The following is a 72,089-nucleotide window of genomic DNA, read 5'->3' as shown; positions in this document are numbered from 1 at the left end:
CATCATTTTCACAGATTCTAGTTTTTGTATGTTTACATGAAGACGATAACGGCATCGTTTTCAAAAACTTGCACTTTGAAACCTGTTTTCAAAAGTTTTACGTTTTCAGGCCCCAAAACACTGTTGTTGTGTAATTGAACAGCCAAACTCCATAAAAAGTCTTCTGTTTTTAGTTGAAAACGTTGTCGTGTAAATGGCCCCAGTCGACATTGCAGTCTAGTGGATTAACCATCTTCAGAAGCACACAGAGAGCTAAAGCGGTAACTATAATTTGTAGCATAAGAAGGTCAACACAGATAACAAATTGGCATGATTCTTGATAGTTTTTTCTACATTGATAAATTTGATTAAATGCTAAACTGATTTTTAAAGAATATTCACTGTGTGTTCTGACACCTTTTTATTATAGCCAGCATTAACATTTTCAGCAATTTGTGCTACAGTAGTTCTGTGGCATCAGACAAGATGGAAAAGGAGCCCATGACCCTGTCGCCAGTTTACTAGTTGTCTTTCCTTGGACCATATTTGTTAGGTACTAACCACTGCATACCGAAAATACCCCACAAGACCTGGCGTTTTGGAGATGATCTGACCCAGTTGTCTAGCCAGCACAGTTTGGCCCTTGTCATTTTTCCTGCTTCCAACACATTCCAATGCTATGGCTGATCAGTGTATGCAGGAGATTTGATTGATAGTATGCGGTTGTTGGCTAGATGAGAAAATAAGAGAACTTTGAGATTTGTACGAGTATTTTGAAGGTCGAAATAAAAATTAAAGGAGTAAAAAGTACATTTATTTTCTATTGCAAATGTAATTCAGTATGAGTACAGCATTCAATTTCCATAATACCCAAGTAAAGTTTAAATACCCCCAAAATAATACTTAAATATAGTAATGAAGTACAGTTAATCAAGTATTTTCCATTCCTGCAACTAGTACCAGAAAAATTAAGAAATGTTCCTTTTGGTCTAAGATACATTATTATTGCTGTCACTGTGTCTGGCTAGCAGGCAGGACCATACCCCAGACAGGTAAAGCTAAAAGCAAGTGTCATGATGAGTGCTGACCTTTGGTGGGTGCTCCTTTCCTGCTGCTGGCTTGTGTGAGCTCCTCGCAGTAACCCAGTCTACGTAGTGCATCAGCTAGAGCAGCCTTCAATAGCTGGATCTCATCTTCCTGCAGCTGCACCCTCTGCTCCAGGTGAGACAGACGGTCATCCATCTCCATCCCACTCCCTGCAGACAGGATATCATCTAAAAAAGACAGAGAGATATATAATTGTAACATATAATTGGTGTTACTGGGAAGTAGATGATACATTTTCATGTGTGGATATTGTATCCTACAAATGTAGACAACATAGTGATTACTTATTCAAATATTAGACAAGAAGCAGTGGGCAACATGGCGGATGTCTATAACAATGGCAAGTGAGAACTACAACAAAGCTGATTTGTCCTACAAAACAAGGGACCGATTTAAAGGAAAATGCAAACAATAAGCAAATAATATTTAAAAGAAAACAGTTACTGCAAAGTGTAACACTTAGTATGTATTCTAGTCATTTCACAATTATGCCAATTTTCTAAAAACAAAATAAAACAAAACAATAGCCAGCTCTATATTCTTAGAGCGAAAACAAGGCTTGCTTGTTTGCAAGGAAAATTTTATGATCTGAATTTTATGAAATTTTTATGATTTTATGATCATAAAGATCTCTGATCTTTATGATCAGAGATCTTAAATCTCTGTTTGGTGCCTGCACCTGCTAACACACAGAGCACACAGCTGAAATATACTTTTAGCATGTGGTAAGTACATCAAATGCAAGGACACCAGGACAGAGGATACAATGCGATGGAGAGGAGTGGCGGCTCAGAGAAGAGGAAAGAGAAATGCAAGAGTGCAAAATAGAACAAGAGGAAAGTCAAGGCTCAGTGAGCAAGCTTGCTGAAATATTCATTAAAAGGTGACTGGTCCCCTCCTACCTGCCATTCCACTCAGGGCTAAAATGTGTCAGACAGTCAGTCAGTGGTACAGCCGATCGTGCTCTAGCTTGCTTTCTTTATGGATTCTCTGGGGGTCTTTGCCAGCAGCTTCTTCTCCCTCCTTTCCTGTTTCTAGATAGCTGATTCTGTGTCTGGACCTTCCCTGCTCCTCGCCCTAACAACGTCCCCTCCACCCCCTCCTTCAACCACTCTCTGCCCACTGCAAAGCTGCTTGTAACAGGATACTGCTCTTTGCTGCCATTCCCTATGCAGCAGACTATATAACTGCTCCTGTCTGAAGTGGAAAGGCTTGGAAAAGTTCCAGACTTGAATGATGCAGTGACCAGGCACTACCAGGAAGTGCACTGAGCAGCAACTTTCATCCATATATAACATTTTTGATAACAAAAAACAGGCTTATTTATCAATACTTGAGGAGGTTTTTTTATTTGTCTCAATTTCAATGTAAAGAATGTATGATGTAGTATTTATTTATGAAATATAAGTCATGTAGGGGATTTGTTATGTAATATTTCCTTGGCCATTATGCAAATAACTGACTGATATAAAGCCTTGTGTTCTTGCTTGCATTACATTAGTTTCACTTTATAGGCTTACTGTTAATCCGAGCATCCCATCTGTCATTCATTCTAACCATCTGTCACAGTGACAAAATACATAAAAACTGGTCACCATGTTAAGTACATTCAGTGGCCGCTTTATTAGGTATACCTACCTTGGAGCTACACTCATTAATCATTTTAGCAAAGAATTCTACCACAAATATGCACTTTGTACCTAAGTAATCAATGTCTGTAGCCCATCTGCTGCACAATCTGTAAACAATCCAACCCACTGATAGAAACAGACCACTACTGACCAAAGATTATTTGTGTGATGGACCACTCTTAGCACAGCAGTGAAACTGACATAGTAAGGTGTGTACACACTATGATCACTTTATTATGTGCTTACATAGCTTGGTACACCTGTTAGCTGTGCAGATAGAGATTATAGCTCATCTTTTTCTTTGCATAGCTTGTCTTAATCATCCTGACCACAGGATGACTGTTGGATGTTTCATATTTTTTGTTTGGTAGACTATTCTCAAACGAGCAGTGATTAAAACCCCAGCAACACTGCTCCAAGTAATAAACTTATACCATTTCAAATTCACTGCTATGTTAAGAATGGCCCTCCGCAAATCATATCTGGTTAGCGGGCAGTGGTTACCCATTTCTTACACCCCGGTGGAAAAGGTAGTGGGGAGCTGAGAAAATATGCATAGCAGCAGATGGATTATATTGGAGGTCTGTTTGATAAAATGACCAATGAGTATAATTGTAGGTATCAAGAGTAAAAATTAATTACAATATATTTAACATCCATGTGTATGTAGATGATACTTTGGTTTGCACATGTCCAGGACAGGTAGTTTATTCACCTAACAAAAGATATGGATCTACTAGAGCTCAGCAGTATGACAATATAATATAATAATCATGAGTAAATTCTGAGAGAATAAATAGTGTCAATACTCTTATAACACTGACCTATTCCATCCATTTTCTGTACTGCTTATCCTACACAGGGTCACGGGGAGCCTATCTCAGGGGACTCAGGGCATAAAGTGGGGGACACCCTGGATGGGGTGCCAACCCAACACAGAGCATAATCACACACACTCACACACTACAGACAATTGGGAGATGCCAATCAGCCTACAACGCATGTCTCTGGACTGGTGGAGTCAACCAAAATAGCCAGAGGAAATCCCTGAAGCCCAGGGAGAACATGCAAACTCTGTGCACACAGGGTCGAGGCGGGATTCGAACCCCACAACCCTGGAGGTGCGAGGCAAACATACTAACCACTAAGCCACCATCATGCTTTTTGTATTAAATCATTTCTTTTTGTAGATGTTAAGCAATAATATCAGTCAAGCCAATATTTTTATTTTTGAATTTTTGTGGCAGACTGGATTGCAGGCACTTTGTGAGCAAACCTGACTATCAAAGTACATACTGTGTATCATGAAAATGCCTTGAAGTATTATGACACAATATTTTACCATAAGGCCAATTTCTTATATCTCCAGACGGGTTTGGGACACACATTGGATTCAGGAATGTGACTGTACAAGGAAAACAACTGAAATCATGCATTCATTGAACATTGTTGATATTATGAAGGATTTGCTTCAACTGTCTAAATATTCCAGGGCTACATTCTGCATGCATAACATCATACTCAAATACCTCAAGTACACTATATCAAAGCTGAACATAGTAATAAAAGAGCTAACCTTTTTTTTCTTTCATTTTGGAGGCTGTATACTGTATGTGTGCTGTAGGTGATCTGTTGAGGTGGATAGGGGATATTGTATAAAGTGTAAACAAAACAAAACAGTACTAAGCTACCGCATCAAACTGCTCTTGGTGCATGTTTCATAACATATAGGATAACCCCTTGACTTATAGCAATTGCATCATTTTGTCTCATATTAGGCTACTCGTGCCCGTTTTAAAACCTACACAGCTGTCACAAGCCACATAATCACTTTATTTTAAAGCAGTGATCGAAATCTTCATGTTGTAGCAACTGAGCAGGCTAACAATAACCATCTCAACACAAAGCCATAATATGTAAATATATCCTACGGGATGATTCTGTCGTTTGCATTTAGCCTAGGCGAAATAGCAGTCATTTAAACAAATGTTTCTATTAATAAATAATCTCTACTGCTGTATCATGTAGACACAATCCGAATGGCTCCATATGTCCTATAGCCTATATGCTATTTAAACTATATCAGATATGAAATAATGGCTTGCACGCCCTGTGCATTTCGCTTTGCCCAATCAAGTGATTAAACATTAGGGGGAAATGCAAGCTCATGCTGTATTAGGACACTAACTGAAACAGTGTAACAAAGAACAGTCAGTGTGTGCTATCGACCGAGCTAGCTGGGCACCTTCACTATGAATGCGCGCGCGCACACACTCACACACACACTCTCTCTCTCTCTCTCTCGTGCCAAAACTTACCGTTACAATACCGAAGAAGAAGGGAGCTCTTATCGCACAGGTTGCCACACGAGGCTATTCTTTCAGACATTTCTTTCTCTTATTCTCCCCCCAAAAAACAAATACCGACAAATACCTCCCGTACAATAACCAGTCTCTTAGCTCCGAGTGTCTGTCACTTTCCGCGGGAACCTTCAACACCTTCCCTGGCAACGCTCGCGACTACCTGCTCAGCGTTACTATGGCAACAGCCGCACCGCCTGGATGTGCGTGCGGAAGGAGCGCAGGCACGCGCTTCCTGTTACATGTCACCAGTTTATAATCTAAGAATTATTTTATATATATATATATATATATATATATATATATATATATATATATATATATATATATATATATATATTAAATAGACATTCTTAGATTATTACACACACTGTATGGTTCACCTTTAACAGGAGGACACTAACGGTAAACATCTTCTTTAGGACGCAAACTTGTATGGTTCTTGCTATCGCTTTGGCTATATCCTTATGCCTAGCCAACTTAACCTATAGGCAATTATTTTGATTTTATTTTTGTTTATTGATTTCAAATCTAAATTTAATCTATGGCCATTTGCAGATGAGAATATACAAAGAATCTCACAAGATTTAGGAATCAGATTTTAGGATAAGATTTTAGGAATGTCACCGATTTTACTTAAGTTATTATCATGTCTTCAGTTATTATCGCGTGTTATGTCTGTTCCTTTTTCTCTGGTATGAAGACAATTGTAATATAAAATCTGAATTATTTAAGCTTACATTTCTTATTTAAGGTCTATATTTCTGTATTATAGATACATTTCTATACTCTATTTTTGTTAAGATAAATGAAACAGTGGGTAAAACTGGGCTTGTATCTACAGTCATTGTAAAAATAAAGTAAAATAAAATAAATCAATATTTTTATTAGCTTAACATATTGTTATTATTATTATTATTATTAACATATATTATTGTTTAAAAAAAGCTATATAAATTGGTCATCAGTGAATAACATGTGCAACCTGTAATTCTATTAATTATAATTTTAAATAATTCTAATAAAAATTGAGTGTCTCGTTTTCCAGCCAACGTGATGATTTAACTTGTAAATGTGTGAAAATCAGGTATTGTTGTGAATTATCCACTAGGGGGCAGGACAGAGCAAAACGGAAGAATTGTTTAACCGCCAAATAAACACTAAAAGGCAGTGTTGTGCTTGTTAAAGCTCCCAAACCACAAATCCTCTCAAATAAGCCATATACATACACCAATGATACACATTATCACTCTATGATATTAATTTACTAACTCTATAGATAAAAAACAAGTAAACTGATCCATTCACAGCATTCTTAAATAAAGTCACATCAGATACTCCACTGTGTGGTATCTGAATGAATTTTAATTCAATTTTAATTCAGTTTTTTTTATTTGTATAGCACTTTTTACAATAGACATTGTCTCAAAGCAGCTTTACAGAAATATCAACATGGTATACAGATATTAAAGGTGCGAATTTATCCCAACTGAACAAGCCACTGAATGGCGACGATGGCAAGGAAAAACTCCCTAAGATGTTTTAAGAGGAAGAAACCTTGAGAGGAACCAGACTCAGAAGGGAACCCATCCTCATCTGGGTAACAACAGATAGTGTCAAAAAGTTCATTATGGATTTATATGAAGTCTGTTTGGCCTTAGAAGCAGCCGTAGTCCCAGCAATCTGGAATTGGAGTAGATGAGAGCTCCAGGTAGGACATCCGAAACGGATCAGGCAGGTCCAGAGAGCAGAAAGGATCAGGATCTCTAGTATCTCCATAAAATTGTGTGTGGCTCGGCAGAAGGAGAGAGGGAGAGAAAAGATTATTAGGACTGTGCTTAGCATAATAGAAAGTCTAGTCAGGATAGGCTTGAGTAAACAAATACGTTTTAAGTGTAGGCTTAAACACTGATTCTGGGTCTGAGTCCCGAACACTAATTGGAAGACTGTTCCATAACTGTGGGGCTCTATAAGAGAAAGCACTCTCTTTTAGATGAAAGCATGTTCACAACAAGGTGTGTGACTAAACTGGCTTCTAACTAGTGGTTTGGTTAACACAAGATAAAATCCAAAATAAATTTTGCTCGAGCTTCCCGCTTGTGTTTGTTTATCCACTGTTTGTTTCTGCCTTTAGAAGGTCTTACGAGTTTGTTTTTTGTTTTTTTTTTTACTGTTTTTCTTTCATTATATCATTAAACTTTTACCAATAGCAAGAAAACACAAATGGGGATCTTTAGTTGATGACATTTATATATATATATATATATATAATGTTAAATGAGGATGAATGAATGAATGAACAAAAGCAGCTATATCTTTGTGTATAATTTGAGTGCTTGTATTATTGACCTGGCCTACACATTATGTGTTCAGATTTTTATGGTGGGATGGATTCATATGAGTAATAGATTAATGGGATATTTATGGCCCCATTGCAGGCAAATGCATCATTAATCTCATGACACTTTCACAAGCTGACATGTTGCTTAAAAAGGGAGGGTGGAAGAAAGGAAGACAAAAGAAGCAAGAGGAATGTGTTTGTCTTTATGTGCTGATTTTCACTTCCTCTTCAAGTTTTGATGACTTCTGTCAATAGACTAGAGTGTCAAGCTTTAATTTCAAATTGCTAATTTATTTACAATGTGAAGTATTCATTTAAGACTCTATTTTATGCAGAATTTACACAATAAAGGGAAGAACAAGTGTGCATCAAGAAATTAGGCAGTAAAAAATGAGAAATATAATTAAAGTCTGATGACTGGAAAAATAAAAAAATACAAATCTCAATTTTTTTTTTTTCTATTTCTAGGCGCGACAGACATTATGACAGTGTTGTGAGTCATACTTCTAGAGCCAAGCTGGAAATAGATTCTGGTTCATAATGCTACTAGTTCTCTGAGGTAAGATCATTATGTATGTGTTTGGGAAACTTTATAAATCTTACCTTGATGTGTTATCAGTTTATGTGAGTACTAATGTGAATTGTGTGCCAGCACTGTACAGGACTATGAATAGCAAATACCTGATTTCGCTCTGGGGTTGAGAGAAACGTTATGATTACAAATATTAAAATCAACACAAACGTAACTGCAATTAATTACAGTTCCATAACATATAAACCAATTACAGTCCCTTTAGAAAAGGGGCAAGGTCAATTCTGATGTTTTTGCGATAGACTAAAGACATTTGGGTTTGAGCTCAAAAGATGGATATGAGATGATAGATCAGAATTTCAGCATTAATTTCCTGATATTTACATATAGATGTGTTAAACAACTTAGGATGGTTCATTTTGTTTGAACCCACACATTTTTTCAAGTGTTCAGAAATATTGGAACATGTGACAGTCAGGTATTTTGTGTTGCCCAGGTGTGCCCTGTTAGAGTGATTATTTAAACAATTAATATCGCTAAATGTCTATTCTTGTTTTGAGGCCTGGGCTTAACCTGTGAAGACTGCATTTGTTGTTAAAAAGGATAAACCAACATAAAGATCAGAGAGCTGTCTATGGGAGAAAAGCAAGCCATTTTGAAGCCGTAAAAAGAGGGAAAACCAACCAGAGCCACTGCACAAACTTTGGGCATAGTCGATACAACACTTTGGAATGTCCTGAAAAAGAAAGAAACCACTAACAACTAACAACCAGACATTGAACAGGTCAGCCAAGGAAAACAACAGCAGTGGATGAAAAGAACATTTTGAGAGCTGTGAATAAAAAAACCCAAAACAACAGTCAGTGCCATCACTAACAACCTCCACAGGGCAGGGGTGAATGTATCACAATCCACCATTTGACTTTGAGAGCAGAAATATAGAGGCTATGCCACAAGATGCAAACCACTTATCAGCAGTAAGAATAGTCAGAGATAAAGAGATACAGAAATGATCCACAAAAGCTCTGGAACCAAGTGATGGAAAGACCAAAGTATGGAGAAAGACAAGACCTGCTCTTGATCCAAAACATACAAGCTCATGGGTCAAGCATGGTGGAGGTAGTGTCCTGGCTTGGGCTTGCATGGCTTCTTGTGGAATGGACTCACTAATCTTTACTGATGATGTAACTCATGATGGTTAGCTGCAGAACGAATTCAGAAGTCTACAGAAACAAGCTGTATTCCAATTTACAGAGAAATGCATCTAATTTAATTGGGAGGAACTTGATCATGCAGCAAGACAATGACCCAAAACACACTGCCAAAACAATAGAAGACTTCATCAGGGGTGAAAGTGGAAGACTGGCCAAGTCAATTACCAGACCTTAACTGAATTGAGCAGCACTTCATCTCCTGAAGAGGAGACTGAAGGGAGAACACCCACCAAAAAAAAAAGCATCACAAAAGAAGAATGCAATAGTTTGGTGATGTTATTGGGTCGCTGACTTAGTGGGATTTCCAACCAAATATTAAGTGCTGTTTACTTTAATTTACATTAAGACAATCTATTCCAGTAGTTTTGCTCACTTAAAAATTAAATGATCTGCCATCAAAGGTGCCATGTTAGTTGTTTAACACATCTAGAAACAAAAGTTGAAATTCTTATGAAATGTCAGGCTCATCAGACTTTTTTTCAAGAAGTTTTGTGGCTTCATGACAGTATATACTGCAGCTGGCGTCTCACACTGTAGCCTCTAAGCTGTCAGAACATGTTTAACTTTTATATTTAGTTCGGTTGAAAAATAGCATTTTATTTGAAATTCAGTGCTCTACACCATGTAATTTAATTCAGCAAGGTTGCTTTGAAACCCTGACATAATTAGTATCCTATAGTCAGTTTCAGTGGAATGATATGTGTGTGTTGATTTTGTTGATGATTTATGCACCTCTCCACATCTTAGTGTACATCTCTCATGAGAATAAATGACTTATGTCAGAGTGTATACATTTGGAAGATACCATGGCAGTGTTTACTTATGAAGGTTTCCCATGGTGTTTTCATTTACATAAAAATAATGTTGCCTTGTATTTGAAAATCAAATAGCAAAACAATATCACTGTTATGACCCAGTGTAAGTGTGTAGATGCTGGAATGAAATGTAATAACTAGCAAGCTATTCAAGTTTAAAGTAGCCGAATGGCTGTATTTAGACAGTAGACAGAAGTAAAGTGGCTGTCCTATAGGAAATGCCTCACTTGATTATGAATAAACCAAGAAATTCACATTACTGGGTCATTCATGAGTCATTTCTCACGTTATTAATGCTTCACATAATACCAATCATGTAAGAAAATATAGTAACAGATGCCGCATGAATGATGGACAGTGTGTGCATTTCATCTGTGTTAGGGATAATGTGATTCACTTGAAGTCTGTACAAACACCAGTGAACTTAAATATGTTCCTGTGCTTTGAAAAACATTCAAAGAATAACAGTGTAATTTTAGGCCACATTTTGACAGCTATGATATTTTCCATAGCACCCTGGCTGACACATCCCACACCATTTCCTTTTTTTTTACAGACCGGCCCATGGGATGCCTGGATGAACATAGAATTTAAAGTGTTTAATAATTTCTTTATATTCACTATTATATGGGGGTAAGTATAGGCCTTAAACCCTGATCTACTTCACATTAATCCCACAGTAATGAGATAACCAGTGTAAGCCTGGTAAATAAACGTTGTTATGAGGTGACCTCCCCCACACTGTCTTCAGATTGTAAGAAATTGAAGTGTCGTCGATTTTCTCATGTGGGTGGTATAAAGGAGATATTAAGCACTCGGCATGTCAGCCATTCTTTCTCAGCATACAAAATAATAGTCAACCTGGTGCCTTCATTCATGTAATAATCATTTATATGCTTTTATTTGATATATATATATATATATATATATATATATATATATATATATATATATATATATATATATATATGCCAGGCATTCAGACTTTTTACTTCCTGCAGTTCTGGTAATGTTTAAACTAATAGAGGACCATCATTACATGTTAAACAAATATGAGGTTAACTGATAAGCTCCTATTTGAATCCATATTGGCCTGAAGGAGCATACCCTTTTTTACTAGGTATTTTTTGTTCTCTTCAAGGAAATCCTTAAGACAACTGAATGGAGTTACCAAAGTAATTGCAACATAGAATACAAGTGGCCCTTGGTATTCAGATGGATTTGCAAATATTTGTCATCATTAAGCTTATCAAATCCAAAACAATCAACTTTGGTACCAGAGCTGCTCCAGACACAGTCATTTGGACTAAAATTGCTGTTTCATGATGATTATCTGTCTTTAGACATGATGAAGACTGATTGATTTCATATTACAAAATACATTTCAGGTACAATCACCCTAAAAACACAGAGCAGGTGTTGTTTTAAGTAAAAAATAAATAAAAATAAAATAAAAATAATTATACATACATATATATATATAATATGTATATGTATTATATGTATTTAATTCATATAATATGAATTAAAATTTATAATAAAACATTAAAGTAAAATAGTTATGCTGTTCTGAGAAAACAAGAAAGATCATGGAAGTAAGATGACATTGCTTTCACTATACTCTCCTTCAAAATCCCTCTATATTATTCAGTCAAGCAGTTTTATACATTTATAAGTGCATTGTGTGCATCAACATTACTTAAGCTGTGTCTGCAGTGAGGAGATACATAATTGATAATAATTTTATCTTTCTTTGTTTTTATTGTCATATTTAATCCATGTGTTTCAATACAGTGCATTGCTCTTACATAGAAACCAAGCTGCAGACGTTTGCTCGGTTTACATTCCGATGATTAAGGAAAATCATTTGTGTGTCAGATATAAAACATTACACATACTTTAGATTATTGTCTTTGGTATAGCATTTTCTGAATTGGGTTAATGCACTATGTGTGGCAATGTCAATCAAAAATAAAATCAGAAGTAAGCATGAAATGTATAACTATCCATGCACACCTTGTCTTATTTCATATTTGTTAAGACAAGAATGTATTGTTGTCCTGTTCTGCGAAGATCATATGCACTACCCCTGCTGCTACTGACTGTTCAATTTCCAGGAGATTTACTATTAAAAATCTTATCAGATAAAGAATCCAGTTATTTGCAACAGATTTTCTACCTCTTCTGTGCAGTTATGGTCTACCTTAAATAACTTTGGTCTGAATACCTTTGTAGTTAGTTACGCTGGCAGCTTGAGTGGAAACTAACAGTGAGAGAGGAGTCTTGAACAAAACCAAACACCTGTCACTGTCCCCTTCCCTGTCCTCAACATCAGCAACAGCCCTTAAACATCATGGTAAACATCTCTTGACTCACTTATGTACCTAGCCATCATTAATCACAGCCTTAAGATACGATCTATTTTCTTATTAGGAGAAGTAGATCACTGTGTTTACTTTCACAGATCATACAATTTCAACAAACCAGCTATTTCACTGGATTGCCACAGGATATGATGCTTAGAGACAGAAGTATGCAAATAAACTTTTTACATGTTTCCCCAAAGAAATAGATTTTTATGAGCTTTTAAGAATTATTTTTCTAATTGCCATATTATGATTTCTTATTATTTAACCAATTACATAACCATAAGCATGACTCTATGATGCATACAAGTTTCTCTTGATTACTAAGAAAGCTCAGAAATTTAAATTGGAACTTCTAATGTCTCCCCATATTGATGTGTGTGTGTATATATATATATATATATATTTATTTATTTATTTTACATACATACTACAGCTTCAAAAAAGTGTTATTCATTTGCCTGAGCAGATTCTCATTATGACTTTAGCTTACCAAGTGGTCATAAAGCTCATAAAGCTCTGATGTGATGCAATGGCTGCAAATTTACTCTTGGGTGCTTTTGGCTCCCATGCGGCTCCTATTACTCATAAATCTAATTATGAAAGAAAATCCCTATAGCTCTTACTGACAGCAGATTTAGCTGGAGTTCTTAAGTGCATTCTTCTAATGGCTGCTATTTTCCTTGCACTGGTATGCAAAATATTATTGCTTTGTTACAAATGGCCTGTAGAGATGATATGCGGTCTGAATTAAATTTTTGAAAAACAGAGAACAGTACAAACTTTAGGTTGTCAGTCAGCATATATTGTAGCACATAACAAATGTCAAAGAGAGATCAGATTGAATGGCGTCTATATCTGAAATGAATTAAATATTATGCTGTTACATTTACAATAAAGGTATTACACAGCCATTTAAAACAGATCCTTTCTGTTTCATTCATATATGGAGAAATTTGACATCAATCGGGTTATTTTCACCATTTCAGTTACGCTCAGGCTGGAATACTCTTCTTACTGTGGAGTAATCTGTAGTGTTTAATGCATTTCAGTAATGACAGTAATTACAATCCTGTGAACAGCCCATTTGTTACTTAGAGCTCACCATCAATGATGCTTATAAGTTTAGCCTCTAAGAAAAGCCCAGTCTCCTTATACTCAGTTTAAATCTACAGCTTTTACTGCCTTGAAAAATATCCAGATTTGCTACATTTTATCAGTGCTTGACAAAAACAATTTGTAACTGTATTTATTGGTTTGATATAATCAAATAATGCCCTGAAATCAAATAGAGAACCAAATTAACAAACCTGTCACAATAGTCAGAAATGGACAAGAACTACAATCTAATATAGAGAAAAAAAGACCGATAATCAAGCATAATAATAAGCTTATGAGACCCCAGAGAGATGCCAACCACAGTGTTATGATGCTCTGCAATGGCCACCACAGTAGAAGGGGACATGCCACTGTCTTGCAGTTCCTGAAGAAAACAGATCATGAGGTGCTGAGTTTGCTATTAGTAATCAGCAAGTTAGCAAGCAAACGAGAAAACTTCACTAGTTCCACTAGGTCCACTAGTCATGGTGGTCCTCTAATCAGTCATAGAACCACAGTCAACTGTCAAGAATGAAAATTTGTTTGCAGTAAAGTGGTTCTAATAACAGTTATTTGTTAGAATAAAAATCCTGTAAAACTTGTGGAAACTTGTAATTATTGTGTATAATGTTTATTTTAATCAGTTTTATTAATTTTTTACAAAGGGTACCAACAGTTATGGAGGACACGGTAACTTTGGCAACATGCTTAAATTATGCAGCTCTGTTTCTAGCCATTTTCTTACTTTGCCATTTACCTTTATATCATTGTTATATGAGAAGGCTGGGCAGAGCTGCAGTAATATAGATGTTAGGTGTAAAATGCCTATGATTCACAGAAACTGTAGGCATGTCAGTATATTGATACAGGGTGTGAGTAAGATATTCTTGATGTGATATGCCAAAAGTCACAGTTTGATTATGTCCAGGTGTGCTCAGGTCTAGAATGAAACAATGTGATATCAACAAGGGCTGTTGAACAAAGGGGAGTGGCAAAAGAAACATTTATTACACCAACTCAGATCATAATCAGCAGTCAGAAGTTCTGCAAACAGCATTTCCAAAACAAACAAACAAACAAACAAACAAAAGTTTCCATTTTGTTTTGCCATTGCCATTATTATTAAATAAAATGAGATGGTCATGTTATTTTTCTCTGTTAGTTCTATTTCAAGCTCCAGCTCACCTGAGTCAACATGCCAATCAGTGAACAAAGACACCACACCTTTGATTAGGTGTTAGGTGAACAAAAAGAATCAAAGTTTGTTATGTTTTTCACGTAGGAGACGTACATTTAAAAAAGTGAACCTAATTTAATAGCAGAGTCCGGATCTTTCTATGAGAAATTGAGAAATGACCTCTGGCTTCTTTTGTAAACACAAACTAGCCTATACAAAACTATTCAACATTACCTGTTATTTCTTGCCTTAAGCAGTGTTGTATTGTGTACTTCAGTCCATAAAGAGAAAGCATCAATGTAATCATTTTGTAAATGGTTATATAACATCTTAACTTCAAAATGTAGTTGTTTGGGGCATTGCGTTCGTTTAGGAAAAGCAAGCTGCAATCCATCCATCACAGTCATGCTCCGTGTGTGTGTGTGTGTGTGTGTGTGTGTGCGCGCGCGCGCGCGCGTGTGCGTGGGTGGGTGGGTGCGCGCGCCCTCAAAAGTGGCGATTCTAATGAACTGCTCATATAGTTGTACCTTCTCATTGCTGCATGTTATTAAACTCATTCTGAAGGCTGTATTAATTTTTACATCATTCTAGAGCTTCACCCGACCAATCTATAACTTCACGACAATATTAGGCTGTGTAGCGCTTTAAACAGCAGGACCTGCGGAGCTGAGCATTATGCAGTTCAGGTTATACAGAAGACAGATTCGCCCAAGGAACTGTTAAACCGGTAAGTTGTTGCATTCATGCTCTGTGTCAGGAATTATGGTAAATCATGTTTCCATAGTATGCTACTTATTTTAAATGCAGTCGAACCCGAGTATCATTTTCTCAGACTCGTGCAATAATCTAATCTCGCCCCCAATCCTTTTTGTGTGTGATTATCGGGTTTTATTTACAAGAGCAGTTGAATAATCTTAAGAGTCAACTGGAACTATAAGAAAAACTTTCCATACGAGTTTAACACGTTATGAGCAGTTTTGCCGACGACTTAGTTGGATAAGAAATATACAATGGAAAAGTATTATACTGTATCTGTGTGTTAAATCGTATCCGTATCTGTGTTTTATTCCTCACATAATGTTATGTCACGCAAATTCATCTTCGTAAGAGATCACCAAAACAATTAAAAGTAGATGACATAGTCAGAAATGAATGACTTAATTTAACAGTTTTCTATCTGTTGATCAACTCATCAAATGATCAACAAGTCCATCAACTCCATGAAAAGTCAGCAAAGCTATGGTCAAAATCTCAGTTATCTCAAATGAAAGATCTCCAGTGCAAGTGTTGAGTATGCACAGGCAAACTTGAATGTTAAGGCTTAATTTAAGGAAGTGGTCACCAGCCTTCCTGTGCAGTTCGGCTCCAGACCAAATCTAGCACATCTGATTCACTTGATTGATGATCTGGATAATTTGTTGGATAATCAGGCTTGGAAGTAGACTTTTCATGAAGGTACTGTAGATCTCCAGGACCAGGGCTGGTGAACACTGATTTAATGGATGGCAACATTATTTACAGATTATCTTATCGCATATGATCATTCAAAGCGCCATTCTTCTTCTTGTTTGTTTTATATATCTGGAGCTAATAGTGCTTCTCTCATTCCATGTAATGATTTATACACTTTTTGCAAGAGCACATATGTGGACCACCAGATGAACTTAATTCAACTCTTAATCTTTAAATCACTGTCCTCTTACTTAATTTTTAATGGAGCCAACAAACTGGGACCTACAACTATAGATTTTTGTTGTCCTACAAGACCTCTGCAACCTCTTCATGTGACTTACAGTGTGGGTCAGCACTATTTCCTCTTTTTAAGTTGTTAACATATGGATGAGGCATATGTTTTTGTTCTTGTTGGGGTTTTTTTTTTGTTTGTTTTTTGAACCACTGGGTTAGCTGGCAGGTGAGTGGCTTATTTTTGTTACACCTCTCAAGAGACCCCTGTAAGTGATTTAACAATTTGATTACAATCCATCTAATAGCTTAAACTAAGGTCGCTGCCAAAAATGTAATCTGAAATTCAGAGTGCTAAAAAGAGTTATTTATTTGTCCCTGTTATTAGGCTTGAAACTGAGCTAACACACTAACACCCAACTGCTGTTATCTCACCAAAATATCCTAAATAAACCTTGTTTCCAAATTGTTGTGCTGCTGTGTTAACGTCACATACCACAGAATTAAATTATAGAAATTACCACAGTGCGGCGCAACCTAATTCACAGCCAGGTATCATGTCTGCATAGTTTTTGTTTCTTTCTTAATCACCCATACTGGTGCAATTATTTATCAAATGTGTTTGAGCTCAGGTGTTATTATAATATTATTAGCACGTTTGGATTTTTTGGGTGCCTGCTTGCCCACAGACAAGAGAAGTTTTTGGATTAACAAATTTTGGTAGTTTATGCATAGTGGTGATGGATGTGCCAGCCCAAAAGTATGCTTGTTCATTTGACATTTGCCAGACCTACCTGGTAGACATGATATGCTGGAATTATAAATGTTACTACATCTGATGCAGTTGTATAAGCCAATCACTGTCAGGAGTCTGGGGATTTCATTATATCTTTAATATTACATATCAGAATTTTTCATTGGTAGCCAACCTGTCTACAATACTATTATAAATGACATGTTGCTGAATAAGCCAATTTATGTGGAAAGTTCTTATCCAAATAATGAAATGTAAAATTCATTTCTGTACAAAAAGACTGACATGGGATGATCAGAAAGCTGCTCTTAGTAGTGTTATTTTATTGTTCCCACATTCTTTGGCCACTTTCCCTGAAGAGACCTGTTGTAGGGTGTCTTATTTGGTGCAGATGTCCACATCTCATCTTTTTGCTTTGCCTTTCTCATGCTCACATTAACTGGACCTGAGACAAACTTGTATTTGAGACAAAATGTATTTTATATTCAGGGTGTAATGCATAGGTAACTATTGACACTTCTTTCGCAAGAAATGAGCAGCATCAGTTGGAAATTTAATTGAAAACAAGGAGACAGTCTGGAACCACTTCACTGAGCGTCTTCCCTCAAAGATTTCATTACATTCATCTTTCCCCAGAGAGGAGGGGTTTATTGAGTGCACTAGGAAACATCCTTTCAACATTAATTATTGGGGTGGAAATCAACTTCATGTATATAAATGTTATGTAAGGAATATATGGTCTTATAACTGTTAAGACTATGGTCGGTAATATTGCTAGAACTCATCTAGGAACAATACTTAATTGTTAATTAATACTTAACTTACTTGCTTTAATCAAAGCAATGCTTAAAAAGGTCATGCGCTGAAATCAGAGACGTTGCGACAGGCATGCCAGTGTAAAGGACAGGATTCAGGGGATGTGTGAGAATCCATGTGCAGGTTTAGTTACAAAATCAAAATCGACATGCACAGCCAAGTTCTGCTCACGCCCGAGTCTGCTGACACGCACAGCCAAGTTCTGCTCACGCCCAAGCTTCACCTGGTGACCGCAGAGCCTCAGCCTCCCCGCTCAGCTGTGGACGTCGCTCAGCCTCCCCGCTACATGGCGAACATCGTTCCCCCCTCATGCTTCGCGGAGACCCATGTTCCTCTCCCTGGCCTCACGGAGACCCATGCTCCTCTCCCTGGCCTTACAGGGGACTTTGCTTCGCTTTCCTGCACTGCTGAGTACAGTGCTCTGTTTCCCTGCTCCGCCGAGGACGTCGCTCTGCTTTCCTGCTCCGCCGAGGATGTCGCTCTGCTTTCCTGCTCTGCCGAGGACATCGCTCACCCTGTCTGCCCGGCTGTGGTCATTACTCTGCCTCCCGGTTCAGCCAGGGACGTCGCTCTGCTTCCCTGCTCCGTCAAGAACACCGTGTGGTTTCCTGGCTCTGCTTGGGACATTCAGCCCAGGGGCCCAGGGCCGCCAATGAGAGGGGAGGACTCATGGCACTCCGGGAGGAGTGCCTTTGGGGGGGGGGGTTCTGTCATGATTCCCCCTTGAAGCAGCGTGCTCTAAGCGCGAATGCGCGAGCGCCTGCTTTTCCATTGTTGACCGTAGTGACATCTGGACACGTGTGTTTTGTTTATGTTTCTGTCATGTCTCCTCCCTGTTCTGTCATTGGCTGGGATTTCACGTGTGTCGGTATTGCTCTCAGCTGCTAGCGGTTTAGACGCTGATAATGTCCGCTTATATACCGCGCGCCTCCCAGCACACAACGCGGAAGATTATCATAGAGTTAGTTTAGTTCGTATAGTAGTCATAGTCACGTTCCATGTTTAGAGTTAGTTTGCGCTGGATTATCCGCTTCCAGTTCCTCGTCATAGTTCGTTTCTCGTTTTGTTTATCGACCCTGTTTTCCGTGACCACGACCTAGATTCCAGCCTTGCCCCGTGTATGCCTGTTTGCCAATCGCCTGACCTCTTGCATGTTTGTGGATTACGTTTTGGATCACGTTTTGGATTTGTCTGCCTGTCTCTCTTTTAAATAAACAACTGTTCATACTGCACTTGCATCCGTCCTATCTCATGATACGTGACAATATGATTTACATAATTTTCATTCTTATTAAACCATTCAGTGAGCGCTCATTTCCTGTAGATGGCACATGCCTTGATGTCAACACCCATCAGGATAGATATGTTTCATCATAGAATAAAGAAAATAAGTCATTCACCTGTATTGTTATTTTAGCACATCACTTTGCCAGTGTGTGAGTGTGTGCAAGTTCTTGAATTTCCTTTGATCATTAGGCCAATAATGCATGGCTAGTGTATTATACTTTTGCTGGGCCTGGTCAAAGCCATTTTTGATTGATTTTTTTGTTAGATATCAGATTAAATAAATTAGACAGAATTCTCTCACATTTTGGGTTAGTCTCCTTATTTTAGTGCTCAGATGCTTCAGGCAAGGAACATTAATTGAGAATTTCTCCTTGCCGGTTCTAGCTCTGTGGCACCAGTGTCTCCCAGGCAAGCAGCAGGCAGATTTAGCTAATCCAAATGTTGTGAGGCAAGATCATTGTAGATTCTTTGACTGTGAACCAGGAGGTAGAGACCTTTTTCAGTTCCCACTGTTACTAGTGCATAAAATACGTTCAACACAGGGACGTGCAGAGAGTTCCTCAGAGGCAGGGGCTCAAATGAAAAAAAGGGCTATATCAAAGAGCTAATTTGACTACTTTACTACTTTAACTACTTCACTAATTTTAATTTAACAACATATTCTTATCACCCTGGTAGACATTGTAAACACACTGTGCATGGTCACAATAATGAACATGAGAATGACACTACTAACATAACCTTATGGTATTTTATTTTTACATTTATAGAAATACAACAAAATGGAAACTTTTAGTGGAGAGATGAATCCAAAGAATCTATAAAGGAATATTTAAACATTATGAAAAAACAAAAACTACAGTATTACCATCCACAAATGTAGTGACAGACCCACTGTATGTAACTTACTGTAAAAGTCAGTAAAACTATTTATTTCACAGTTAAAATTACATTTGGCAGCAGCATTCTGATTTCTATAAAACTGCAGCACTTGCTTGCTGAACTGGCTTTTTAGTCTCAAAGCTTTTGCCTTCTAAATATCATTTTAAAAAGATAAACTGAGATTTTATATCACAATTTTTTTTCATATCACTTAGGCTACAGGACTAAATTGACCATATTAGTTAAGAAGGGGCAAGTTACTATGTGTACTGTATATAGTAGAACTATATTCGCGTTGTTGAAAAGTGGATTCATTATTATTCTGTGCTGTGACTCTGCAGCTCATGCTGACTGGAGCAGACGCTTTCAGTTTATAGCGTCTGTTGAACGTCTCCAACTGAACTAAATGGTTTTTATTTATATAAAAAAGCAAAACGACAGCGGAGGTGGTGCCGCGGGAGGGCAAGGGTAAACGGGTATGACCGAACAGAACACCGGTAACACTGACTATCACTCTTTGTAAACATATGATGCCTTTTTTGCAACTATCTGTCTCATATTAGCTCACATTTTTTCACTGAAGTCAGCTCAAGGGTTAATTTACTGCCAGAATCCATGAGCACGTTCCCCTGGCAAGCTTTGTCATAACCCTCAGCATCTCCTCCCAGGAGTGTTATAGGTCCCCTGTGCAGGCCAGAGTGGTAAGGAACAAGGATGATTCCTATTTTCCTCTCTTCTAAAAAATACCTAACTGTACAAGTCCTCAATCAGGGTCTCTGATGCAGAGATACAACTCCTGCTTCACTACTGCGCAGTGTTGCACAGTGGGATAAAAAATGTATACACTGACTCACTTCCAGTAACCTAGCTTTATCCTGGCCAGGGTCGCAGTAAACTGTAAACAAAGAATCATTTAATGTAGTCCCACAACACTTAGATACAAGGAATGGAAAACTTTGTGTTGTGTAGTTGAGAAACAGAGGGAGTGGTGGTATATGGTATACAGTGCACCTCTTGCCCACTGCCTGGTACTCTTTGGTTTGTCAGTGTTTAGTTTGTATCATGTGTCAAAATCTTTGGACTGCCAGTTGTTTTGTCTTATCAAAAGTGAGCGGTTGTTGAAAATAACTTTCTCGTTCTAGCATTTTTGCACAGATGTCCTATATTTGATGTGCTGCCAGTTGCAACTCCTGATTGTAGCTTTATTTTGCATGTCAGTACAAATTTGCCTGCTTAAATCTTGCTACTGGTTTTCATTATCATATGCATCAAGCTTATGGCTATTTCATTTGCTGTTCTTTTGTGCTCCTGTAGGTGAAAAGAGCCTGTAGCTATGAAAAGATGGGCCACTTAGTCCTGACATGTCTTGACCCCACCTTGGTGCTCTGTTAGTGATGAAGAGCTCTTCTACAATCCTACTCCTCACTCTATCTGTCCTGTGCAGAATTGAGGTATGTAACCATCTCCAAGACCTAGTTAATCATTCAGACTTTCAATTAGAATATATAATTACTAGGGGTGTAACAAAATAAAAAATTTTGACTCAATACAGTACAATACAATACAGTTGTGTCTTGATATAATACAGTTTTTGACAGTAAATATGAGCATCACCTGAATATTGTGCCTTAGGTTTTCACTGTCAATTAATTAAAAGATTCAATTTTATAAAATTATACTGACACAGTATAGTTTTGTGTTATTCATTCAGGGTCAGCAGCATATAATGAAACAAAAGCTGTACATTGGAATGTAACAAAATTAAACATGGTTAATTAAACGTCATCTCTCTGGCTAATCTGGCTAAGTGGAGCAGAAAGTCTTTGCTCTCTCTCTCTCTCTCCCTCTCTGTCTCTCTCTCTCTCTGTGTGTGTGTGTGTGTGTTTGTGTGCGTGTGTGTGTGTGTTTTCACCTAGTTCCACTGACTCATAACATACCGTATTTGTGGTATTATGGTAGTTTTCAATGGCAGATTCAGCACACCATAATGTTTCAGTCCACCAATTTTTGGTTGTCATTGTTGCAACTTACCGGGAACCTAAAATGCTCCCATTAACCAGACATTAAATATTTGGGGGAATCTTCCAGTTCCTGCTTACTGCTCCCATAGCCATTGCTCTTGTTTATGAGCTACTGTAATACACTAGTACTCTAATCACTCACCTACCTTTGTGCTTATGAGAACCCCTGTAGCCTATCCTGATTTGAGATAAAGAGAATGGTGGGCTTGATTAAGATTAATGTTTATTACACTTTATGTAATATAAGCAGAATCTATTGAATGTATTGTTTGACAGCTAGATGTATCAAATTAAGAGCCTCGTCTCAAAGAATACAATTATATGTTACATTGTTACACCTCTAAAAATTAATATAATGTGGGAACACAATAATTATAGGCATTATAATATATATAATATAATGTGTTCCCACATTATATTCCTAAAACATAGAAGTGTTCAGTTGTTTTTCCTTAAAATGTTAAATGTGAATAATGCCTGAAATATTAAAGCTGCAGTACTGAACTTTTGCCTCTCTATTGCCATCTCTGTTTGAAACATAAAACCGCAAGTTACTTGTGGAGTTATTTTTTAAGTGGGTCGTGCTTCAGTACTTTTCCTCTGCATGAATGAATCTGAAGGTTTGAGGTAAATGTATGTGTTGTATATTAGCTCCAATACTTGGCAACGGAGGTGGTAGTGGATACAGTTTTCTTGGAGCAGAGGAGAGTTGCTCTTTCTCATAGCTAGCAGAATATACAGTAAGTGCAATTTACCACACTGACCATAGCAAAACAAACAAACAAACAAAAACAATGTAGGAAACTCGATACCTAGCTGAATCAAGTGAACAAGTGCACTAATGTTAGCTAGCTACCTATTGAGTCACTGAAATGTCTAACCTGTTCAACAGGAAAAAGCCATCTCTGCGTCAGTATTTAGTCCCTTCAGATCTTGGAGTTGTCGTCACCTCTCAAAAGCCATGCCGATATTTATTCTCATTTTAGCACGGGCTCTGTCGCTTTCCATTTTTGACTGCAGGCTCTCCACAGCTTAAGGCTTCTTGGTTTTGACAGCAGCCGATTCCCCAGATGTCAACGATGATTTCCGTTTAGAACTATCCAAATTATAAGCTGCCATCTAGATGACAATTTTAAATTCTAAGCAAACTGTTGTAAGTACAAGCTACAAACACTACACCATCCTCAGCACCCACACACGCGATATAGTAGCCGGCTCTTCTTTTTGTTTACGGACGTGACATAACCACACAGAGACGAATGACATCACACTGACGCTTCCCCCAGAATCCGACCAGACAGCTCAAATTATAAATCATTATTTTAAGCTACCGTTGCAAATCGGGGTAAGGTAAGGAGACAGTTTTGACCACTGATTTTCTATGTACTTGCTCAATAATTCATTTTTAACAAAAAAAATTCAGTACTGCAGTTTTAAATATGAATTCAACTTAATGAATTAAGTCCAAAACTAGACATAGTTTATACTGTAGGCTCTGACATTTGAGTGTTGAATGATGCAGCCATTCCACATTGAGTAAAATGTTTATAACTATATGTTGTTACAGTACGTCATTTGATATGTATTTTAGTGTGTGTTTGGGAGGACAATCGAGCACACGCTGCAAGAATGGGAACGGTATCGGAATGAGTGCATATCGAACATCAGCTCAGAACCAACCCCCTCAGGTACCCTACACCCCCTCCATTTTTATTACACGACACATTTGTGAGTGTTGGTATATGTAGCTTTATAAACTTTTGGCAGCAAAAAACCATCTGAGCTTACCTTAAGTAGAGAAAAAATGTTCACATCTTCACATGAGAAGTATTAGAGTTTTAAAATAGTTTGGCTTTGTGTAATATCAAGATGTAATAAGCAAGGCAATGTGGCCAAGTTCAATAAAATGCTATTTATTGAAAATCAGGAAGAAGAAGCATTTGCGCTGAGTTTTGTTTTGTAATGTATTACATTGTGAGATATGTGGCCAATACAGAAGAGATATGGCAGGGACTTTAAAGATTCAAAGCCTGGTGGATGGTCAACAGTAGAAAACATAACAATAGAACCAAAGTGCACTTAATGTTAATATGAAAAACGTTATTGGCTTTGGAGCTTATTTATCTCCATTAAAACAGAGGTTACTGACTGATAAACCGTGTTTGTGAGGAGAGAGAGAGAGAGAGAGAGAGAGAGAAGACATATACAAGAGTGGGTGTTAGTATGCAGGAATCCCTTTGTCTAAATTTAAACAGTAGCTGTTTCAGCTACTGTTGAAATAAACTTCAAAGGTAAAAATAACAAATGCGTAATTGTTTAGTGGAATTAGTCCTTGCAAGACAGCGCAAATGCAAGACAAAGATTTTACAGTGATAAGACCATGAGCTTCCATGTCTGTGCGGCTTCACCATGTGACGGTCAGCCAAGAGAAAAAATCAGACAGCAGCTTGATACTTTTACTAGGATAACATCAGTACAAGTTCAGTAGCAGGAGGGAGTATCCTATCTGTGGATGCTTGGCACCTACACTTCATGGTGCTGTTAAAAATTATATTCAAATGAATAGGACATGTTGTTTACTTAAGAACTCTCTTGCTTGCAAGAAATGGGTAGAAGCAGTGAAATAACTGCAGTTATGATCAGATATAGATTTTGATTCTGTTCAACTGCAGCACACTTTATCCTTTCCTCAGGTTTAGTGTGCACACGCATGTTTGATCAGTATGCTTGCTGGACAGATGGGCTGCCCAACACCACAGTCAAAGTGCCCTGTCCCTGGTATTTGCCCTGGTATGATCAAGGTACCTGCTATTGGCTAGTGCATTATGGTTTAGTGTATTAAGTGTCTTTTTAAGTGCAGTATAAATACAATATAAATACAAATACAGTCTTTACCAGAATAAGTCTTTACCAGGTATAATAATTGAGTTATTGTACATAATGCACACCTCATACAGTGCGCAGTGGGTTTGTCCTAAGGGAATGTGGTTCAGATGGCCAGTGGCACACCAACAACACAAGCCAGACTTGGAGAAACCACTCACAATGCCACCAGGATAGCAACAACCACAAAGAACAGGTACGATTTGATTTTACAGTTATTATACAAGTAAAATAAAAACCCAAATTGGTTCAATTGTAAAATATATTTGCACCTTGCAGTCCAGTTACAGTAATTTATTGGAACGTTGCTGAAATATTGAACTATATGAAATAGGACCAAATTAGAACAAGTAATCCACAACTTTAAAAGCATCATTACCATGTTGTGTTCTTTTTTGCCAGAGGCTGATCATAATAGACATACAAAATTCAACATTATGCCATTGAAATGGGTTGTGCCTGGCAAGATATGAAGCTGTGACATCAAGACAGTGTGCCCATAGCCTGTACTCATTTCTTCCTCTTTCTCAATGAAAATTAATTTCCCCTTAAACAACAAAAAGCATCCATTTATATGTATATACATATACATGCCACAGATCTTCAGTTAAATTTAAGTCTGGGCTTTGACTTGGCCATGCCAAAACACAAACCTTCTTCTTTTCAATCTATTCCTTTGTAGTTTTTGCCCTGTGATTTGGCTCATTGTCTTGTTGGAACATATATTTTCACCATAAATGCAGATGTCTGGCTGACAGGAATGGTGTTACCTGGGTGTTGGGCTGTATTTGATATGTGACAAACATTATGCTTTGGCTTTAGACTGAATGGCTCAACCTTAGTCTCATAAGACCACAGAATCATTTCCAACTCTCAGCTCTCAGTTCTAATGTACTTGATACTCTAATACACTTGAAATACTTAAATTTTGCAACACAACAAAAAGAGAAATAATCACTGGTGGGGGGGGGGGGGATAAGTAAAATGGATAAATTTGATAATAAAGTTTTCATAACTTAGATGAAACATTTTTTGGGAAAGACATTTATCAATTTGAAGACATACTCTTTTTGCTTTTTGCTACAGGAGAAACAGATACAGGTTCTAGCCCACTTCAGAGTGATGTACACAATTGGCTACTCTTTGTCTTTGGCCAGCCTCACTCTGGCCCTCATCATATTACTTTTATTTAGGTGAGTATAAATTGATTAAGTCTAGTCTGCTGAAATCTTATTTATAAAGGAAAAGGATCACTTGTCATCTTATGTACAACTGGCTTGGGAATTGTCTATAAAGAACATATGACCAGCTACTTGATCAGTATAGCTTGCCAATATAATACTCAATAGTAAATATTGTACATAGTAAATCTTCATGTGGGTGTTCTGCAATAATTTGAGAATTTTTTTTATCATTTTATGTGGTAATGCATTAGAATAAATGCTAGTCAATACAACTGATATGGCCATTAGAGTTCTTTAGCACATTCTTTTAATGATTCTGCTGTCTTGCTGCTAAAGCCTCCAGCTATGAGGTGATATGTTTTGACTGTGTGTAGTCAGCCTCAGTGTTGTCATTCATAATGGCCATGGGTGCTAGCAATGACATTTTCTATTAGGGTCATTTATTGTTATGTGGTACATGCTTATGCTGTAGTCTCTGATTGTGCTGAGCTCCTCTGTGAAAAACAACCAAGCTTTAATATATAATAACACAGAATTTTTTTTTTTATAAATTACTAGGAAATGTCAAGCAGCTGAGATGGCTGCAGTTGCAGGTGATGCTTTTATTAAAGATGGCGATCAGCAAAGATATCCAAAAAACGCTTAGCATAAACGTGGTCAAGAACAGACAGAGGGTCAGGTGATTTGCAAAGAGGATCACAAAAAACCACAACCAAAGAAACAAACCAAATCAGAACCCAGAATCATGAAAATGGGATAAAGACTAGGTATGTCAGATGTCTTAACAGAGCTGAGGGTTAGGGTTATCCTCTGAGTGGACACTTCACAATGAGTAAATGTTTAAAGTCTCTATTTATAGGGTGAATGGATTAATGAAACCAGGTGTGCTGTATCAATAGTCAGGTGAGAGTGAACGTGTTGATGTGCGAGGCGGCTGGGTAGTATTGTTCGCGGCAGCCATATTTGTAAGCAGTGTGCTCTGGGGAATGGAGTCTGACACTGATTATGGCATTGACATGACAGGAAACAACTATCACAAGAGAAATGGTTGTGAATAATTAATAAGTTATTATTCCAGCCTGTTAATATCTCATTATACAAAATGATTCCATAAAGCATTAATGAATGTAAAGTTTATGAGTACATTATTAATTCTTAGCTATGCAACAGTATAATTGTATGTCATACAACAGAAATTATAGGAATGTCAAATAATTTCAGTTTTGTTATTGGAGTAAATATAGATTTCATTAAAGACCCTATATGACTAAAACTTCCTTTTCAATATGGTCAACTATCTTTAGCCTTGTTTTATAATGACAAAACTACTGTGAAAATTGGTTAACATTATAATTCTTGATTATGGGTTGTAATTCAGTCTTTTTGCCTTTAAGGAAATTGTTATTTTGTGCATTCCTATTGTAGGAAACTGCATTGTACCCGCAACTACATCCACGCCAACCTGTTTGCTTCTTTCATCCTGCGTGCCGTGTCCATCCTGATACGTGATGATCTTCTCAAAAAACACACTCTCGACTTCCAAGACAGCAGTGACTTGTCCACTGCTCTCAGTGACCAGGTCTCAGCAAATATGCCCACTGATGGGTGTGCACACTTACGTGGCCACAAACATATACATTACACAGGAAATGTTAAGCTTTTTTAGTTTTTGTTTTTAAATTTGAGTAGCTGACTGTCCATCTGACCATTACAACTTACATACAGTGCTGTGAAAAAGTATTTGATTTCTTCTGTTTTTGTGTGAGTCATACTAAATAGTTTTAGATCTTTAAATGAAATACAACATAAAACAAAGGCAACCTTTATAAATTTTTTGAGCCATTCCGAGGTGGACTTACTCCTATGCTTTCGATCCAGTTGCGCTTGAGTTTCAACTTATGGCCTGAAGACCGGACATTCTCCTTTAGGATTTTCTGGTAGAGAACAGAATAACTTTGTTTTATCTTAGATTTTGTTTTCATTTCTGAAACAATTTAGTATACACAAAAACAGAAGAAATCAGGACAAATACTTTTTCACAGCACTGTATGTAAAAAGAATTATCATCAATGTTTAAAGGGCTCTTACAAGCTCTTACAATGTGTCACAATAATTTAATAGAAGAATTACATATCACTAGCCAGTACACAAAACAATAGTTTAACGTCTTTAAGTTAACAGGTTTTTTTTGCTAAGTTAATTTTTAGATCTTTAGACACAATGTGATACCTGCATCCTTCATTTTCAAATGTAATATTGTATGACCGTTTGGGGCCATTAACTATCCCTAAGGGGCCAAAAGGTTACCTCATACACTATATGGCCAAAAGTATGTGGACACCTGACAATTACACCCATATGCACTTGTTGACCATCCTATTCCAAAGGCATGGGATTAATACAGAATTGCCCATACCTGTGCTCCACTGTTCTTGGAAGGCTGCCCACTAGACTTTGGAATGTTCCTTATGTGCTCAGGGGCATTGTCATGCTGGAACATGTTTGGGCTAGGTCCCTTAGTTCCAGTGAACTTCACTAATGCTAAAGCATACGAAGATGTTTGATCATGTGCCTCCAACTTTGGGACAAAAGTTTGGGGAAGGCCCACATGTCAGGGTATTGGTTAGGTGTCTACATACTTTTGGCCAAATAGCGCACATCCTCATGCTTCAGTGACTTCAACACATACAATCAAGTTAAATCTTACAGTACCTTGACACTCAAACTCTTTACGTTTGTGTTTTTCCTACAGGCGTTGTATGGCTGCCGCATAGCCCAAGTGGTAATGCAGTACTGTGTGGGGGCCAACTACTTCTGGCTGCTAGTGGAGGGCCTGTACCTCCATAACCTTCTGGTACTCCTTGTGTTCTCTGAGAACAGCTACTTTTGTGGTTACCTCGCCCTCGGCTGGGGTCAGTACCCTTTTGGCTGCAGAGGATTTTGGCATTTGGTATAGATGTGTAGCATTGCTTTTAGTCTTGTTGCATGAGTGTTAGTTCAACAATTATACACTCAAATAAATCCTGTAAGAATTATAAAAGCAATATATCTATATGGTCAACGAGACATTTTAAGCATTTATTTTAAGCAGTTATAACATTTTGGTTACACAGTAACATAATTTCTTTCCTCAGTTGCTCCTGCACTTTATGTGGTTCCATGGATGGTAATGCGCCACCTGTATGAGAACACAGGGTAAGCCTTATCAGCTGTGTTAAAGAAACACCAATCTGTACTATTACATTTTAAAGACTGCAAACAAATAATATCTTTGTCAAGGTGCTGGGAGATCAATGAAAACATCTTACATTGGTGGATTATTCAAGCTCCTATTCTCCTGGCCATTTTAGTAAGTGTTTGTTCTTAAATATTGAAGCAACTCAGGATAATACACACCCTTTTCAGACATACTCATTTAAAGATGTTGGTCCCAAATCACCCGAAAATGTGATTATATAAATGTTATTATACAATATTATTATACAGCAATGTTATTATAATCAATCCTCTAATTAGATTGGCCAAGCTGCGTTCCAAGAATGCTGAAGTAGTGCTGAAATATTCCAAGAATATTTAGTATAACAGCACTGATCTATTTCACTGTTTGTATCACTATGCTTCTAATTTTAGCAATATTTTATTATACTGAAACTGTTACTACACTTACTACTTGCTGTCAGTCCGTCTGTGCAATGCATGGCAACCTGTAACACTCCAGCTGTGGCTTCTTTCTGATTGCTGGAGCAAAAATAAACTATTTGGCCATATTGTGTCTGTAATGTCAGATACTCAATAATAATGACGTGTTTATAGAACTACTGCATAAATGCAGCAGTTCTATAAACTGAATATCAGCATGAATGTGATTACATATGACAAACATACGTAGCGGCCGTGGCTCAGGTGGTAGAGCGGGTTGTCCACTAATCGTAGGGTTGGCGGTTCAATTCCCGGCCCACATGACTCCACATACCAAAGTGTCCTTGGGCAAGCACGAGTGCTGATATTCTGTACAACAGCACTCGTGCCCATGTAATTGCTTAATTTTCTTAAGTAAATAATGATGTTCCTTTAGATATCTTTCTTGTATAACTTTTCTGGGGAATTTTGTGGCTTAGTACAAATTTAAGTCAATTTAATATATTATAACTTAGTATAACCTAAGTGAGTTAGTAGCCTGCTGCTAATCTTGCTAGCTTGTACTTTCTACCTACATGCTAGCTTGTACATTCTACCTACACTATGGTTAATTGGATATAATCTTAAAGATCTTACTTTCCTTATGGGTTCTGATATATGTGATATATTGCAGGTAAACTTTTCCGTTTTCATAAGGATTATACAGATGCTTGTCTCCAAATTTAAAGCACACCAGATGAGATATACAGACTATAAATTCAGGTAAAACCGCATGCATTGTGGAATTGATATGTATAACTACATTTGTTGATTCTACATATTAAACGCTACCTTCTTCATTATTAAACATAGGCTGCTTTCTTGCATAATCTTATACATGTCAAAAGCACATAATCAGTAATGTAAATTGGTATACTTAACATCTCTCCTACTTCATAAACAATAAAGATACAGCTTATCATGTTGCTATAATCATTCTGCTCTTGTTAGTTTTCTGTTCAACCTTGTGCAAAATATGTAGTAAAATAAACTTTTGTCTAAGGCTCTCTTTAAACATGTAAAAGTCACTTAGTATTAAGTAGTAAGTAAGTAAATTAAATCTGTTAAAAATCTGTTAAAAATTCATTTAACAGTTTCATTCTTTAGAAAAAGAATCAAAGGGTATTTGATACTCGATTCACCTTTGGTTTTAAAAATAGTTTAAAACATTTCCATTTGTGTCTAAAATTATAGTATATATGTTTATTGATAAATATAATTATAAATGAATGAATGAATGAATGAATGAATGTGCATCATTTTAAGGCAGCCAGTTGCTCTTATCCTAACTGTCTTGGGGTCTTTAGATTGGCCAAGTCTACCCTGACCCTCATACCCCTACTGGGAATTCATAAGGTGGTGTTTTCTGTGGTGACACTGGAACAGCCTGGTCTACTACGTAGCATCTGGCTCTTCATGGAGCTCTTCCTCAGCTCATTTCAGGTACAACTGAGGCTTGAATTGACTGTTTATGGTGTAGTATATGATGTGCTTTTGCTGAAAGAAATGAACTGCTGACACATTTAAGCGGTTTCTCTGTTCTGTCATCTTCTGCAGGGTTTTCTTGTGGCCGTTTTATACTGTTTTGTGAATAAAGAGGTAAGAATTAACATACAAAGATGCATGTAGGATCCTAAAAGGATTAAAAGGGTTTGCCATCATACCTGCCACATCTTTTCCTCTGTGCTCAGAAGGTTGAATGGGCTTTGATATTAAACATACACTGGGATCCAAAAGTCTGAGACCAGTAGTGAAAATGCTTCTATTTTGCATTCATTCCCGATTTAATACAACAGTTTTCATTACAAATTATATTATTGTCAACTTGAGTGAAAGTAAAATCTTTGGAATATTTACACAAATTTCTGAGTTTCTTAGTATTTGTTATGTTCCCTTTTTGCTTTAATGACAGTCTGCACCTAAGCTGGCATGGACTACTCAAGTTTGTGCAAAACCGTATGATCCATTTTAGATCAAATCCAGTGGTGTGTCATGGCATGAATACATGCTGCAGTAGAAGAGATTAGACATGAGGAAAATCTGAAATTTTGTACAAAGCATTTAACATGGTCAATAACACAAATTTGCTTACATATAAATAGGGACCTAGAAATAGTATATTCAAGATATTTAACATTTACTGCCTTTGTTTTACATATTTCAAAATTCTAAAATCTTCTGTTTATTTAAAAAAAAATTACAGATTTTCAGTGTGATCTCAGAGTTTTGGACACCACTGTATATTGCCCTCCACCAATATTGGCACTCTTTGTAAATATGAGCAAAGAAGGCTGTGAAAATTTATCTTTATTGTTTAACCTTTTGATCTTTTGTTTAAAAAAAACCTCACAAAAATACTCTGCTCTCATCGATATCAAACAATTGCAAACACAACACAGGTTTATCCAAAAAAAAAATATTTGTTAAATATAGGTGTGCAACAATTATTGGCACCCCTATGAATTCATATGAGAAAAATATATTTGAAGTATATTCCCATTTTACTTTTTTTTTAAGTACACCTGGGTGACTAGGAACAGGAAATGGTTCAACCATGACTTCCTGTTTCACAGGTGTATAAATATGAGGTAACACATAAGCCAAGTTCCCTTAATCATTCATAACAATGGGTAAGACCAAGGAATGTAGCTCTGATGTGTGGCAAAAGGTTGTTAAGCTTCACAAAATGGGAAGTGACTATAAGAAAATAGCACAAGCATTGAAAATGCCCATTTACAACATCAGGGCAATAAGTTCCACTTAACTGGAAATGTTATGAATCAACCTGTAATTGGATGTGTGTCTATATTGTCTCAATGCACCATGAAGAGGATGGTTCAATTGACCAAAAAATCTCCAAGGATCACAACTGGAGAATTGCAGAAGTTAGTTGCGTCTTGGGGTCAGAAAGTCTTGAAAACTACAATCTGAAGCCACCTATATCACTACAAGTTGTTTGGAAGGGTTTCAAGAAAAAAGCCCCTACTCTCATCCAAAACAAACTCAAGCATCTTCAGTTTGCCAGACATTAATGTAACTTCAAAATGGGATCGGGTTCTATGGTCAGATGAAACCAAAATAGAGCTTTTTGGCAATAAACACCAGAGGTGGTTTTGGCGCACACAGAGAGGTAGCCATATGGAAAAGTACCTCATGCCCACGGTTAAACTGGGTCGTTGCTCTTTAATGTTTTGGGGCTGTTCTTCTGCCAGAGGACCTGGACATTTTGTTAGGATACATGGTATCATGGACTCTATCAAATATCAACAGATATTAAATGAAAACCTGTCAGTCTTTGCCAGAAAGCTTGGGCCGTTGGATCTTCCAGCAGGACAATGATCCAAAACATACATCAAAATCAACACAACAATGGTTTACTGACCACAAAATCAAGGTCCTGCCATGACCATCCCAGTCCCCTGTCTTGAAACCCATAGAAAACCTGTGGGGTGAACTGAAGAGGAGAGTCCACCAGCATGGACTTTGAAATTTGAGAGATCCGGAGAGATTCTGTATGGAGGAATGGTCTCAACCTCATCAGGCATTATGGGAGAAGACTCAGAGCTGTTATCTAAATAAAGTGAGGTAGAGAGCTAGCACAAAGTATTGACTAAAAGGATGCCAATAATTGTTCCACACCTATATTTAACTTTTTTTTGGATAAACATGTGTTTTGTTTTGTCAAATATTTTAATGAGTTTAATAAAAGTCACCTGAATTTCATGTAATTGTTTGTTTATTTTGTGAGCATTTTAGTAGAATTTTAGCATACAAACAAATTGCAATTTAGGATAATTGTAGAGAAAAAAGTATAAACACGTGTTATTTTTGTGTTGTATTTTAACACATCTTTTGTGGAAATGTACTAACACACAGAATGTGTTAAATGTACTAACACACTGATTGTGTTGAAAGCAACACAAAATGTGTTGTCCTTAACTAGACATGCAGGTGTGTTAAAAATGAACATGATCTATATATATTTATCCATAAAACCATTACTGTACACTAGAAAAAGCACAAATGTGCGATAACAGTCCAGTTTACATGTCATTAAATGCACTGCTATCTTCATTAGCTTTGGCTTATTGTTTGTAATGCCCACTGGATCGTAAGTTTGTTACTCAATTTTTTGGATGTTTTAAACATCTCCTTTGATCAATATAAGACCTATTTGAGTCATTTACTTCAAAGTCTATATATAAACACCACTTTAGCAGCTGTAGCAATATATTTCTGAACACCTTCTTGCATATAAATAAAGGAGATACCATATTTATTTATAATGGGGTATATTTGACATTTTCAAAGGGTAAAAATAACCCTGAAAATATTAACCCATTTATGAAATAAAATTAACCCAGCATTTTTGTAAAAATGAAACTATCCTTTGGTTGAAAAACAACCCCTTTGCTGGGTTAAAATTAACAACCCCACTTGATGGGTTAGTTTAGCCCAAAATGTGTTCTGTCTTACATTTACCCAGCCATTGGGCTAAAAATAACCTATTTTGGGTTGTTTTTAACCCAGCATTTTTAGAGTGTATGAACACTATGAATAATATTAAATCAATTTCTCTGTCCCACAACCTACTGAGGAATTGTCCTGTATTTAAAGCACGCCTATTATGCTTTTTCAGATATTACCTTTCGTGTTGTGTGTTTCATAGCTGTTTGTGAATGTAAAAGGTCTGCAAAGTTTCAAAAATCAAAGTGCATGATAAATTTAGTTATTGACTCCCAAAAGAATCAATTCTGAACAGATGAAACGAGTCGTCTGTAATTCCAGACTTATTTTCTGTACAAATCTACGTAGGTTTATAACAAAAAACTTGCCTCTGATCTTCACTGGTTGCTCGGGAACAGCGTGTATTTTGACCTGCCCTCAAACACTACAGTTTTAGTTGCCCTGAAAGAATCAGGCTCCTGTTGTCACCATGTCTAGAAGACATTGTTTTCTGCACTGCAAAATGTAAAGGGTCAGTGGTTAGAGTTCATTTTTAAAACGATACTGCAGGATTTGTGAATCGATTGTTCATTAAAGTTGGGGCCGTACACACTTAATTTGGACAATCTTGTGCCTCTGGATCACAACCTGTAAGTATGATTATATATTTTCTGTCTGTTCCAAATGCATAGTTTTGTGTTGTATACGTGTACAGCCAATGCACAGCTGTAGGCCTGTTAGCTGTTAGCCTCTGCTAACCGGCTAATTCACGTTATTGTCAAACTACATATAAACTTACCACTGAGAAAAGTCCTGTTCTCGTTTTGCTTGTGATGATGGTTCGGGTTGATCTTCCAATGTGTCACTATCAGACTCTGGCTCAAAGTGATAAGGTAAAACCGACTACATTATTACTAAGCTGAAATTCAGATATGGTAGTAGGCGTTTCCTTTCCGAGACATGCTGTAGGCGGTAGACCAATCACAACAGACTGGGACATCTGATCAATCAGAGCAGAGTATGCTCTCTGAAAGGAGGAATTTAGAGTGAACGGATCCATGAGCGAGTCGTTTGTGACACTGAGAAAAAGAGGTGATGCTGCAATGTAAACTATGAGAAAATGTAAGTGTTTATTGACCTTGGATGCATGTAAACCTATTGGATGAGACCTCTAAAACAAAATTAGGCACTTTTATGTAGTATAATAGGGGCGCTTTTAGCACATGTAAAATCAAGATTAAAATAGAGACGTACAAGTAATCTTTCTATAGTTCACACCTCTCTCTGCATTGTATTTCTAATCCCAGGTGCAGTCAGAAATTAAGAAAAAGTGGCATTGTTTGAAGCTGGGAATTAGCACCCTGGATGAACAACGCACCACAAGCAGCCACATGCTACAAGGGGCTACTGGACTTCAAGAACATGAAGACCAGCCATGCCAGGTGGACTATCCTGAGGAGAGTGGCATCCACCTGAGCATGGACCCTCTTCCGGCCTCCACACAAATTCCCCTCCATCGGCATCATCACCCAGGAGCAAAGAAGGGCAAGGCATATTGTTACATTTCAGCCCACAAGCAAATGCTGAATGGATTAGACACACCTGCACTGGGCCATCCTGAACTTGATGGAGTCAATAGATATTCCGATAGCTACTGCTAAGGGCTTAGGACCATGTGGAAATAGATATCTAAATGATGTCTATAAAGATTTTCAGAGGTGTACAAAATTGAAGCTGGATGTAACTTAAATTTGAAATCATTGGCATTTACTGAATGAACCTCTATGGTGCGCTATTATTAGATGAACTTTTACCAGAAATTCAGTAACCTGGAGGAGCAGGGTGAAATTTTTCTAGTTTTAAAAGACTCAGAAATAGGTGGGAGGCTCTAAAATATAACAAATCGATTGATGTGACTGTTCGTCCTGTTGTGTTGTGTTATTTTCTACCTCTTTACGTTGTTGGACAACAGTGATATTACCTGTTCTGTGATATTGTGGATCATCTCTCATACATATATAATGATGTCTAATAAAAGGCAATTTTCATAGAAATTATTTGTTAAAAAATCAAAACACTTCCAAGATCTTAATATGTAAAGTGTACAGTCTTTATAAAAATAGGCAAGTAGTTCTAAATGTTATATCATCAGGACTGTCTGATAGTTAAATATGCTAAATATGGTATCACCAAGTCATTACATTCATTTTGTTGCTAATATTATTTAATAAACATGCAAGGCATTACATCAATATTATTACAACAGCTTTGGCAGGAGGTGTAATCAATGAGATTTATTATCATTTAGAAGCTATTAAATCAGAAACACGTAAGATCAAACATTTATCAACAGTCTTAAGCGAATGAGATTGATAAAGTTATACTTGGATGTTTTTTTGTGAGCAGGGGCTTCTGTCTAGCCACCCTACCCCATAGCCCAGCTATGTGAAGAATATTAGAGATTGTTGTCACATGCAGAGAGTAATCAGTACTGATTGCCAGCTAATGTACTGTTGCCGTAGGTCTCTTGGCAGTATCCCTGGTAAGTTTTGGTAAGTTTTTGGAACCATCCTGGTCACTAGGCCCTTTTTACTACAAAAAAGCGTGTCTTTAGTTGCGAGTAGTAAGAGTAGCTTTTCCTTAGCGGTTTTCTCATACTGTTGTGCTGAGAGATTCCTCTCACTCAGACTCGATATCTTTCAATATCTTTCATAAACCTCAATAAACCTCTTCTACTTTTTAAGCTCAATAAATCTTCTCTAAACCTCAATAAATCATTTCTAAATTTAATTCTCAGAAGATGCCTGGCTGAGTGGCGTGAAGCCACACTGTACCTGAAACCGCACTATTAACGCACCTGGAGTGAGCGAACTGGAAGCCTATTATAAATAAAATATAAATAAAAGCCTAATGATAAAGAGGCACGGCCAGGTGCGGCACGTTTCCACTGATTACTTGCACAAGAACCTCTCCCCAGAAAAGCCTGTGCAGGTGGGCAAGGATTTGCTTGAGGGGGTTTCTGAGGCATTACATATACGCAACTTTCATTTGCCCCATTATTAAATAAGGTTGCCTGCCATGACCCTACGTATTATGAGGCCGTCGTGTTTTTGATTGGTGCACGGTGTCTGAATGTTTCATTTACTACCCAGTGTATTTATTGAATGTTATACTGATTCTGAATGTTCTACATAACGTATGTAATGAGGATACAGCATACAGCAGTCATGGGGAGGGAATCAACTGTCACACATTTTTAGTGCAATGTTACTTGAGATTTTGTTCATTTCAGAACAAATGTCTTCAATGGAAAATTGTTTAAAAATGATCAAATAAAGGATGGTGTTGTCAATCCTGTGCTTATACAGTATAACAGATGTGCCAGATGTGTGTATTTCATAATTATTGATACCTTAACTTTTGCTGTGCATATTTATTACATTCATTATGAATATAAATTCATAATGAATGTAATAAATATGCACAACAAAAGTTAAGGTAAGTTAAGGACTTTCTCATTTGTAAGTTGCTTTGGATAAAAGCATCTGCTAAATGAATAAATGTAAATAAATTAATATTAACTAGAATATAAATGTAAATCATGTATTTATGACTCTGAACATGGATTTGCCTATTAACAGAACCTTGTTTTAGAAATGGCAACAAATATCTGAATGTTTCATTATACTTAATTAGATTAACAAATCAAATTAATCGACTTGAATGGTGGATTATGTAATGACTTTTTATTGAGAAAGTTCTCCGGTTTGTTTCCAAGCCCAAGTTTGCAAACTGTCAGGATAAAAATGTTAGTAATGGAAAGGCTAGAAATGCAAGTAATACAGTGTTCAATTTAACTTCCTTTAAACTATAAAATACTTAGAATTAAAATGAGATCTGAATACATACATATGCAGAATATCTATAATCATAATGAATCAAAAAGTTCATAATTTTTTACTATAAAATATATAAATTCATGCATAGTTCAGGTGACACTGCCCTCATGTGGACATGCTCACATTACATGCAAGTATGAAGACCCTGTGTGAGCATCTATACTTGATGATTTGTAGCTGTAAGGGGGGTTGGGAGCTGTTGGCTGTTTATGTCCTATGCACTATGCACAGCATAGCACTCATAGAAACGAGGTATACGGCCAAAGCTGCAAACGGCAGGAGTGGGGTCAATCTCTTCAAGTGGCCGAGTGGCCCTGAAGGTGAAGCGCTGAAGGAGGGAAGTGAACATAATGAAGAGTTCCACTCGGGCCAGAGCTTCACCCAGACAGGCCCGCTTCCCTATGCAAAACAGACAGAATAGAGGCAGGAATGTTACAAAAAACAGATTTTTCCCCATGCTGATGTTTGGTGTGAACATTAACTAAACCCCTGGACCTGTATCTGTAAGACTTTATGCATTGCACTGCTGCAACATGACTGGCTGATTCGATAACCGCATGAATGAAAATAAGCCCCACATTAAGTGCTGTATTTATTTTCCTGTCAGAATATTTTTGGAATGAAACCAGAGACCATAGAATAGCAGTGTCAGTCATGACCGTTTCTAGGGGGAGCCCTTGTCTGCATCTTGTGTTTATCTGGATTATCCGTGTCTTTGTCTGGTGTTCTGGGGAAAAGTCTCATATGACCTTAAATGAAATGGTAAGCTCACAATACTACTTTACACAAGTGATTTTCAGCGATTTCTCTTTAAAGGCCAATTAAAGGTCAAGGTCTTCACATTTCTATAAAACCATAGCAGATAGTAGAAAGGCCTAACCTGAAAACATTCATTGTATATGAAAGTGCAGATGTTTTTTTTTGTTTGTTTGTTTGTTTTTTAAAGTAAAATCATGATGCACATTCTAGGTTTGAGCTCACCCATTCCAAACACAACAAATGCATCACTTCTTTTGAATTGTCCCTCTTCATCCAGGAAGTTCTCTGGGTCAAAATTGTCAGGGTTTTTCCATAGCTCAGGGTCAGAAAGCACAGAAGACAGCAAAGGAAGAACCATGGCTCCCTGAAGAAAATAAAAATATGTTCAAAAAAATATGCATACTAGTATAAAGCTCTAAAGGTCACATTGTGTATAAGTCAAGGTACCTTGGGAATGAGAGTTCTTATACTCAGTATCATTAAACATTTTATGTGGAACAGCAGTAGGAGCAATATCCATGTTGCGCTAAACTTCATGAATGACTGCATCTGTATATGGCATGTTCTGTCTGTCACTGATGGAAGGGCACCGGTCTCGCCCCACCACCTCATCAATCTCCTTCTGGACTCGTACTATTCAAGATGACAAGTATAACACAGCATGACATGTATCAGATACATATATTAAAGACTAACAGGTCTAATAGTATGTCATTGAAACATCATACTGTAAATTCATTCCACAGACAATACTGGCTACTCCACCAGTAATGCTGTTTGGGGGTAATATGTCTTCAATGTATGAAATAGACATGCAGTGTGATCTCATTTCTTACCTTGGATATTTGGGTGCTTCATGATTAGCAGCAGACTCTGTCTGACTGTAGAAGAGGTAGTCTCAATGGCAGCATTAAACATGTTCCATGTTGTGTTCAACAGGTTATTCAAATGAAATTCTGTATTAGGGTTATGTTTCTCCTGCAAAAGAGACCTATTTAGTTATCTTTATCTGCTTTATGGGACAGAAACATGCTGCAATCTGGAATATGTCTGTGTACAGTGAAAGAACAGAGTTAAAATGATCCATTTGAGAGTCTTTCTATTCTTATTTCAGTAGCTTTTAATGATGCATAAAAATGTAGTGATTTCTGCCAGCCACATGATGGCCCGTGATGAATAATTATGAGTTATTATGGCTGTTTGACAATATATACTATGACAACATAAATATCATGCCAAGAGGCATTTTACCGCTTCCATTTGTAAAAGAAAAGCCTCAATGAAATCTTTAGGGGGTGAAGAGGGATCCAAGGTCTTCATCTGTGCCTCTGCTTCAAGCTTAAATAAACCTTTGACCTTTTCCACTTTTGAAAACATGTCATGGAGCTGTCCAGGAAAAAGGCCCACAATTCTGGGAAAAATATTATAGGCCTGTAAGGGAAAAAAACAGTATTGATAAAAATTAAGAGGTGGAGAGATATTTTACATAAACTCTGCACTAAAATCAGTCCTCCTGGGCTATGGAGTCACATGGAGACACAGATCCATCACCAGCAGCAGACATTCCAGCTGAAGTGGCAGATGTGAAATGCTGTACGTTTGTTATGCTTAGTCATACCTCACTTTTCTAATCATTTATGCAACACTTTTAGTGGTTATGTCAAAGTCTTGTTACTTCTAGGTTTGTCCAGTTTATACATCTCATTATATCATGTCTCCTATTCTTGCCAGTACGGATTTCAGTAGATTCTCTAGTTTACCTTCTAGTTTATAATAATATGATTATATATAAACTTATCACCCAGCTGTTTCTCTCTACCCTGAATTGCTGTTTTTTTCTTAGTTTGGTTTTGTACTAGCTTTTGTGTTTAGTCTGCTCTCTAACTACTTTTACTACTGTGCCCCAATGTCCACACAGGTCTTGGAATGATCCTCGTCCCAAAAAAGGTTGTATCGTTTTTGTTTCCCCCCCCCCCCCCCTCTATAATTAATGTACTTCAATTAAAGTTTAGATTTGTTGTCTAAACTTTATTTAAAAAAAATATATATTTACACACACACACACACACACACATCTTATATTATATTAATTAATATATGTGTGTCCTCTTCCACTCCTCCATGATGACATCACGGAGCTGGTGGATGTTAGAGACCTTGTGCTCCTCCACCTTCCGTTTGAGGATGCCCCACAGATGCTCAATAGGGTTTAGTCCATCACCTTCACCCTCAGCTTCTTTAGCAAGGCAGTGGTCGTCTTGGAGGTGTGTTTGGGGTCGTTATCATGCTGAAATACTGCCCTGCGGCCCAGTTTCTGAAGGGAGGGGATCATTCTCTGCTTCAGTATGTCACAGTACATGTTGGCATTCATGTTTCCCTCAATGAACTGTAGCTCCCCAGTGCCGGCAGCACTCATGCAGCCCCAGACAATGACACTCCCACCACCATGCTTGACTGTAGGCAAGACACACTTGTCTTTGTACTCCTCACCTGGTTGCAGCCAAACACGCTTGACACCATCTGAACCAAATAAGTTTATCTTGGTTCCAGTAATCCATGTCCTTAGTCTGCTTGTCTTCAGCAAACTGTTTGCAGGCTTTCTTGTGCATCATCTTTAGAAGAGGCTTCCTTCTGGGATGACAGCCATGCAGACCAATTTGATTCAGTGTGCGACGTATGGTCTGAGCACTGACAGGCTGACCCCCCACCCCTTCAGCCTCTGCAGCAATGCTGGCAGCACTCATACATCTATTCATTGAGGGAACCATGAGTGCCAACATGTACTGTGACATACTGAAGCAGAGCATGATCCGTATGCAGTATTCCAGCATGATAATGACCCTAAACACACCTCCAAGATGACCACTGCCTTGCTAAAGAAGCTGAGGGTGAAGGTGATGGACTGGCCATGTCTCTAGACCTAAACCCTATTGAGCATCTGTGGTGCATCCTCAAACGGAAGGTGGAGGAGCACAAGCTCTCTAACATCCACCAGCTCCGTGATGTCGTCATGGAGAAGTGGAAGAGGACTCCAATAGCAACCTGTGAAGCTCTGGTGAACTCCATGCCCAAGAGGGTTAAGGCAGTGCTGGAAAATAATGGTGGCCACACAAAATATTGACACTTTGGGCCCAATTTGGACATTTTCACTTAGGGGTGTACTCACTTTTGTTGCCAGCGGTTTAGACATTAATGGCTGTGTGTTGAGTTATTTTGAGGGGACAGCAAATTTACACTGTTACACAAGCTGTACACTCACTACTTTACATTGTAGCAAAGTGTCATTTCTTCAGTGTTGTCACATGAAAAGATATAATCAAATGTTTACAAAAATGTGAGGGGTGTACTCACTTTTGTGAGATACTGTATATATACACACACACTTATTTCAGGACCTTATCTGCTTATGTTATTTACCATGTATTTTAAGGATGAATATTAACGATACAGTACCTGCCCAAGTGGACTACTTAGAACGTTAAAGTAGTCACCAACAGCTTCGATCATAAGTTTAAACTGTGGGTCATCAGTTTCAAATCTCTGGCCAAATATGATTGAGCAGATCACATTACAAACTGCTATATCTATCAAGTGTCTTGGATTGAACGTAGAGTCTGTAAGAGAAAAAAGTTGATCTCACTTATTCTTTGCAGTAATCAGGCTCTTATCCCAGTGTATGTACTGGGTTAATTCTCATACCAATTCACCATGTCTATTCTAGATCATTAGGACTGTATTTAGAGTTGAGTTAAATCTGGCATTAAAGTGTTACAGAAAATATGGAACTTGTGCATATTTGTATGAGCAGCAGAGTTCAACCAAAACACAGGTGTGTCTCAACTACACAAGCTTCTGACTTAAGTAGCAGCCACTGTCCATCCCCACAGTTGAACAAGTTCTTGTAACCACAATTTCACCCTGACATGCACTAACAAAAAACAAACGAAAACAATAGAAAGACATTCCAGAGACGTATTAAATATATAAATATGATATCTGATTTACATATAGCACTGTATTTATTACAATAAAATTCCACTTAAAGTAAATTGGAACAGTAGCAGATGACTGCATGCAGCAACAGTCTACTCTTTTGTATACCATGAGTGAGGGTGCACACTGCTGGTCTGGGGAGGAATTGTCAATAGTGGACATGACATAGACCCTTTAAGGTGTGATTCCTGAAGCACCCAGACTTAGAAGGGCCTGGACCCCTGGGTAGAGCTGCCACCACGGCAGCCATGTTGAGGCCTCCCTGCTCAGCTGAGAATGTCGTTCTGCCTCCCTGCACGACTGCAGTGAGGCTGGAGGGGGGAGGAGCAACCGCCGGGGCGAGGCCGGAGTTGGGAGCGACAACAGCAAAGCAAGGAGGCTGGGAGAGGTCCTCAGCCGAGCAGTGGGGTGGTGCCTCAACTCCTGCCTTAGCACGCCCACTTCTGCTGCATCCATATTTCGGGGCGCATTCTGTCATGGAATCCCAGGAGTTGGATGCCAGTGCAGAAATTTTATTAATAACAAAACCACTAAAAAATAAGCGAAGACTGGAAAAGGATCCAAAAACTGGAACAACTGACACAAGGAACTAGACTAAAACTAATCAAGGCAAAGAAAAGGAAACAACATGAAAACTTTAAAAAAAAAAAAAGGGACTCACGATGCAAATATAACATAACATACCAGTAACCATACCAACTATGCGCAAACATAATGCTCCACCCCTAAGGAAGGAAAACACAGAACTTCTAATAGGGAACAAATAGGGGAAACAAAACAGGTGAGCATAAATTGCCCCTAGGTGTGAATGAGTGTGATAATATGTGTGCATTAATACTCATCAAGGGTATATTCCTGCCTCAAGCCCAGTGCTCCTGGGGTATGCTCGATTCATCGTGACCCTGACCAGAATAAAGCAGCACTGAAAGTGAGTGAGTCCAAAGTTTATGTCCCAGTTTTACTGGTGCATCCCCAAACATTAATGTTCAAGGTCTACAGTGTGTTTATTTACTCATTCATTCATCCATCCTCAGTAACCAATCTTGGTCAGAGTTTTGGAGAACCTGGAGTGTATCCAAGGAAAAGTTGGCACAAGGCAGAAATACATCATGCTTACATAGACTCACATACTCATTCATACCTAGGGACACTTTAAACATTCAATCCAACCACTATCATGTTTTTGGGAAGTGAGGGAAAACCCACACAGGCAACATGCAAAACTCCACACTGAAAATAAATGGAGCACTGTGCAGCTGTAAAATTATGCCTTTTAGAATATATTTTATATATTTATAAACAAAACAGCTATTGCCTTGCCATTAGAAGGCACTTGCAGAGGTTACTTTGCTTGTAGCCATTAAGGCTGGACAATATTGCATTCCCTTAAATTGATAGTGACTTTGATTTAATGTCCTATTGTTCATTCCAAAACTGAATGTAATAATACAGCGACACATGAATTAAATTCTTACAAATAAATGTAGAGGTTAAACCTTTGCGCACAAGACATACCACAAACAATTTGCAGCATGATAGATTAATTTAAAAATACAGTACTATACAAAAGTCTTAGGCACCCTAATTTTTTTGTACAAATATTGTTAATGTTGAGAATTCTTACAGACTCAGATGACATAGTCTGTTTGGGGGAGGAGCTAGGTCTCCACAGCTGCAGTGAATCATTAATTCGCCACCTATGTTTGGTGTGTGTACAGAAAGCTGTTGAGGTAAACATTCCTTTCCTGCTCTCTTTGAGAGGTTTTCCACAGTGTTGCTCTATGGATGACTTCAAATTCAATTCATTTTGATGAATTTCATGATGTTAATTGTTTATTGGATTTAATTGACGACATTTGTGTTTTATTGTTTCTTGATTATTATAGATACCATACAACTCTGGGATTTGATTAAACCACTGCTACTGTCAAACAAATGATCATTGGATAAGAATGGGCTTTATTGTGTTTTAATGGACACACCATCCTGATGGCACCTTACCTCAACTAAATCCTTCAAACATAACTTTCAGTTAATTTTATGACTTCTGCATACATTTTTTAGACAAAAAATAAAATGCCTTAATGTTTGTGTACAGACTCAATTTCATATTTCCAAACATTACTCTTCCAACAAAAAAATTAAATGTTTGTGTAAAGTGTGTGTAAAATGTCAGTAAAGAAAGCAACAATTACAAATAATACAAAATCAGTTTTTCAGTAAATGTAACTGCAGGGCTAAGAGATTCACTTTCTGCTAAAAAGAAAAAAAAAGAAGTCAGATAATAGTCAGGGTGTGCGAGTGTGATTGTGCCCTGCGATGGACTGGCACCCTGTCCAGGGTGTAAACCGCCTTGTACCCGATGCTCCCTGGGATAGGCTCCAGGTTCCCCGTGACCCTGAAAAGGAGTAAGCGGTAGAAGATGGATGGATGGATATTTTCTATATAGTTTCTATATTTTTTCAATCAGAGCAGAGTAGGCTCTCTGAAAGGAGGAGTTTAGAGTGAACGGATCTATGAGCGAGTCGTTTGTGACACTGAGGAAAAAGAGGTGATGCTGCAATGTAAATTATGAGAAAATTAAAAAGTGTTTTTTGATGTTGGATGTATGTAAACCTATTGGATGAGACCTCTAAAACAAAATTAGGCACTTTTATGTAGCATAATAGGGGCGCTTTTAGCACATGTAAAATCAAGATTAAAATAGAGACGTACAAGTAATCTTTCTATAGTTCACACCTCTCTCTGCATTGTATTTCTAATCCCAGGTGCAGTCAGAAATTAAGAAAAAGTGGCATTGTTTGAAGCTGGGAATTAGCACCCTGGATGAACAACGCACCACAAGCAGCCACATGCTACAAGGGGCTACTGGACTTCAAGAACATGAAGACCAGCCATGCCAGGTGGACTATCCTGAGGAGAGTGGCATCCACCTGAGCATGGACCCTCTTCCGGCCTCCACACAAATTCCCCTCCATCGGCATCATCACCCAGGAGCAAAGAAGGGCAAGGCATATTGTTACATTTCAGCCCACAAGCAAATGCTGAGTGGATTAGACACACCAGCACTGGGCCATGTGAACCATTGTGAAGATGTGTCAGATATTTGTATTCATAATTATTGATACCTTAACTTTTGCTGTGCATATTTATTACATTCATTATGAATATAAATTCATTCAAAGTTATGGACTTACAAATGAGAAAGGTATATTTTCTCATTTGTAAGTCGCTCTGGATAAAAGCGTCTGCTAAATGAATAAATGTAAATGTAAATAAATTAATATTAACTAGAATATAAATATAAATCATGTATTTATGACTCTGAACATGGATTTGCCTATTAACAGAACCTTGCTTTAGAAATGGCAACAAATATCTGAATGTTTCATTATACTTAATTAGATTAACAAATCAAATTAATCGACTTGAATGGTGGATTATGTAATGACTTTTTATTGAGAAAGTTCTCAGGTTTGTTTCCAAGCCCAAGTTTGCAAACAGTCAGGTTAAAAATGTTAGTAATGGAAAGGCTAGAAATGCAAGTAATAGTGTTCAATTTAACTTCCTTTAAACTATAAGATACTTAGAATTAAAATGAGATCTGAATACATACATATGCAGAATATCTATAATCATAATGAATCAGAAAGTTCATAATTTTTTACTATAAAATATATAAATTCATGCATAGTTCAGGGTGACACTGCCCTCATGTGGACATGCTCACATTACATGCAAGTATGAAGACCCTGTGAGAATCTATGCTTGATTGTTTGTAGCTGTAAGCGGGGTTGGGAGCTGTTGGCTGTTTATGTCCTATGCACAGCATAGCACTCATAGAAACGAGGTATACGGCCAAAGCTGCAAACGGCAGGAGTGGTGTCAATCTCTTCAAGTGGCCGAGTGGCCCTGAAGGTGAAGCGCTGAAGGAGGGAAGTGAACATAATGAAGAGTTCCACTCGGGCCAGAGCTTCACCCAAACAGGCCCGCTTCCCTATGCAAAACAGACAGAATAGAGGCAGGAATGTTACAAAAAACAGATTTTTCCCCATGCTGATGTTTGGTGTGAACATTAACTAAACCTCTGGACCTGTATCTGCAAGACTTTATGCATTGCACTGCTGCAACATGACTGGCTGATTCGATAACTGCATGAATGAAAATAAGCCCCACATTAAGTGCTGTATTTATTTTCCTGTCAGAATATTTTTGGAATGAAACCAGAGACCATAGAATAGCAGTGTCAGTCATGACCGTTTCTAGGGGGAGCCCTTGTCTGCATCTTGTGTTTATCTGGATTATCCGTGTCTTTGTCTGGTGTTCTGGGGAAAAGTCTCATATGACCTTAAATGAAATGGTAAGCTCACACTACTACTTTACACAAGTGATTTTCAGCAATTTCTCTTTAAAGGCCAATTAAAGGTCAAGGTCTTCACATTTCTATAAAACCATAGCAGATAGTAGAAAGGCCTAACCTGAAAACATTCATTGTATATGAAAGTGCAGATGTTTTTTTTTTTTGTTTGTTTGTTTTTTAAAGTAAAATCATGATGCACATTCTAGGTTTGAGCTCACCCATTCCAAACACAACAAATGCATCACTTCTTTTGAATTGTCCCTCTTCATCCAGGAAGTTCTCTGGGTCAAAATTGTCAGGGTTTTTCCATAGCTCAGGGTCAGAAAGCACAGAAGACAGCAAAGGAAGAACCATGGTTCCCTGAAAAAAACAAAAATATGTTCAAAAAAATATGCATACTAATATAAAGCTCTAAAGGTCACATTGTGCATAAGTCAAGATACCTTGGGAATGAGATAGTTCTTATACTCAGTATCATTAAACATTTTATGTGGAATAGCAGTAGGAGCAATATCCATGTTGCGCTGAACTTCATGAATGACTGCATCTGTATATGGCATGTTCTGTCTGTCACTGATGGAAGGGCACCGGTCTCGCCCCACCACCTCATCAATCTCCTTCTGGACTCGTACTATTCAAGATGACAAGTATAACACAGCATGACATGTATCAGATACATATATCAAAGACTAACAGGTCTAATAGTATGTCACTGAAACATCATACTGTAAATTCATTCCACAGACAATACTGGCTACTCCACCAGTAATGCTGTTTGGGGGTAATATATCTTCAATGTATGAAACAGACATGCAGTGTGATCTCATTTCTTACCTTGGATATTTGGGTGCTTCATCATTAGCAGCAGACTCTGTCTGATTGTAGAAGAGGTAGTCTCAATGGCAGCATTAAACATGTTCCATGTTGTGTTCAACAGGTTATTCAAATGAAATTCTGTATTAGGGTTATGTTTCTCCTGCAAAAGAGACCTATTTAGTTATCTTTATCTGCTTTATGGGACAGAAACATGCTGCAATCTGGAATATGTCTGTGTACAGTGAAAGAACAGAGTTAAAATGATCCATTTGAGAGTCTTTCTATTCTTATTTCAGTAGCTTTTAATGATGCATAAAAATGTAGTGATTTCTGCCAGCCACATGATGGCCCGTGATGAATAATTATGAGTTATTATGGCTGTTTGACAATATATACTATGACAACATAAATATCATGCCAAGAGGCATTTTACCGCTTCCATTTGTAAAAGAAAAGCCTCAATGAAATCTTTAGGGGGTGAAGAGGGATCCAAGGTCTTCATCCGTGCCTCTGCTTCAAGCTTAAATAAACCTTTGACCTTTTCCACTTTTGAAAACATGTCATGGAGCTGTCCAGGAAAAAGGCCCACAATTCTGGGAAAAATATTATAGGCCTGTAAGGGAAAAAAACCAGTATTGATAAAAATTAAGAGGTGGAGAGATATTTTACATAAACTCTGCACTAAAATCAGTCCTCCTGGACTGATATATATATATATATATACACACACACACACACACACACACACACACACACACACACAATGTATTTATTTTATCAGCACCTCATCTGCTTATGTTATTTAACATGTATTTTAAGGATGAATATTAACGATATCGTACCTGCCCAAGTGGACTACTTAGAATGCTGAAGTAATCATCAACAGCTTCAATCATAAGTTTAAACTGTGGCTCATCGGTTTCAAATCTCTGCCCAAACATGATTGAGCAGATAACATTACCAATTGCTTTATTTATCAAGTGTCTTGGATTGAACGTAGAGTCTGTAAGAGAAAAAAGTTGATTCCAGTTATTCATAGTAGTAATCAGGCTCTCATCGCAGTGTATGTACTGGGTGGCTGTGGCTCAGGTGGTAGAGCGGGTTGTCCACTAATCGTAGGGTTGGCGGTTCAATTCCTGGCCCACATGACTCCACATACCGAAGTGTCCTTGGGCAAGACACTGAACCCCAAGTTGCTCCTGATGGTAAGTTAGCGCCTTGCATGGTTGCCTTGCATCCTCTGCTACCATTGGTGTCTGAATGTGTGTGTGAATGGGTGAATGAGACACAGTGTAAAGCGCTTTGGATAAAAGCACTATATAAGTACAAATCATTTTACTTGATGAATTGGTATGAGAATTAACTATTTGTCCATTCTAGATCATTAGGACTGTATTTGGAGTTAATTGTAATTAATGATTTAATTGATGAATTGATACCATACAACTCTGGGATTTGATCGCACCACTGCTACTGTCAAATAAATGATCATAGGATAAGAATGGGCTTTATTGTGTTTTAATGGACACACCATCCTGGTGGCACTTTACCTCAACTAAATCCTTCAAACATAACTTTCAGTTAATTTTATGATTTCTGCATACATTTTTTAGACAAAAAACAGAATGACTTAGGGTTTAATGTTTTTGTACTGACTCAATTTGACTGAAAAATGTAAATGTTTGTGTGTCAGTAAAGAAAGCAACAATTACAAATAATACAAAATCAGTTTTTCAGTAAATGTAACTGCAAAAAAAAAAAAAAAAGGAAAAGAAAAAAAAAAAGAAGTTAGATAATAAGGCAATACCTCCAAATGTACCAATAGTTTGCACAAGACAGCTGGCTTCCTCCTTCACCTTGTCCTCGATGGTGTGCCGACCCATACCAAAGTGTTTCAGGGTTGACAGAGAGAACCGCCGAAGTTGCTTCCATCTTTCCCCACTGCTGACCAAAACACCTGCAGTGCAAGGAAGATATATACAGAACTAATCTGAATACAGTATATGAGTGTAAAATGTAATCAGAAAATTCTTTGAGCATTAAGTGCACTCATTCTTTCTTTTTAGTAAATCTGAGTTTCTGTTTACGTAGAAGATTAATTGATGTAAATGAACTCACCATATCCATTAGTGACCTTCATTAAAAGGGGGTAGTTTGCCCTGCCACTAAACTCATTACCCATGCCAATCATGGTGTCTTTCAGGGCACAGTATCCAGAGATCACCACAACAGGACTGTTTCCAAACCAAAGGGTGAAAACAGATCCATGCTTTTTACTGAGCTGATTGAGAAAAATGTCAGAAAAAGATTACAGATCTTTGTTTATTCCTCCATCAGTCCCCAGACATTTGATAGCATAACAGAAAATTATCAAACTCTATATAATCTGGCCATTTTAAACTCAAGATCCCAGAAATAGAAAATTGGTTAATAGATTATTTACAATGTCAATATATCTTGCATATGCCACATACACACACAGCTAAATTCACACAAACCTTTGGTCATGTAGTGTAGCTCATGACATTCAACTAATCCATTATTTATTATTTATGAATGGAAGTAGAATTATAAACCTAAAAGCACCGGGTTTTGTTGTATATCGGAATATATGTTTTGACAAAAAATATTAAACTTACTTAAGTGATGAGTTACTAACCTCAAGGTAATACTTGTACGGTTCCTTTACATTAATCTGAAAAAAATTCCCAACCACAGGTGCAGGAGCGGGACCCGGAGGCAGTCTTCCAAACTTAGGCTGATTTTCTTTACCGCGACTCTTCCATATTAAAAATAAAACAGCAGCAGTAATAAATACAGGCCAAACGTTTGCCTGTAAAGCGATCAACACGTCCATTATAAAGGGGTGAACAAAGACAGTGCGGTAGAATTGTTTAATGCAGGACAAACCCAAATACTCCGCAATATGGCGCAGCGATGTGACACTGGAGCTTATATACAAGTGAGGGTCGCTGCAGGTCGGGGTAATGGGCGTGTCTAAAACTATGGACGTGTCTAAAGGTATTTTCAATTGGTCGCGAAAGCTGTCTGTTCCATTGAAAGGCGGGCCGTAAACTTAAACGCGTATTAACTGATGCTGTGTCTGAAATCGCTCACTCGTTCACTAAATAGCGAATGTTTTTCTGTTAATTCCTCATTGATTCATTCCTTATTGATTAATCCCTTATTAATTCATTCCCTATCGGTATGTGCTGCAGCAGCAAATATCACAACAATTCGTCTCTAAACACACCAAGCCAACGTTATTATATACACACGTGATTCATCTGAATCTAGGGATCTGGCACGTGTTCATTGGAAAAGTGCTGTTATATAAATGAACAACAAACAATAACAATATAGCCAAGTCTTACCTTGTTATAATCTTCATCATTTCATTTGAAAAGCAATCAATTAATCCAAAGGGAAACTGCGGTGTTACACAGCTGTCAGGGGCTTGCTTACTGTCTATTTTCAAGAAGTACAAATGTCCTTTTCATGTATCCCCCTCCAAAGTATTAGCAACCATATGCATTTAATATCCAAGTTTACCAAATTACATTGCATCTATACATGGGAATTTTGTTACCACCAGCACGCACTGGAAGACTGCCCACCATTGCTTGAGAACTAAGGTGAGTTCGGCAAAATTGGGACATCAAGTAAAGTGGGACAAATATAGTGCATTCTAGCTAGCCCTTAAATATCAGGAGCCAATACATTTTTATAGCTATGAATAATTACCCCAAGTGTCTTTGTCATTGCTCAAATGTTTTCATGTGCCTTACAACATTAGAGAATGGCAGAGAAACAAGTCAATTGAACAGTACTTCGCAAAGTCGCTTCGCTTCCAACGTGTCTCTCATGCTGTGTTGTGAGTGTGTTTGTAATGGGATGCAGGTGTGTGTGATTAGAACTCCGGGAAGGCGAGCGCATGTGTGTGTGGGAAGTATAGTCCTCAGGGGCCATGTTTGTAGTTAGCGGTGCCTCCTGGGAAACTGAGTTGTGGCTGGGCTGAGATAGGACAAAAGCTCAAAAGGTTAAACAATAAAGACAATTTTTCACAACCTTCTTTGCTAATATTTACCAAGGGTGCCAATATTAGTGGAGGGCACTGTAGCTACAGGGCAGGCAAGGCATTCAATTGCCTGGGGCCCTGCATTCTGAGAGGGCTTCTGAGGGCTAATCATTCAAATAATCAGACATTTTCATCTTTAAATAATGCAGCATTCGCTTTAGAAAAGGCTCATAGCCAACGTTTTTCAGGTGACAATGTACTGTATATAGTCAAAGATTGGCATTTTGTTTCCTCACTAAGGTTTGATACACACCATGAAGCTGTAACAAAATAAACACTTTATGTTCTGTTGAATGTGTTTTGACTACTTTTAAATGTACAATGTATAATTATATCTCTGGGTAACATGAAGACATAATAACAACAAAAATCTGTCAGAATTGGCCCCATGCATAATCTAGGTTTGCCTCTGTGTCTCATTAGAAAGAAACTTTTCATTTTCAGTTGAAAATTAAACTACCTTATTTTTCTGTACTGAGAACAAATATAATGTTGTTAATATTAAAATGAGTTCAGTTACAATCAAAAGTATCCAAATGACTAAATAAGCGGAATTTGACATTACTCCATTGGCCTACAGAAATCATGCATGCGATATTTCTATCTACAACTTAAAATACAAGCGACATCCGGGTGTGTGAGTGAGATTTCTAGAAGCAGCATCAGGCTTGGTTGTTTGCGGGGATTTGATTGGCTCTCAGTGTGGTCCAGCCATGAGTCATGTCAGTGACGCAAGCAGAGAGAAGGGCAACGCAACAGCAGCATCCAGCATTGAGTCACAATCCATCCATATATTCTTCTCTCTGAACCACAGCTGAAAACAACAGTTTAATAAAGAGAGAAAGGACCGCTTGGATTTTGCGGCTTGTTATCAGGTATGTCCGACGCCTTTACACAGAAACAGATGGTGTTTGTGATGCGCGGTTAGGACGCTGCTGTCTCCGTCATGGAGCATCCATGTTCTCTTGTTGATACAGAGGAAGAAGGGTGGGATGTACACGATATGAAAACGCAGTGGTTCCGTTGCATGTCGGTTGATATATTAATATTTTTCATATGAGATTCGTCAATGTATTTGGCGAGGTTGCACACGAAATCCAGCTACCTGCGCAGTAGATGGGGCGTTTCTCTTTTCTGATTATTGAGTAGTTTATTTCCTGTGTGCTGTGGTGTACGATAGCATCTCAACTATCCTGACAAACAGTAACAGGGTAAATTGACAATGATATTAACAAGTTTACCTTAAAAAAAAGGGTTTGTAAAAAAAATTCTGGTAAATATTTAGCTAGCTTAAATTACATGTAGTATAAACAATGATAATGTAGTGGGGTCGTTTTGGGGGTAATGCAGCTATTCTTCTTCTTCTTCTTCTTCTTCTTCTTATTATTATTATTATAAAGTAAACCCCGTATAATAAGTGCTAAATTATTATTATAGTTGTTCTTGTTATAATAAAAAGAAGAAGAAGAAGAGCTTAAATTACGTGTGCTCCACACCACAGTGACAATGTAATGGGTTGTTTGTCGGTATTGCAGCTATTATTATTATTATTATTATTATTATTATTATTATTATTATCTCCAAAAACATGAAGGGTTAGGGTTAGCTAAATATCGGCACCATGAGCAGCAAAAGAAGCTTTGTGACATGTTTTTGGGTAGAGTCCAAGGAACAGTGTATGAGGAGTTAGAAAATGCAAACTTTTCTATCATAAAAAAAACAACATTTCTTTTAAAAATAACTAAAAATATCTACTTCTTAGAAATTTTGTCCAGTATGTGGTGCTGTTCTGAAACTGCTCAGATAGCATCTGGGCATGATTGTTATCATGCAGGAAAGTGTTATAAGCCAAAAAAAAAAAAAAAAGCCATCTTTGATATCTACTAAGCGTTACGGAGATATACCCTCACATTCATTTTGGCGTGCATTATATAAGTGATATGTAAGCTTTCTGTTGACCTTTACTGTTAACCTTTTTTTCAGATACAGTAATTCCACAGATGTTGCCTTGGTTATATCATTTACAGTAATGTTGTAGATTGATGTGTTAATTGAAATTCAAATAAATAAGCAGAACAAATATTAATTTTACATTGAACATTTTAATAGGCATTTAAAAATACCAATTGGCGGCCGATCGGTCAGATCATACCAAGGTAACGGACAGGTATGGAACATGAATGATCAAAAATGTTTCTGAACAAGAGAACTAGGCTGGAATAACGTGGACTACTTTACATGTAAAACATGTTGCATTCTAAAAACATTCACATACGAATGATGTAAATTGGGACGAAGGTCGCGTCTCGTTAGCCATGACATTGTTAAATCTCCGGCTCTCAGCCACTCACTGAACAGAGCAGACGCAGAGAGAGGTGTGAGTGCAGCGGGAAAGCAAGACCTCGCGCTTGCAGGACAGTACTGGCCACATTTGGAAAGTCGCTAAGGTTTGTTCTAAAAGTTGCTCGATTTGTCGCTATGCACTTTTTAAAAAAAAAAAAAGCACTAAAGGGGTCTGAAAAGTCGCTAAGTTGGCAACAGTGGTCTGCACTGACAGCTAGATAAAAGGCAGGCTAAGCTCCGCCTCTCCCCAGCAAAAAGAAAATACAGAGGGAGAGAAAATGCTGGGTTTTTCATTTACGCACATTCTATTTGCAAAGCAATCAAATACACAGAGTACCCAACTGATGCCCTGTCTGTGTTTTTCTTGAAAAAATTCGTACCCCCTTCCGATCTCTCCGCGCCCCCCTGGTTGAGAACCACTGGGTTAGATTTTGTCAGAATTATTAGACACTTGTACATGTTATTTAAATTTACATCACATTGCTGAACAGGTTACGATTCTATTAAAGAAATATTAAATGTAGTGTAGCATGGATTTAATTAATATTTTCAGTTCTCATTTCCTGAAATAATTACTGAGGAGTAATTTACCATCTTCCCTATCAACAGACAGGGAATCCAGCAATCAGCATTTCAATTCTTTAAAATGGTGGAAAGGCTTCTTATAAGCATTGTAGCAGATAATTCAGTGATCAGTGACTCATTCCATGTTTCTCCAGACCGTAGGTTGTACTTACTTTTGCAGGGTAAACACTTGTCACAGCTTCCACTCCCATGGGAATTCAGTATTCATACTGCCTATTATCTTAGGCAGGTTAAAAACTCAGACAATAATATGGGTCAGGCTGAAATGAACATGTCATTATAGTTGGAGTTCAAAATACATCCATACAAGTCTCATGATTAATAAGACAGGACATTAGAAATAAATTAGTCAAGGGTCATGTGATGGTATACAGTTTGTTTGCTTTGTTTTTTTTTAATTTAGTACTATTGTGCTTCTTGCAAAAAGCTAAAACAGTCCAAACAATTGTCAGGTGCTGATTATTTGAACTGACTTTGAAAGATTGTGTGATTTTATATTTATGGAATTATGGTAAGGTAAATTTAATAAGGTCAAGCCAAATTGTCTTAAATCACTTCTATACCACTTGGGCTGATGCGCCTCTGTGGGAAATCACCAACATCAAATAAACTGTGTCTGAGTGGTATATGCGTGGCATCACCACTCACTGAATTATTAAAGTGGTTACACCATGCTGCTGTCTGATTCAATGTGTGTTCTATTTCCAGGCCACAGTCATATATAGAAAAATGACTAAAGAGGACACTGCCGATGTAGAGGAGGCCCAGCCTACCTCCGATTTTACCATTCCAAAACATGAATCTCGCAAGAAGCCCATAGTCCATCCATCTGCCCAGGCCCCGCTCCCCAAAGACTATGGTGCGTGTCTGGACGTGTTTTATGGAATGTGTGCACTCTGTATACTATACTATAAATGTTATCACTCAGTTTAAAAACCTCTCTCAGTAAAAATGCTACTTATATTTCATTGCTATTTCAGCCTTCACATTCTTTGATCCGAATGACCCAGCCTGTTTGGAGATTTTGATGAATCCCAGCACCACCGTCCCTGAGCTGTTTGCTATCATCCGTCAGTGGGTCCCCCAAGTGCAGCACAAGATTGACATAATCGGTGAAGAGGTGAGAGACAGTCCCTGTGTTTTGCACACCAATATGACAATAAAACTGCAGGTCTAAATACATTAAAATGCAAGTATGCAGGGAAACATTACAAACAATTTATTGTGGTCTAAAACATGTCCATACAAGCAGTGTAAGCAACATCTTTTCTATTCTATTCAAAATAATACTTGTCAGGTGTAAAGGGGATTAAATTGGCATGCATTTTCTAATTATATGGTTTCACCTAGATTCAGTGCCAACTAAATATTTTCATACTGCTTGTGTGAGGTGCAGTTTGCCATGTACTTATCAAATTGCATGCGTCATTGTCTTCATTTGGTTTTGTATTACAAAAAAAAGAGGGCCAATGTTTTCGGTTTATAGTAATAGTGCAATAGGTGTGATGCAATCAATTCATCAAAATGTTGTCTTCACATTGTTTGTCTTTTTAAAATTAAAGGTCCACTCATTTATTTCCTGACACAGATTGTGGACTTTTGTCTTTATCTTCAATAGTGCCTTTTTGTAGACTTGAGATTCTTGCCAGTTTGGAACAGAAGGATGTATTTATCTGGCTGTTAAGAAGAGTCAGGTTTCTGATGCTGTACAGAAAGTTTGTTGTATAAGCTTGTAGAGTCATGTTGCATTCCTGTGCCATTAAGCAAGAGGCTTGTAGAGAATATAGGGGTCAGTTAGTATATTTGATGACCAGGAAAAGCAAGTTAAAATGTGGTCTTATTGTTCTACTTTTACAACATTTTATCAATAGCTCATCAACAATTAAACTTTGCTTCTAACGGAGTGATGACCATAGTACAACAGAACAACTACAGTCAGTCTACTTGATTAGCAGGATCAGCTTTATTTTATATATATATATATATATATATATATATATATATATATATCAGTGTTAATGTAAAGTCTTAATCTAAAGTTTATATTTGTAACGCTCAGTTTGTGGATTTTATTTGAAATAAATGGAAAAATGGTACTGAATAAAAAAAATCTTATTAATCGAAGAAATAATCGGCCGATTAATCGATTATGGCAATAATCATTAGTTGCAGCCATAATATGAAGTATATATAGAAGTGCTTACTTGAGTGAAGGGTATTTTGTTATGCCTCAACATATTTGTATAGTGATGTGTATAATCATGCATGTTCCAATACATATGTTTGTTTTCCATTTTGGGATGTTAGGATCAATTTTTTTGTTGATTCCTTGTTTTCAATATTCTCTTTTGAAAATGCCGCATTTGTAATGTGTGGGACTTGATCTCTCTCTACCACTAACACACACAATGACTTCTGTATTATAAGGATCAATAAAGATATATGTTGTTGCCTGTATCTCTTGAGACTACCTCTAGAGTAGCTGGTGCAGGGATTGATGGCTAAGATGATAAGCCTACTCCATTAGCCTGTCCGACAAATTGAGCCTTGCTCTAAATCACTGCTTTGAATAGATCTGTGAGAGAAGCTACTCTTTTACAGTGTCTAGAATCGGCACAGAGCAAAGAGGACCCAGAATTGGGATAGTTACTCAAAAAAATTTAATTCATTACAAAATTACTAATTACTTTTTTCAAAATGTAATGAGGACTACTTCACACATTAATTTACATCTAAATTACCCCCAAAAACCCATGCAGATCTGTACCAGAAAGTACATGAATGGCAGACAGTAGCCCTTTCTTTAAGTACTGGTAACAGTGAACATGTTTTAAATGAATTGTCACTGTCTCTGTATTTGCTTTGAGCAAAGTCAGTTTTAGCCAGTTATATAGTATTTCATTCAAATTTAACCAGTAGCAACATATAGTCCAATAAGAGTTGCCTTGAAATAAAAAAGCTTACAAAGTAGTCTAACGAAACATGACTATGTATGTATTTATGTATGTGACACTTTTATGTGTCACAGGTATCTTGTTCAGTATTTGTTGAAAAGAAATAATCTCTTCCTGAGTTACCTTCACTCCAGAATAAAAATTCAGTTTAACCTATTTGGGTAAGTTTGGGGCACTGTTTCCTTAGGCTTTTAAGGAGAATATAACTTATCTATGGGGCAATGACGCTGAAAACATTTCAACTCAGAAATAGGCAGCCACGTGTTTATATGGCACATGTAGAATGGTTTCTCAGGGTCACGGGGCTCAGTCATCAACAATTGCTAGAGGGTGCAATTGCACGATCATACATTTTATATTTCACATGATGTTGCAAGTCTGTTTAGCCCTGCCACACTATCAAACCCCATCCTCCATGTACACACACTCACATACTTACACAAAATGGCTGCCCATTCTAAGTGGAGATCTCTGAGAGCCTGGGGAAAGTTAAACTAATACAGCTGTGTGAATGACTCAGCAGAACTGAATTCCCGTTTCATCCATCACACCTGCTAATTCATCACATCCTTCATTATTATGTGTAAGGAGCTAATTCTGCTAATTGGCACTCGTTTTTCCAGTGTGTAGGCATGAGCAGGCTGTTGTTCTTTTCCTACCATATCACACAGCAGTGGTTAAGACATTGGACTACTATTTGGAAGGTCATGAGTTCAAATCCCAGTACTGCCAAGCTGCAGGGCCCTTGAGCAAGGCCCTTAACGCTGAACTGCTCAGATGTATAAATGAGATAAATGTAAGTTGCTCTGGATAAGGGAGTCTGCCAAATGCCATAAATGTAAACTGGAGCTCTTGCATTCCAGATTTTAAAGCGAGGATGTCATGTTAATGACCGTGATGGACTGACAGACATGACTCTCCTGCACTACAGCTGCAAAGCAGGGGCTCATGGAGTGGGTGAGTCTCAGGCTCTAGATCCTCTCATATCAAGATCCATGTGTTTCAGGGTGAATTTAGGTATTGCTTGTTTAATGGTCTTATTAAAACAATATAAGCTTAAAATCCAAGCACTACTTTGGTACAGAGATACAACTGCTATTGGGTGCAGTAGTATATGTCAGTAGATACTGCAGTATCCCTTGTGAGATCAATACGTATTTAGAGTGTAAAGAAAGAGATAACAAGAAAAACTAACAATGAGTGAAAGTTGACTACATGCAAGCATTGAAGTAAAACTAAGTGTTGAGTCCAAAAACATTAAACAAAATGTAAACTAAAGTAACACGAATGACAGTAAAAGCTAAGGAGTTACATAATTTAAATACAAGAATAACAGCAGTCTTCTGCAAATTTAATCAAACATTTAGGTTATTGTACAGTTAATAACTTTTAGAGTATTTGGAGAGTAAGGCAGATTCTGTTTGGAAAGTAAAGCACATTTTTTGTTCGGACTTTAGAAAAAAAACATAAGGGGAAAAAACCCCAACTGTAATTCTGTAATATGGTCCAAAGTTTCTGTAATATGGTCCCTGGTCTTGTATGAATAAAAATGGCCACAGTGAACAGTCATTTTTTTGGAAAGAATTGTATTTTGTGCTAACCTTGTATACAATTGTATTTCATTATGGATTGTCAGGAGACCCTGAGGCAGCCCTCAGGCTGACCAATCAGCTGATTGCTCTGGGTGCAGATGTCAGCCTCCGCAGTCGTTGGACCAACATGAATGCACTCCACTATGCTGCTTACTTCGATGTTCCTGAGTTGATCCGGGTTCTGCTTAAAGCTTCTAAACCTAAAGGTTAGGTTACGCACATTCACAACACTTAAACCCTGTTTATATTGCCATTGCTCTATTAGAACTGTGGCAAATTGTCAAATTAACCAGGTGTGCATGTCTGAACACTTTCCCGATTAAGTACAGTAAAGAAGCCACATGGACCACACAGTAAAGTAATAAGAATAGGTTAACTCCATGTGTATGCAGCATCATTATTGTACTTAACTCTTGATGTGTTTGGATATGTATATCTCTCTCTCTCTTTCTCTGCATGATTTCAGTACAGAATGAGTCATTATTTTTTCAGAATGTTGTTTTCCCAGCTCTGAGCTTTATCAGGAGATCCTACTGGAAAATATAGTCCTTATGCTCTTCTTATAGGTCCCTGTTTATATACTGATGTTTACTTTAAAAGAATATACAGTATACTAATCAAACTGTTTAGGTCTCAACATATAAGGTCACAATTTGATTGCAAATGTCATATGTCCCATAAAAGAATGATGATAAAGCAGCTAATGAGCATTTAAAGCTGTGGGGCATCTAATTAGTTTGATAACATGCCTGCTCATCACTTTTCTCTGCAGTACTCAACTCTACCTGCAGTGACTTCTACTTTGGCACTGCCCTGCATATTGCTGCCTCCAACCTCTGCCTGGGAGCTGTCAAGTGTCTTCTGGAGCATGGAGCCAATCCCACTGTCAGAGTATGACTAACTGCTATTGGCAAAGTCTGGCAATCTTTAGTCAGCTAATGTCTTTTAAAACCAAAGCATTATTAATCACGTAGCGACTCTAGGCGGCGGTGGGCTGAGCACAGATACACAGTAGGTGAACTGGGTGAAAAATAGTGCGCTTTTATTTAAGAAAGTGTCTTGAAGTGGGGAAGAGTGGAGTGGAGTGAAGTGCTCTGGTGGCTCTTGGTCGGTGCTGGGATCCAGGTATCATGTCTGAGTGGCGTTGTGGAGTGACCCAGGAGGTGTGCAAATCTGTGGAGAAGCCAGGGGGTTCTGGAGAGGCAGCCACAGAGCATAGTCTTCCTCTGATCTAGTTTCTTGTGCAGGAGACAGAGAGAGAGGCATTAATAGAGTCATGGAAGCAATAGGTTAACTGGCTGTAGGGGGAGAGCCCTTTTATACTTGTGCACCGGTCTGCCATCACAATCATTTACAAAATCAGTATTCCAATACAGTACTAGACTTAACACCAAGTTTCCTTTTCTACTCACTTCACCAGAATGATAAGGGCCAAGTCCCTGCTGATGTGGTTCCTGATCCCATGGACATGAGCCTGGATAAAGCAGAAGCAGCCATGGTGGCTAAGGAGCTAAAGCAGCTGCTGTTAGATGCAGTGCCCCTCAGCTGTAACCTTCCCCGTGTCACCTTGCCCAACTATGACAACATTCCCGGAAACCTCATGCTGTCTTCTCTCGGCCTGAAGTTGGGTGAGCGAGTGCTTCTGGATGACATGAAGGTGAGTGGGAAACACAGAAGAATAAAAATTAAAAAGACAAAAACTAAAAGTGAGGGATGAAAACAGCACAGTGATGAAGACAGTAGCAAAGTTACTGGACACCAAGCAGGTTAAGATTCCTTTTTTTGAATGCCCATGTCAATTGAATTCCATCTGGCTCCATTAACTGTTAGTATTGTTCATTAAACAGTAGTAATTACAGTTCTTACTGTATACAGTTACTAGTATTGTTCATACAGTAGGACATAGTATAGCATATAACTGAATGACTTCACACTTGTACAGTAGGTGTAAATTAAGCCTAAATTATGGCTCAACAGTCTGTCAGTAATCTCTAGTATGAGTAATGCTATCAGGGCGAATTTCAGTCTATTTATCTAGCATTAGCTAACTATCTATTGACAACAAGCTCAATAATAGATAGCTGCAGTGGTATGATAAGTTGTGCAATGCAAAATGGTTGGTAAGTGATTCCAAGCATCTGTTCTTCTGGAGATGTTATTCACACTTGCTTCTGTTTCTGCAAATAATACCAAACTATTTCCATTACGTTTTATCTAAAAAGCTATCAGTTGCTTAATGTGTTACGTTTTTTAATGACATTCAAACATTTCTCTGTAACAATTAGAAAATGGATGCTTGGAAGGATAACATTTATATTAATTTATATAATTTTATATTTTAAAAAGGTATCAGTGGCTAGGGGGGGTTTGATCTTGAGCTCATGTTACTGTGTGGAGTTTCACATGTTCTCCCTGTCTCTACATGAGTTTTCTCAGTGTGATCTGCTTTCCTTGTACCTCCCAGAAACATTCTCCTAGGTGGATTATCTACTCTTTACTCCCCCTAGGTGTTAATGAGTATATGAATGTGTGTGTGTATGGTGCCATGGGATGGATTGGCAATTACTTTCACTGTGTATTCCTACCTCACACCTGGTGTTCCAGGGATACACTCCAGATCCATTATAACACTGACCAGGATAAAGCGGTCACGTAAGTGTGTGTGAGAGACAGATAGACACACAATCCTGCATACTCTTGCATATATTTATTTTGTCAATGGTTTCACACCACTGACCTTTTGTTTTGTGTTCTCTTTTATTTGTTTGTAGCTTACTTGGTAGAGGAGTGCAGTGACACAGAGTACTGGAACAGGGACTTAGGACTGTTCCAGCTAAAAGTACAAATGCAACACGGTCACCTAGCATGATGTCCAATGGCAAGGTCACTGAGCCTGGATAAATAAGTAATTGAGTGTAGTTTAAGATTATTAATTGTGTTATGTTACAAGACTGGGACTGGAAGTAAGTGCAGGATCAAAGTCCTTATTGACAACTACAGTCAGCGTACAAGAAAACGGGAACCAACATCTAAACAAGAACTCAAACTGAGGCATGAAACTTAGAACAAGACTTGGAACCGCTACCGCTCATCACAATTACCCACTTAAACAAAATACTCATTTGTCGCTTAACTATGGCATGAAACAAGAAACTAGACATGGCAATCATTTATCTAGGACAGGGGTGTCCAATCTTATCCGCAAAGTGCCTGTGTGGGTACAAGTTTTTATTCCAACCAAGCAGGAGCCACACCTGATTCCACCTGTTTAATCAGTTGATCTTGGCTTTCAATAGACTCAGGTGTGGCTTCTGCTTGGTTGGAATGAAAACCTGCACCCACACCGGCCCTTTCCAGATAACATTGGACACCCCTGATCTAGGACTATGGTCTGAAACAAGAAATGGCATTCATTTAACTAAGACTATGGCATGAAACACGAAATCAGCACATAACATGGAAACGTTACCGCGTGGCACCATTACCCCGGTATACAATATTGCGCGAAGTGCGCAGCAACGCCAGGGGTTTAAATAACAACTGTGATTACCTTGAGTGCTAACAGCTGGTACCAATCATTACACTCCCGAAAAAAATCAACCAATGACTGAACAGGGTGGAAACCAAACAGTAACAAACGCACATGTTCTTTGTAAACAAAGTCTCTATGCAACGCGCAAGCATGTGCTCGCTCTGGTTCATGCACCCGTGTGCTCTCCGTGCATGTCGTCGCCGCAGCGCCATCTGCCGGCGAGATCGTGACAAGTTGTTATAAATTTCACTGATTCGCCAATAGCATTGGCATATCGCTATGGCACCAGAGGAATAAAATGTATTGGTGTGTACTGCTATAGGAAAATAATCAACTTTGAGTTGGTAACACACCACCACATTGTTGATGATTTTCCTTAAACAGTACACCCTGTTCTTATTTCTTGCATATTCAACTGACATTTTAATATTACCAAGTTCCAGAATTGCAAAAACATATTTTTCTAAAAACAAAATAAACATATGTTTTTATGCATCTGTGGTGTTTATATATAACCCTAATAAGGGTCCTTGACCCTCTCATCAGAACACTAACACAGACAGAACAACACAGAATAAAATGCTGTATTCACCACAGTGCTGTTTAAGTAACCTTTAACTGTCTGATTTGCATCAGTGGTATTATTACATCTTGTATTTTAGTTAAAGGCTCATTTATCTGTCCTAATACAGTGCCATCCACTAATTTTGGCACCCTTGGTAAATATGAGCAAAGAAGGCTGTGAAAAATTGTCTTTATTGTTTAACCTTTTGATCTTTTATAAAAAATATATATATATATATATACATATATATATATATATATATATATATATATATATATATATATATATATATATATATATATATATATATATAAATTAATAAATAAATACTCTACTCTCATTGATATCAAACAATTGCAAAAAAAAACTTATCTTTGTTAAATATATGTGTGGCACAATTATTAGCATCCCTAAGAATTAATATGAGAAAATATATGTGAAGTATATTCCCATTGATATTTTACATTTTTTAGTACACCTGGGTGACTAGGAACAGGAAATTGTTCAACCATGACTTCCTGTTTCACAGGGATATAAATATGAGGTAACACAGGCCAAATTCCCTTCGTCATTCATAACAATGGGTAAGGAATGTGGACCAAGGAATATAGCTGTGATGTGTGGCAAAAGGTTGTTGAGCTTCACAAAATGGGAAGTGGCTGTCAGAAAATAGCACAAGCACTGAAAATGCCCATTTCCACCATCAGGGCAATAATTAAGGAGTTCCAGTCAATTGGAAATGTTATGAATCAATCTGGAATTGGATGTGTGTCTATATTATCTCAACACACTGTGAGGAGGATGGTTTTAGTGGTCAGAAAATCTCCAAGCATCACAGCTGGAGTTGCATCTTGGGGTCAGAAAGTCTCGAAAACTACAATCCGAAGTCAACTACATCACCACAAGTTGTTTGGAATGGTTTCAAGAAAAAAGCCTCTACTCTCATCCAAAAACAAACTGAAGCGTCTTCAGTTTGCCAGACACTACTGGAACTTCAAATGGGATCAGGTTCTATGGTCAGATGAAACCAAAGAGGTGTTTTTGGCGCACACAGAGAGGTAGCCATATGGAAAAGTTCCTCATGCCCACGATTAAATATGGTGGTGGCTCTTTAATGTTTTGGGGCTGTTTTTCTGCCAGAGGACCTGGACATTTTGCCAGGATACATGGTATCATGGACTCCATCAAATATCAACAGATATTAAATGAAAACCTCTGCCAGAAAGCATACAATGGGCCGTGGTTGGATATTCCAGCAGGACAGTGATCCAAAACAAACATCGCAATCAACATAAACATGGTTTACTGACCACAAAATCAAGGTCCTGCCATGACCATCCCCTGACTTGAAACCCATAGAAATCCTGTGTGGTGAACTGAAGAGGAGAGTCCACCAGCGTGGACCTCGAAATTTGAAGGATCTGGAGAGATTCTGTATGGAGGAATGGTCTCAGATCCCTTGCCATGTATTCTCCAACTTTATCAGGCATTATAGGAAACTCAGAGCTGTTATCTTGGCAAAGGGAGGTAGCACAAAGTATTGACTAAAAGGGTGCCAATAATTGTTGCACACCTATATTTAACAAAGATATGTTTTTGATAAACCTGTGTTTTGTTTGCTATAGTTCCATGAGAGTATTTTTGTGAATTTTTTTGAACAAAAGATCAAAAGGTTAAACAAAAAAGACAATTTTTCACAGCCGCCTTTGCTCATATTTACCAAGGTTGCCCAATATTAATGGAGAGCACTGCATATAGCCTGTTTTCTTCCTCAGGCGGGCACCCTTCGTTTCTGTGGAACCACTGAGTTTGCTAGTGGTCAGTGGGTGGGCATTGAGCTGGATGAGCCAGAGGGCAAGAATGATGGGAGTGTGGGTGGAGTCCGCTATTTCATCTGTCCACCCAAACTGGGTACGCACATCTTTATCCTTTAATATTGGTCTAGAAATTTTTATTAAATACTAATTACTTATGTTTGCCCTTATTTTACCACAAATCTTTTATTTAACATTTCTGTCATGGATTTTTAAAAAGACCTTAAATTGGAGAAAGGCACTGTTTAATAAAAATTATTATAAATTCTAATAAAATAATACATTATTATTGTTGTCATTATTATTATTATTATTATTATTATGTTGCAGGAATCTTTGCCCCTGTGTCCAAAATCAAAAAAGTTGTGGATCAAACCCCTTCCTCAGTCACCTCCACTCCCAAAACCCCCCGCATGGACTTTTCCCGTGTCACTGGCAAAATCAAGAAAGAGAAAAAAGAGAAAGATCATGAGAAATGTGAGTAAAATATTAAAAATGACATAACATATGTTACCATATATTTTGTTATACAACAGTTAGTTCCAGTCCACTAATTTGAGTGGACAAGCAGCGTTTGAATGAGTGCTGATATTTTGCATACATTTCAGTTCACTACATAAAATTCCAATTCTAGCAATAGTTCATTATATTGAAATTGTCACTACACTTACTACGGGCTGTCAGTCTGTGTGTTGAATGACAACACGTAACACTATCCAGTTGTGACTTCTTTGGGAAGTATTTTCATTGACGGGGCAAAAATAAACGAAATATTTAGCCGTATTGTGTCAGTTACTCAATATTAATTTCTTGCTTATAGAACTGTTGTATAAAAGCAATATCCCATTCACAGTCTGTGATTAACTACAGCCCAATCACAGCCGATCTGATATTCAGGATAACAGCACTCTTGCTTGTGCAATATTACTTAAAATATAACTATTATTACTGTTATAATTATTAGTAGTTAAATAACTATTCTCTAGTACTGTAATGTTCGAGTAAATTTGTCTGTTCTGTTACTATTAATTACTGTAATTACAGTAATTAATTATTGTACTGGCGAGCTAGAAACTTAGACGCATCAGATAATTACAGTTATGAAAGAAATGCTTTAGATGATAAAACACAATTCTCCTAAAACCATGCTCATATTTTTCCTCTAGCTTTGAGGAAGAAATCTCGGTCAGTGGCCAGTCTGGATCCTGATGGAGTGAAGATTGAAGTGGGAGACCAGGTTCTAGTGGCTGGACAGAAGCAAGGAATTGTGCGTTTTTATGGCAAAACAGACTTTGCACCAGGTATGTCAGTTTTTGAAACATTTACAAGCTATTTCATGGGATCAGATTAAATATTTTGGTATTTGCATTGCTATAGCCACAAATGCAGTATATACTTTACACATACTTTAGTAGGTGTATATGTGAACCTAGGAGGTGCCATATCTTTGTTGAAATATGAAATGTTATTCTTTTGCATACATCTAAACCACAAGTAAAGTTATAGCATTTTAATGTTATAAGAGGATTGATTAAGTAACTATGGATCATGACTATATTCATTAGAAATACTTGAATAAACACATTTGGCACATTCATCCTAGAGCCTCTGGCTCAGGCAAAATTCTTTGAGCAAAACCAGGTCACAAAAAAACTGACCTGACACAGTGCATAAATTGAGAGCATAAATGTTTGAATTACAACATAGATTTTTTTTAATTCTGTCTGTCTGCCATGCTGATCACTGTATCTGTGTTTGTCTGGGTTTCTCCCTAGGCTTTTGGTTTGGTGTGGAATTGGAGCACCCCACTGGGAAACATGATGGCTCTGTGTTTGGAGTTCGCTACTTCAGCTGTTTGCCCAAATATGGAGTCTTTGCACCACCTTCACGTGTTCAGAGGTAAAATATTGTCAATTATCATTAGCTGTCTGGTTTGTGATTAGATTCTTACTCGTTAGCTGAACTTTTCGCTTATACTCTCTCAGGAGTTGAACTGTCACTCTAGCAGAAGAACACAACAGCCAGTCTATAAAGCACCTGTAATATCATTTACGGCATTTGGCAGACGCCCTTGTCCAGAGTGACTTACATTTGTCTAATTTTTTTATATAACTGAACACTTGAGGGTTAAGGGCCTTGCAGCAGAATTTGAACTCTCAACTTTCTGACCGGTAGTCCAAAGTTTTAGCCACTGAGCTTCCACTGCCCACCACTGAGATTTTAAAATTTCTGTTTTAAGATATATGACTGTGAAACATCACTGGATTTTTTTTTTATGTGCAGAATTGGAGGACCAAAAGAATCCCAGGGTGATGGGAAGCTGGTGAAGAAAGTTCACCAGGTGACTAGTAAGTATAAGGACCATGCTCATCTTTTGCTGACCATCCACTAAAATATTTTATTCAATTCATATGTCTTCACTTTTTCTGAGGTATTTTTAGACCAGCATGCAAATTTCAACATGCTCTATATGCTTTATATGTAAGACTGTTTCTTATACAAATATCACAAGCTTTACTTCTCATTTACTTTAATGATGTGCATGTACAGTATATTCTATGTAACATATTTAGCCCCACCTGTTGGCTATAGAATGTAAAGGATATTGTAATGATTCTGCTGATTTGACCATCAGAATAGAGTATATAGAAAACTCAGGTGTATCCCATAGACTACTGCATGTAGACTTGTTATAGTTCATCCACTTGAAATGATTTTTTTATTAATAATGATATAAAGATGACAATCCTCTCATGTGAATTCCCCAGTGTCCCAGCCAAAGCGTAACTTCAGTGCGGTGAGGTCTCCCAAAGACATCACATCCGAGAACTCCATATCCAGGTATGCTGGCCTACCATGTGTTCCAGAAATGTCTCTTTCCAGAAACTCTAAAAACCCTGTAGTGTTATAAAACCAAGATCTCACCTGTGACCTTTTTCTGCGTGTTTCAGCAGGTTGCTGTTCTGCTGCTGGTTCCCCTGGATGCTACGTGCAGAAATGCAATCTTAAACTCACTACTTATTACTCCTCTTCCCCATGCCCATCTTTCTATTCCTTCCCAAATGATACAATTATCCTCTCACTGTCCATCCATTTACATTTAATCATTTGGCAGATGCTTTCTTCAAAGCGACCTACAAATGAGACACAATATAATCCAAAAATGGAGCTGAGGATTAAAGGTTTTGCTCAAGGGCTGTCAGTTCTCTGGCAGTTTAACTCCCAATCTTCTTCTAACTAGCTCTAAACCTTAAAGCACTGAGCTAGCACTGTCTGAGCAGCCGTCCATCCTTAAATTGGGCTTTCCTCTAAGAATCATGCAGACTGTCAGAGGCACAAATGTGCAAGGTCCCTCTCCCAGCCTTCCCCTTTGACTGCAGTTCAATAGCAAAAACTAGTGCCTTGTAAAGAAACAATGTCCTGCATTCCATTTGTTAATGATCAGTAAAAGAACAAGGTATCTTGAATTCTGAATTAGGGAAAAATCCCTAACAAAAGCCATTCATTAGTATAAAAATGTAGATAATTTTATGTTGCCAAAAATCACCCTAAAATGAAGGCCACAAAAACATACAGGCAGATGTCTTTGTGGGCTTTGGTTGTCTCTTTTTTATTTTAAGAAGCAGCTTTATTCAGTTTACCCACATACCCGGGCCTAAAATTTATTGTGATTGCAGTTGCTTCAATATGCACTGTTATAATTTCAGTGTTCAGTCGAAAACCAAGCTTTTAAATGCCTTTACATTAGTTAGTTCGTTCAGCAGTTATTGCTTGTATGTGGATAATTAATGTCATTCTAAGAGATGTTAAATTTACACATACAATGACATTAAGTAGCAATACATTATCTAATGCTACAGGAGACAGGATTTATTGTAATTGTAATTGCCATTCCCAATGCAAGTATGCATTATATTCATATTGATGTGCTCTGCATGACAGTGGGCAGACATGGTTATACAGGCCAGTTAATAATCCTGTAATTTATAATAACCCACACTACCACACTACACTACATACTCTAAAGGGTTAATTAATAAACTCATATAATTCTGTAATTTTTCTATGTAAACCACAAAAATAGGACAAATACTACCCTAGTATAATCACCTGTTTTAAAGAATAAGTATATTCAGTTAATTAACCAATCAGTCGAATTATATAATGGAGTGACACTGAAACAGATTTACTTATGAAAGTAATTTTTATGTATAATTCAATGAGTCAACGATCATATTCAATTAATCTACAATAAATTCTTGTACATAATTTTCTGAAACATTCTCTCTCTCTCTCTCTCTCTCTCTCTCTCTCTCTCTCTCTCTCTCTCTCTATATATATATATATATATATATATATATATATATATATATATATATATATATATATATATATATATATATATATAAGTTTTAATAGGTCTTATTAATGATCCACTTCAGCACTTCTAGCAGTCATGAAAGTGTGTAAATATATTTGTCAACAGCAATATTTAACCTACATCAACTTGCCCTTTGAATAAGGCTGACATATTAATGTTCTTAAGCACAGCATGACTCAGAGCTCCAATCTCTCAACTTTCTGCCTTTAACTAATTTAACTGTTTTGGGTCATCTCAGTTACCTTCATCACAAGCAGAATTAAGAGGAATTGTGACTCATCATTGGTCTACAGCTATTGGCAAACTGTGGGGGGGAAAAAACTAAATTGGCTTGTGCACCTTTTCTACAATCAACTTGATCAACAGAACTGCAAAAAAAAAAAAAAATCAAATGCAACACTGCTTAACAAATCTGGATTTTTTTCCAATGTGTTGTCATACTGCAACTTATTCATGTATTATTGAATTTGTGTAGTGCAATCATCGTCTCTGTAGTGATATGAGACTAGTGAAAGGCATTTAAGATTGAGTGCAAAACGTCCTGCAGTATAACCAGTAGTAAATGCAATCACTGAAATGTGGCGATTTGTGACAAGTGTATTGTTTTAGGGTGACTTTTTAAGCTATACATATTTCAGTAAAATATACTATACATGTTCCATCAGAATGCTATTACTTCAATTTCTAAACATGCTTCATTTCATTCATTTTCAAAAGAAATAATGGGTAGATATTTTAACTGCAATTCAGAGTGCTGGAATATCTCTCTGTTTCATTCCTTACCAGATCAAGAGGTGGAAAAAATGTTTAAGTATTTAATGCATTTTGTTAATCTACCCAGTCATGTAGGCTACTTGATATTATTGATTTGTAAACATTTATTTGTCCAAAAAGATATATTTTGATAATTTCACTATGTGTTTTTTAAATGTGCATCAGTTGGACAACCTGGTGTCAATATCCATTTATGTGTTCATGTGTTCATGTGAACTATCTACTACAAGAAATATTTGTGATGATTGTTCTGCTTGGAGTCAGTTCTGGGTTTGCTAACTAGGCTACTGCATGCTGTTATTATGAACTTATGTTTTCCTTTTTTTTTTCCAGTCGTGTATTAGCATGTTAATAACATCAAGTGGAAATCCCCCCTCCCCCCATGGATATACCATGGATATACCATTTAATAGATATACCATTAATAAACATTTGGTGTTTTCGTACATGGTTTTCTTGCTGTGATTTGTAGAAAGCTTAAGCATATATGAATGTATATGTTGGTTTAAAAAAAGAAGTACAAAACAACAATGCAGTTTATGCAAAACATCAAGCTTTATTTTGTTTAAAACAGGTGTTCTGTAAATAAAAAATAAGATAAATGAAAGTTGTTTAAGGATCTGGTGAGTCACTTGTGGGTTTCTGTCTCTTGCGTCGAGCCCGGCGATTTTTGAACCATACCTACAAGAGAGAGAGAAAAAAAGATTTCAGTACTACATTCAAACAAAGAAACTTAAGAAATCTCATCAAATACAGTGCCACATACAGTTCACACGTTATTGTCATTGTAAATTAGTATTTAGCGCCCTCTGCTGTTTATATGACAAATTGCAACTAAAACACCAGCAAGCTTTCCTTATCCTTGTGTATTTTTGTGCTTTGCCGCGTGTTTACAGAAACCTGTGGCATAATACTACTGCAAATAAATTACGACATTTCATTTAAAATAGGTTGCAGTACAATATCACAGAGGTGAGGTTTGAAATGGCCATGAAGGCAGTTATCTTACCCGGACTGTCTCTTCACTGAGGCCCGTGCTTCTCGCCAGCTGTGCGCGCGCTTCCGCAGTCGGATAGTCGGTGATGTTAAAGAGCTGATCGAGCTGCTTCACTTGACTCTCGGTGAACACTGTCCTAATGCGGTTTCGTTGCCTATGCTGAGGACTTTGATGACATTCCTCTCTTTCGTAATCTGTATTATAAGAAATTTGTCAATTAATCACTGGACCCAACACATTTAGCATATACAGCATAGTGATGTAGGCTGAGTACCCTGATTAATATCTAGGCTATAACATAGTTTATGTCAAAGAGACAGACTTTTTTTTGTAGACTATCTTCAATATTATACCTTCATATCTGAAATACAATTCAAGCAGCATGCAGAAGAC

General features: G+C 37.5%; 5 protein-coding genes and 1 pseudogene across 10 annotated transcripts in view; 2 read left to right on the top strand and 4 right to left on the bottom strand.

The window, feature by feature from the left end:
- The window catches only part of eml2 (EMAP like 2), a 21,781-nt gene extending 16,527 nt beyond the window's left edge, over positions 1-5,254 (bottom strand). Inside the window, exons 1-3 of one of the 5 annotated variants that reach the window (XM_053647226.1) lie at positions 5,036-5,144; positions 4,294-4,346; positions 1,068-1,253 (exon numbers count right to left, since the gene is read on the bottom strand). In XM_053647226.1, coding sequence (XP_053503201.1) covers positions 1,068-1,253; positions 4,294-4,309 — 202 coding nt within the window. In that variant the 5' untranslated portion in view covers positions 4,310-4,346; positions 5,036-5,144. Of the gene's footprint in view, positions 1-1,067; positions 1,254-1,988; positions 2,217-4,293; positions 4,347-5,035 lie in introns of those variants that run through there. The other 4 variants (XM_053647228.1, XM_053647225.1, XM_053647227.1 and 1 more) reach the window with 4 other exon arrangements.
- A 15,176-nt stretch (positions 5,255-20,430) lies between these two features.
- gipr (gastric inhibitory polypeptide receptor) lies at positions 20,431-36,361 on the top strand. The gene is made up of 13 exons (XM_053647551.1): positions 20,431-21,493; positions 23,655-23,751; positions 24,757-24,864; positions 25,021-25,142; positions 26,033-26,139; positions 27,556-27,709; positions 28,883-29,042; positions 29,265-29,325; positions 29,410-29,479; positions 30,443-30,531; positions 31,116-31,251; positions 31,366-31,407; positions 35,562-36,361. The coding sequence occupies exons 1-13, from the start codon at positions 21,437-21,439 to the stop codon at positions 35,913-35,915; spliced, it is 1,557 nt and encodes a 518-aa protein (XP_053503526.1). The 5' UTR covers positions 20,431-21,436; the 3' UTR covers positions 35,916-36,361.
- A 1,625-nt stretch (positions 36,362-37,986) lies between these two features.
- On the bottom strand, positions 37,987-43,361 carry LOC128621726 (cytochrome P450 2M1-like; annotated as a pseudogene).
- Positions 43,362-46,341: 2,980 nt separating this feature from the next.
- On the bottom strand, positions 46,342-51,019 carry LOC128621430 (cytochrome P450 2M1). Its single transcript, XM_053647190.1, has 9 exons — positions 50,741-51,019; positions 50,200-50,362; positions 49,889-50,038; positions 48,924-49,084; positions 48,515-48,694; positions 48,100-48,241; positions 47,709-47,896; positions 47,484-47,625; positions 46,342-46,902 (listed from the first exon to the last, which is right to left on the bottom strand). The coding sequence occupies exons 1-9, from the start codon at positions 50,936-50,938 to the stop codon at positions 46,718-46,720; spliced, it is 1,509 nt and encodes a 502-aa protein (XP_053503165.1). The 5' UTR covers positions 50,939-51,019; the 3' UTR covers positions 46,342-46,717.
- A 1,503-nt stretch (positions 51,020-52,522) lies between these two features.
- Positions 52,523-69,850, top strand: clip3 (CAP-GLY domain containing linker protein 3). 2 transcript variants are annotated; one of them, XM_053647189.1, is made up of 14 exons: positions 52,523-53,034; positions 55,796-55,946; positions 56,068-56,207; positions 58,905-58,998; positions 59,678-59,839; positions 60,406-60,524; positions 61,054-61,290; positions 65,506-65,641; positions 65,875-66,021; positions 66,711-66,845; positions 67,320-67,443; positions 67,828-67,892; positions 68,313-68,385; positions 68,499-69,850. In XM_053647189.1, exons 2-14 carry the CDS (start codon positions 55,817-55,819, stop codon positions 68,551-68,553), a joined length of 1,617 nt encoding a protein of 538 aa, XP_053503164.1. In that variant the 5' UTR covers positions 52,523-53,034; positions 55,796-55,816; the 3' UTR covers positions 68,554-69,850. The 2 variants fall into 2 exon arrangements, with proteins under 2 accessions (XP_053503164.1, XP_053503163.1); XM_053647188.1 differs by having other exon boundaries at positions 68,496-69,850.
- A 1,702-nt stretch (positions 69,851-71,552) lies between these two features.
- dharma overlaps positions 71,553-72,089 on the bottom strand; it is a 1,127-nt gene continuing 590 nt past the window's right edge. The window contains exon 2 of the mRNA XM_053647681.1: positions 71,553-71,904. Coding sequence (XP_053503656.1) covers positions 71,700-71,904 — 205 coding nt within the window. The 3' untranslated portion in view covers positions 71,553-71,699. The remainder of the gene's footprint in view (positions 71,905-72,089) is intronic.

The sequence above is a fragment of the Ictalurus furcatus genome, chromosome 17, assembly GCF_023375685.1.
Source record: "Ictalurus furcatus strain D&B chromosome 17, Billie_1.0, whole genome shotgun sequence".
Taxonomy (NCBI): domain Eukaryota; kingdom Metazoa; phylum Chordata; class Actinopteri; order Siluriformes; family Ictaluridae; genus Ictalurus; species Ictalurus furcatus.
The sequence above is the reverse complement of the archived record's forward strand: the minus strand, read 5'-3'. Positions and strand labels throughout refer to the sequence as shown.

Bases quoted from the DNA above. Each gene is read 5' to 3' on its own strand.
- gipr (XM_053647551.1), top strand. From the start codon at position 21,437: ATGAAGAGCTCTTCTACAATCCTACTCCTCACTCTATCTGTCCTGTGC. The intron at 24,865-25,020 runs GTACCTGCTATT...CACCTCATACAG, and splicing joins TTTGCCCTGGTATGATCAAG to TGCGCAGTGGGTTTGTCCTA. The intron at 31,252-31,365 runs GTACAACTGAGG...CATCTTCTGCAG, and splicing joins TCTTCCTCAGCTCATTTCAG to GGTTTTCTTGTGGCCGTTTT.
- LOC128621430 (XM_053647190.1), bottom strand. From the start codon at position 50,938: ATGGACGTGTTGATCGCTTTACAGGCAAACGTTTGGCCTGTATTTATT. The intron at 50,363-50,740 runs GTTAGTAACTCA...TTTCTCAATCAG, and splicing joins CGTACAAGTATTACCTTGAG to CTCAGTAAAAAGCATGGATC. The intron at 49,085-49,888 runs GTATTGCCTTAT...TTTCTCTTACAG, and splicing joins AACTATTGGTACATTTGGAG to ACTCTACGTTCAATCCAAGA.
- clip3 (XM_053647188.1), top strand. From the start codon at position 55,817: ATGACTAAAGAGGACACTGCCGATGTAGAGGAGGCCCAGCCTACCTCC. The intron at 55,947-56,067 runs GTGCGTGTCTGG...TTGCTATTTCAG, and splicing joins CCCGCTCCCCAAAGACTATG to CCTTCACATTCTTTGATCCG. The intron at 58,999-59,677 runs GTGAGTCTCAGG...ATGGATTGTCAG, and splicing joins AGCAGGGGCTCATGGAGTGG to GAGACCCTGAGGCAGCCCTC.